The 72,089-nt window shown below is 36.8% G+C and overlaps 4 protein-coding genes across 5 annotated transcripts; 2 read left to right on the forward strand and 2 right to left on the reverse strand.

The window, feature by feature from the left end:
• Positions 1-9,952: 9,952 nt before the first annotated feature.
• LOC141643134 (putative histone acetyltransferase HAC-like 1) lies at positions 9,953-20,484 on the forward strand. Its single transcript, XM_074452171.1, has 15 exons — positions 9,953-10,569; positions 11,487-11,589; positions 12,107-12,404; positions 12,503-12,700; positions 13,123-14,210; positions 14,573-14,869; positions 14,949-15,227; positions 15,384-15,512; positions 16,287-16,487; positions 16,597-16,739; positions 17,183-17,483; positions 17,766-17,905; positions 18,276-18,732; positions 19,133-19,347; positions 19,989-20,484. Exons 1-15 carry the CDS (start codon positions 10,436-10,438, stop codon positions 20,107-20,109), a joined length of 4,104 nt encoding a protein of 1,367 aa, XP_074308272.1. The 5' UTR covers positions 9,953-10,435; the 3' UTR covers positions 20,110-20,484.
• Positions 20,485-21,204: 720 nt separating this feature from the next.
• LOC141643136 (translation initiation factor eIF2B subunit delta) lies at positions 21,205-27,136 on the forward strand. The gene is made up of 7 exons (XM_074452173.1): positions 21,205-22,017; positions 22,992-23,105; positions 24,217-24,572; positions 24,906-25,650; positions 26,107-26,203; positions 26,319-26,373; positions 26,904-27,136. Exons 1-7 carry the CDS (start codon positions 21,531-21,533, stop codon positions 26,964-26,966), a joined length of 1,917 nt encoding a protein of 638 aa, XP_074308274.1. The 5' UTR covers positions 21,205-21,530; the 3' UTR covers positions 26,967-27,136.
• Positions 27,137-32,822: 5,686 nt separating this feature from the next.
• Positions 32,823-37,764, reverse strand: LOC141643138 (transmembrane ascorbate ferrireductase 2-like). The gene is made up of 4 exons (XM_074452176.1): positions 37,293-37,764; positions 34,717-34,765; positions 33,853-34,052; positions 32,823-33,332 (listed from the first exon to the last, which is right to left on the reverse strand). Exons 1-4 carry the CDS (start codon positions 37,440-37,442, stop codon positions 33,030-33,032), a joined length of 702 nt encoding a protein of 233 aa, XP_074308277.1. The 5' UTR covers positions 37,443-37,764; the 3' UTR covers positions 32,823-33,029.
• Positions 37,765-38,430: 666 nt separating this feature from the next.
• On the reverse strand, positions 38,431-46,732 carry LOC141643137 (protein decapping 5-like). 2 transcript variants are annotated; one of them, XM_074452174.1, is made up of 8 exons: positions 46,313-46,732; positions 42,030-42,130; positions 41,701-41,772; positions 40,355-41,284; positions 40,126-40,194; positions 39,562-39,732; positions 39,349-39,459; positions 38,431-38,970 (listed from the first exon to the last, which is right to left on the reverse strand). In XM_074452174.1, exons 1-8 carry the CDS (start codon positions 46,458-46,460, stop codon positions 38,821-38,823), a joined length of 1,752 nt encoding a protein of 583 aa, XP_074308275.1. In that variant the 5' UTR covers positions 46,461-46,732; the 3' UTR covers positions 38,431-38,820. The 2 variants fall into 2 exon arrangements, with proteins under 2 accessions (XP_074308275.1, XP_074308276.1); XM_074452175.1 differs by lacking the exon at positions 42,030-42,130 and having other exon boundaries at positions 46,313-46,595.
• Positions 46,733-72,089: the final 25,357 nt, after the last annotated feature.

Genomic DNA, 72,089 nt, shown 5'->3' on the forward strand with positions numbered 1-72,089 from the left:
TAATATTCTGACTACTAGATAGTGTTTTAAATACCGGAATTAATACCGTAATAATGTAGGATATTGAAATTGAGAGTGATCCCCGAGAACAAGATTCCAAGTAATCAATACGGATTCCTGTGCCCATATGTTTTATCTATGTTTATCTCGATTTTTTCGTTCGAAGACCGGGTAGATCATATTGCTCAGCAATTGGCGACAAACAAGAAGCTGGTTTTTGCCCCTTATAATGAAAAAGGGTAATAAACAAATTAATATTATGTTTCCCCTACAATTACATTTTCATAACTAATATATGTACTTGTTAATAATGATGATGTCTTTTGATGTAGGACTCATTGGGTGCTAGCAACCATCATGCCGACGAAGAAGAAAGTTTTTTGGTTGGACTCTATCCATAATCCACCAAGCGAGACTTTTAAGCGCTTGATTATTAAGTAAGTTTATAATACTGATTTATTTATAATAACATTTTCAATTTTTATTTATAGCAAAAAAACTCATTTTTGCCCCTAAAAAAATGAGTTCCTGCCTCCTTTTTTTTGTTTTAAAAAAAAAATGGCCTTTGAGAAGAACAGAGCTAACGAGCAGAATCAACCCACGAAAGATTCTAATGATGGCCCTACTTTTATTACGATAACAGGGGTACGTGTTCAAATACAATACCTTAAGTGCAAAAATCTGTGTTTAATACTAATACAATACCTAAAGTTCAAGATTCTGATGTGAGCCTTCTCTCGTCTGTTTGTTTTTATGTAATAATAGGTCTCTCGCCAGCCGGATAGCATACACTGTGGATACTACGTTTGTCGTTTCATGTACGAGATTATTATGCGAAGATATATCCTTATTCCATAAAAGGTTAGTAATTTAATAATGTGTTTATTACTTTTTTTAAATTAGAGTTGATGTTGTCTTGCTTACTGCTATAACATGATGTTGCTATGCTGAATGATGTATGTTGTTACAATAATGTCTTGTCTTTGTTTTTTCCGCAGTATGTAATCAGCGCGCCACAAGAACTTCAGCAGTACAAACCGCAACATATAGACGAGGTAAGGGACATGTTGGGCAAATACGTCTTAGAACATAGTAATGCTGAAGGCTAAATGCATGATACTGATCAGAGCTTAGATCATCTTATTAGTAAAATTTTTGTTGAAGTTAGGGAATGATTAGTTCATGTAAATTTAACTCCTTGTAAGTATATATATATATATATATATATATATATATATATATATATATATATATATATATATATATATATATATATATATATATATATAGAGAGAGAGAGAGAGAGAGAGAGAGAGAGAGAGAGAAGAGATCAACTAAGGCCAAAAGATATATTGAGTCCATAAGTTCTATTATGAGCCATTGGATGGAGGGAGATGGAGGGATGAGATCAACCCCAAAAAAGTGTGTTTATAAGCTAATCTCACCATCTCTCTCCTCCTTCACTAATCCACTCTAATTAATCACTAATTTACTATATATATTTGTTTTCCACTCATCCATTTCTCATTCATCTTACAGAATTCATTTCTCTCTTCTCTCAAACTCTAAAAAAAAACCCAAAAAAATAAAAAAACCCAAAAATCCAAATAAATAAAAAACCCAAAAAATCCAAATAAATCAAAAAACTCAAATAAATCATTCATTCCTCTCTTCCTCATTCACCACCACCTACCACCACCCCACCCGACACCAACTAACCACCCACCACTCCCGCCGCCGCCACCCCACCGCCGCTGATGCTTTTTTTTTTTTTTTTCAACTCGTTTTTTTTTTTCTTTTTTTTTTCGTTTTGTGTTAATTTGTATGTTTTGAGTTGTTTTTTCCATTCATTATTTTTGTTGTCTTTTATTTTATTTTAGTTGTCTTTTATTTTGTTAGTTCTCATTTATTATTCATTTTCTTAAATCTCTTTTTGGTATACGTTTTTTTTAAGATCTCGTTTTTTTTTGTGAGATACTTTTTTTCATCTAAGACAATAATGGACTAAAGTTATACAAAAATGAACCAAAGTTATACAAAAATAGACCAAAGTTATACAAAAAAAGACTAAAGTTATACAAAATTTGGACTAAAGTTATACAAAAAATTGGACTAAAGTTATACAAAAAATGAACCAAAGTTATACAAAAATGAACCAAAGTTATACAAAAATGGACCAGAGTTATACAAAAATGGACCAGAGTTATACAAAAATGGACCAGAGTTATACAAAAATGCACCAGAGTTATACAAAAATGCACCAGAGTTATACAAAAATGAACCAAAGTTATACAAAAATGAACCAAAGTTATACAAAAATGAACCAAAGTTATACAAAAATAGACCAAAGTTATACAAAAAAAGACTAAAGTTATACAAAAATGAACCAAAGTTATACAAAAATGAACCAAAGTTATACAAAAAATGAACCAAAGTTATACAAAAATCGACCAGAGTTATACAAAAATGCACCAAAGTTATACAAAAAATGGACTAAAGTTATACAAAAATGAACCAAAGTTATACAAAAATGAACCAGAGTTATACAAAAATGAACCAAAGTTATACAAAAATGAACCAAAGTTATACAAAAATGGACTAAAGTTATACAAAAATGGACTAACTTTTGTATAACTCTGGTGCATTTTTGTATAACTCTGGTGCATTTTTGTATAACTCTGGTCCATTTTTGTATAACTTTGGTTCATTTTTGTATAACTTTGGTTCATTTTTTGTATAACTTTAGTCCAATTTTTGGTATAACTCTGGTGCATTTTTGTATAACTCTGGTCCATTTTTGTATAACTTTGGTTCATTTTTGTATAACTTTGGTTCATTTTTGTATAACTTTAGTCCAATTTTTTGTATAACTTTAGTCCATTGTTGTATGACTTTAGTCCAATTTTTGTATAACTTTGGTGCATTTTTGTATAACTCTGGTCGATTTTTGAATAACTTTGGTTCATTTTTGTATAACTTTGGTTCATTTTTGTATAACTTTGGTTCATTTTTTGTATAACTTTAGTCCAATTTTTTGTATAACTCTGGTGCATTTTTGTATAACTCTGGTCCATTTTTGTATAACTTTGGTTCATTTTTGTATAACTTTGGTTCATTTTTGTATAACTTTAGTCCAATTTTTTGTATAACTTTAGTCCAATTTTTTGTATAACTTTGGTTCATTTTTGTATAACTTTAGTCCATTGTTGTATCACTTTAGTCCAATTTTTGTATAACTTTAGTCTTTTTTTGTATAACTTTGGTCTATTTTTGTATAACTTCAGTCTTTTTTTGTATAACTTTAGTCCATATTTGTATAACTTTAGTCCATTTTTGTATAACTTTGGTCCATTTTTGTATAACTTTGGTTCATTTTTGTTTAACTCTGGTTATATTTTGTATAACTCTGGTTCATTTTTGTATAACTTTAGTCCAATTTTTTGTATAACTTTAGTCCAATTTTTGTATAACTTTAGTCTTTTTTTGTATAACTTTGGTCATAAAATGTATAACTTTAGTCATAAAATGTATAACTTTAGTCATAAAATGTATAACTTTAGTCGTAAATAGTAAAAAAATCAAACAATAAATATGAAAAATATGAAAAAAAAAATAATAACAAAAACCAAAAAAACTCATAATAACAAAAACAAAAAACCAAATAACAATAATAAAACCAAAAAACCAACAACCCAACCAAACCCGAAATCTAAAATAAACCAAATAACAATAAAAAAAAACCAAATTTAAATATCGTGTGTATAACTCTAATGCACGCAGTGTATAACTTTAATAGACAAGATGTATAACTTTAGTCCAAAAAATCAAATAACAATAACAACCAAATAAAAAAATAAAAAATAAAAACAAAAACAAAAAAACAAAAACAAAACAAACAGAGAACACAAAAACACAAAAAAACCCACCCTTAGCCACGCAAATCTGAAAAAAAAAACAAAAAAACTGAAATACTAAAAATTAATTAAACAACACCCAAATAAACAAAAAAAAAACGAGATCTGAATCTGAAAACAAAAACAAAGATCTGAATCTGAAAACAAAAACAAAAATAACAAAAACAAAAATTACAAAAATAACCAAATAAAAAAATGAAGAACAAAAAAATGTGAAAAATAACAAAAAACAAAAACCAAAAAACACAACCCAAAAAAAAAACCGTGAATCTGCCGCCTCCCTACTCACTTTTTTATTTTGAATTTATGGTAACCTAAAAACACAACCAGAAGAACAACCTCCTGCCTCATTACCAATAACATACCACACCAGCCGCACCCACCGACACCAACACCAACACCCGCACCCACCGAGACCAACACCAACACCCGCATCCACCGACACAAACACCAACCCCTTTAATTTTTTTTAAAAAAATGAATGTGAAAGGAGGACGGTTAGTGGTCGGCGTGAGCGGCGGCAATATCAGGTTGAGTGTGTGGAAACCGCCAAGGGTAGTGGTGGAGGTTATGGGTGGTGGTGGCCGGATTTGGCGAAGGCCAAAGGGATCTGAAAATTGAAAGGTGGTGCGTAGTGGGGTTGTCGTGTTGGGTAGTCGGGGTTAGTGGTGGCGTTGGGTGTGGTTGTCGGGGTAGGGGGTTGTCGGCTAGGGGACAGGAGGTTAGAGAGGGAGAAGGAGGCTGCGGTGGTGGTGCAATGTTGGTGTTGTCAATGGTGGAAGGAGAAAGAGTAGAGGAAGGGATGCGGGTTTGTGGGCGTCGATGGTAATGGTGGAGGCAGTGGCGGTGGCTGCAGTGGGTGGAGGTGGAGGTGGCTGCGGCGAGTGGAGGGCGGAGGGCTGGTGGTTACCGAGAAGGAGAGGAGAAGGTGAGTGGGTGAGGAGGAGAGAAAGGGTTTTTTTTTTGGTTTTTTATTTTGTTGGGATTTTTAGAGAGAAATTGGTTTTTTTTTGTTTGTCAGGTATTATGAGAGGAAATGTGAGGGAAATGAGATATAGAGAGAGGGAGGGGATTATGATTATGGGAGGAGGATGAGTGGATTAGTAAGAACTTTAATTGCAATGAGGAGCAAATTAGGGTAGATTGGTTAGTGGCCATCCAATTTAGATGTAATCTCACCCCTCCATCCCTTCCATCCAAGGGTTCTTATAAGGACTTAGGGCCTTATATGGTATGAAGACCTTATAAGAACCCTTCTCTCTCTCTCTCTCTCTCTCTCTCTATATATATATATATATATATATATATATATATATGATGTTGCTGTTGTAGTTGAATTGAATCTATTGAGTTCTGATGAACCCAACTGTGATTTATGGTGCTGCTGATATATGCAGGTTTTTGAATGGGATGAAACAAATTTAATTTTTAAAAACATTAGGAGTTGGTAATAAAAACGGTTACTAAAACAAAAACCGTTGTAAATACCTTTGCACAAATACCCGCCATAATATTCAACAACAGGTTTTAAAATAAGAACCGTTGTAAATACCTTTCACAAATACCCGCGCATAATATTCAACAACAGGTTTTAAACGAAGAACCGTTGTTACTACAAATTTCAACAACGGGTTTTTAGCATATACCCGTTGTTAAAAGTCTTCACAATTTTGGTGGGAAAGTTACAACAACGGGTATTCATATGATAACCCTTGTTATATTACTAGTGTAGATTCCCGTGCTACAACACGGTATTTTTTAGTTTTGTTTTAGAAAGAGACATTATCATTAAATTAATTGCATAAATTAACCGTATATTTAATGTTATAATGTACTAATATATAATCTTAGTAAGAGGTAGAAAAAGAAAGTTTATTACCATCAAAAGACACTTTAAGTTAAGTTATTTTTGTCTTAAACCATTTTTACTTTACTATAAAATATCTCTATAATGCTATATCATTGCATGAAACTAATTTATGACATTAAATTACAATTAAGTGGTGTAAAAATGTAAAATCTAATTAAAACGCGTATAAACCTTATAACAAAAACATGTAAAAACAGTATAGCACGCACTTAAAAAGACGATTTACGAATAATTAGACTAATATTTTTTTTATTTTTAATTACATGTCCTTTAAAATATACACCATATTTAGAGTGTAACTGATGAGGATAATATAAGAAACATATTTACGTAATTTTAGGTTGCAAGTGATGTCAATAATTATATTAAGGATTGCATAAGAAACAGGTTTGCGTAATTTTAAAGTGAAACTGATGAAGAATAATATCTATGGAAATGGAAATGATTGCATAATAAATTATGGATTTTAATGAAAAAGTCATAAATATGAATTTTAATTAAAAAGATTAGAGTTTAATTATAAGAATATGTTAATTGAAAAGATAATAATGTAATGAATTTTTTTTTACTTGTTACCTTTTTTAGTTAGATGCGTTTTGGAGGGAAAACTAAGAGAATTTTTATTCTCTTAGTAGTAGGGGAGATTCCCACCAAATTTTTGAAACACTTTCCACAACGGCTTACACGCAACAACAACGACTTTTAACCGTGGTGAATACTTTCGACAACGGTTTAAGTAAATAACCTAGCCGTTGTAAATACCTTCTACAACGACCGCTTTAACAACGTCCGCTTTTTGTTTTTACAACGGTTTTTACCCGCTGTTATAGCCCGTATCTGTAGTAGTGACCCTTAAGGGGGTATTTGGTAAACAGTAGATTGATGAATTTTCAGCATATTCAAGCCTTTTAGCATGTTTGACTCACCAATCTACTAATTTACGTGTTTGGTAAATGACATATTAAAACAATAGATTGAGCTTCAATCTACTGTTTTCAAATATGCTGCTCCACCCAGTATATTCATATTAGTAGATTAGAAAAATTGAGTATGTCAACTATTTACATATCAATCAATACTATATATTAATTCCAGAAACCAAGGGACTTCAATGTAATTAAAGAAATCTATATAAATTAATTATACTATATAGTTTTAAATCGATAGCACCGTGTAATGGACCTGATAAAGGGACCTCAATCTAAATATTATATAGTTTTGGTTAAAAGTATAATGTAAAGATGCCTTGATGAAGAATATTTATGGAAATTACATTAAATTAAGGGTTAATTGATAAACACTACCAACTTAAGTCCTCCTTTTCATAATCACTACCAACATAAAAAAAGTTCCAAAATCACTACCAACATATTCACTCCGACTCACTATCAATACCAAATGGCCAGAAAACCTCATTAAACTTGTGATTTTCAAATTTCCCTCCTAAAATATTTTTTTATTCCCAAACTACCCCTCCCCCTCCCTCTTTCTCCTGTAAATTAAGCAAGCAACATGCCTAGATAAGAACTTATTCCGTAAGATTAATAAATAAGGGGGCTAATAATGGATATAAACATGAGAATATAGCTAGCAATTTTGATACGGAATCCATAGATGCAAAGAATCGCATCTACAAACGGCCAGTACACTGGGTTATTAGGAGCCCAAATCGAATTCCACGCAAAGGTGGTCGTTGTTATTCTTTGCGTCGTGAAGGGAGGTCCCACATGCTGCTCGATTGTCGCACGATGGTGGGAATATAGGCATGGTTGTGGTTGTCGCTTGGTATGCAGTGGCACGACGGTGTTGAGCAGAATCTCGGGCGAAATCTCATACCATGGTAAAATTAATCTCGATTTGTTTGACATTTTTGTTTTAATTTTTAGCTAAATTAAAGCAATGTTTTGGTATTTTCCGAATTTAATAAACATTATTGAAGATTTGGGTGTCAATTTAATTGGCTAAAAATGGCGGAAATATGAGTGTTGTTGCTTACCATTTTTATCGATGGTTTGGTCATGATCGTGGTTGTCACCTAGGATGCAGGGGTACGACGGTATTAGGCTCGGAGCTGTTGCCATGGAATCGAGCAGGTTGGTGCTGGTTTGGTGAAGGGCCGAACTACTTGTGTATAGAGAAGGACGGGGAGTTGGGCATGAGACGCTTGGCGTCATCCACCGTGGTGGTCTGAACTGGTGTCGTGCACCATGGTGGTGGTCTGACGGGGATGTGTAATTAACAAGAGGGGGAAGGGTAGGGGTAGTTTGGGAATAAAAAAATAATTTAGGAGGGAAATTTGAAAATCACAAGTTTAATGAGGTTTTCCGGCCATTTGGTATTGATAGTAAGTCGGAGTGAATATGTTGGTCGTGATTTTGGAACTTTTTTTAAGTTGGTAGTGATTATGAAAAGGAGGACTTAAGTTGGTAGTGTTTATCAATTAACCCTTAAATTAAAGTAATTAAATTTAGAAAACACAAAAATATAGTGATTTTCCTTAAAATTAACATGCCCCACTTATGGAATTAATTAGTATCATCATAGAATTATACATTAAATTAAATGTAGTAAAAGTAATAGTACCAGCAACGAGATTAATAAAATTAACGGTATTAATGTGGGAGTAGTGACACTTATAATAATGATAGTGGGAGTAGTGAAAGTAACTACGAATGTAGTGAATGAAAAAGTGGTAACAATGAGAAAAAGTATGAAGAATTAAATAACAAATCGACTCAAGGAAATATTTTATTTATTTAAATATAGGCCGGATAAAATTAACGGTAATAATGAATTTAACAGAAAAAAATAGAGGAATTAGTAAAAGAAACAATAGTAACCACGAGAGTAGTGAACGTAATGATATTAAGAAAGAATGTCGTGAAAGTAATAATATTAATAGCGGGGTAGTGAATGTGTCTCATAATTTGAAAATAAATTTTACATTTCATCATAATTACAAGATATGCCGTAGAAAAATATATTACAAATAGTAAACGTGTGAGTTAGACAACTCCAACACAGTTTATTTCATTGAAAATAAAACTTAGCGGTAAATAGAGGTAGCCCGGTCGAAGCCGGGCACCAAACCTAGTACTATATATTAATTTCAGAAACCAAGAGACTTCAATTTAATTAAAGAGATCTATACAAATTAATTATATTATATAGTTTTAAATCGATAGCACCGTGTGATGGACCTGATAAAGGGACCTCAATATAAATATTATATAGTTTTGGTTAAAAGTATAATATAAAGCTGCCTTGATGAAGAATATTTATGGAAATTACATTAAATTAAAGTATTTAAATTTAAAAAACATAAGAATATAGTGGTTTTCTGAAAATTAACATGCCCCACTTATGGAATTAATTGCATCATAGAATTATACATTAAATTAAATATAGTAAAAGTAATAGTAGCAGCAACGAGATTAATAAAATTAACGGTATTAATGTGGAAGTAGTGACAATTATAATAATGATAGTGAGAGTAGTTAAAGTAACTACGAATGTAATGAAAGTAACAGTGATAACAAAAAGAAAAAGTATGAACAATTAAATAATTCGACTCAAGGAAATATTTTATTTATTTAAATATAGGCCGGATAAAATTAACGGGAATAATGAATTTAACAGAAAAAAATAGAGGAATTAGCAAAAGAAACAATAGTAACCACTGGAGTAGTGAACATAATGATATTAAGAAAGAATGTCGTGAAAGTAATAATGTTAATAGCGGGGTAATGAACATGTCTCTTAATTTAAAAATAAATTTTACATTTCATCATAATTACAAAATATGCCGTAAAAAGTATATTACAAATAGTAAACGTGTGAGTTAGACAACTTCAACATAATTTATTTTTGCGGTAAATAAAGGTAGCCCGGGCAAAGCCGGACACCAAACCTAGTAAATAAACAATCTATTAACCTAAATCCGCTAATTACCAAACACTTTTATTAAATCTGCTAATTGAAACATATTGGTCAAACCTGTCAATAAAATATGTCATTTATAATCTGCTTATGCTATTATTAATCTGCTGAGTATCAAACATGGCCTAAATATGCTAAAAATCGGCCAATATGCCCATACTACGTACCAGTTATGAACTTGATTATATTAAAATCGGTCAATATCTTCTTTTACACTTTCCTATAACATGGGATTTATGAAAATTTATGTAATGAATAAAAAACATGGGAAGGAATGATGGATAATAATATTTTGAAAACATTGGTAATAAAGGCAAAGGAAGAAAAATAGAATTAAAAGCGAAAAAAACGAGTTATTTTTCTTCACAAAAGAAATTACTTGGTATTATTAAATCAATAAATAGAGCCCGGGAAAGGCCAGGAATAGGAATAAAAAGGGGGGAAACATTAGGGTTTATTTTAGTCAATTTTTTCTATCGTCATCAATCAACTCAATCAATTTTATCCAATTAGGGTTAATTTTCTCTTTCCTCGTTTTCTTCCCTAATTCCAACACAATCAACAGATGCCCTTTTTCTTTTCGCTTCAAAAGAATTCTATTTTTCTCCTTTCCGAAAATTAGGGTTTTGTCGATTCTTGGATTTTGTCTGATTTTGAAAATTTGCATCGAAATTGTTGTTTTCCCGCTGTTTTGCAGCATGTCGTTGTGATCATGGCGAGAATTAAGCAATCCTCGATTTTCAATTTGCCGCAAGACGGGAAATTAGGGTTTCAATCGGAAGTCCACTTCAATTGGCGGGATGATCCCAATGTTGTTCACTGTCGGCGTTTTATCATTAATGCAATGTTAGTATCGTTACCCTTAAATTGTTTTGTTCACTGTCGGCGTTTTTTTAGTGTTTTAGTTGCCTATTTTCGATGTTTATGGTTATTGTTAGTTTAATTCGGTTATCTGTAAGGTTTAATTGTAATGTAGTAGCTGATGATTGAACAAATTAGAAATTTAGGGATATTTCTCTGACTTTAGTAAAATTTCAGTTATTGGATGCATAAATTGGTCTACATTGTTGTTGCTGACTTGAATTAGTTACTGAATTTAGTGATCATCTAAATAAAGTTGTAATTGAATGTAGTTAGCGTTAGTCATCAGGTGTCATATGGAATGTGAGTAGACCTGTGACCTATCAAAAGATGACCCGACTCGAAAAACCTCCCGAAAATTACCCGCTCTTTTCAACCCCAACCCGAACACGACCCGACACGACAATAACCTGCACATTTAGGGTCCAGAGCTGCTCGTGACCCAACCCAAAAATAGGTGAATTTATTAAAAGTTTGTATTCAAAGCCATAGAAGCTAATATAAAGTGATAAAAATAATCTAAATTTTAAAATTTTTGAAATAAAATATGCTTATACGTGTGGGAGATGGTATTGTTGAATGGTTGGTAAAACAAATGATTACTTGGTTTAGTGGTGTGTTTGCTCCAAAACAGAAAACTGGAGTGCATTTGGGCGTGAATAGCTGCTCAACGTCTTCTGATGCTTGCTCTTCCCATAAATATGTTAATAATTTCTATTTGAGTTTTGATGCTTATATGTGTCACCTCAATGTAATTTGCCTACTTCAAAGTTGGCTTATGTTTTACGGTGATGAGAGTCTCTGGCATGCTTGTGTACACTTTTAAGCTTTGTGTTTGTTACCATTGTTATTGTGAAAACAAGTTTAAAGTTAAATCGTTGTAATCTTTCAATCTTTTGTAGTCAAATGCACCTTGCACAAAATGCATCTAGCGATTTCATGATGGCAATTCCGCAGCTTGCTTCAAGTCTGGAAAATCAAATATTCTTGGATGCTATCTCTCAGGTCTGTTATCTGTATATATTTACAGCTGACCACATCTCTCCAGTACATCAATTCTGCTGTGCTACTTTCATTCTCAATTATCTTTCTCTTCCCACAATTGATATGTTGGACCAACATGAAGTTGAAAATGTTTGGAACTCGGATAAAATGGTTCATTGCCCTTAAATTTACGCCATACTGAGCCTGCAACGTTGTAATCGTTTAAATATTTTTTTTTGGACACTGAAGAAATCAGTACTAGGTGACATAACATCTTTGAGACACTTGATGACAAATTGGTCCTCCATCCGTTGCAAAATGTTTTAAATACTTCTTCTCTAAGGCCTGTGATTCAGAATGATACAAAACCGCATGGTTCTTTGTTCAGAACTTTTCCCATCTTATTATGTCGTTCAGTGCTAGCTTTGAAGACTATGCAAATGTTCAGTTCTGCGCCCTTCAGCATTCTTAGGAGGAGTTTTACATTTGTTTTAGTAGTTTGTTTAGTGTCTTAGACTTTTCATTTGTCTTGTTGCAGGAGGATTACGTGGATCAAGTTAAGCTTTTGGATCGTGTACGAATTTTGATTATGCAAAAGTGGCGTGAGGTCAAATCTGATCAGCAAAAAGTTATACATGACACCAATTTGCCTACTATATATACTACTACACCTACTGTCAGGATGATGAAGAGTGATTTTGGTAACAGTTTTAATCGTTGCATTCCTGATTTTCCCGTCAGTGCTGACACTGGCAGTAACTTGGCGTGTCCTGATAATTTGAGTCGACCATACCCTACAACTGGCGTGAGCCCTGTGGCAAAAGTTTGTTTTCACGGTATGTGAATACCTTCTTTTTTGCAATATTAATAACTGAATTTCCGCATCTCTGTTCGCAATGTCAGTAACTCATGTATTGAGCATGTGTTGATGCAGAATCAAGGAAGCGTAGTTTCAGTGCGACTTTACCGCTCTCTGAACATACGCTACCCAATAGTTGTTCTCCCAGAGAAGGTTTTTCTTGTGGTTATCCCGTTGATAGCAGTGGGCCCACATTTTCTGGAAGTGTTTTACAGTATGATTCGGAGGCATCTTTTGAAAGTCATTGCAACAACTCTCGCTATTTCAACGAAGGTGTGCTTTCTGGTTACATCTCTTCATAATGCTTTGGTAACCTTTTTTTTTATTTTTCTTCTTACCTGTTTTTGTTGTCTCGTATTGATCTTTATTTTGTGCTTTTTGTAGGTCATTCTTATTTGATTAAGATTTTAGTAACAAAAATGGTTTTTCTTAGCGTATATCTAGACTGAACACACTTTCCTTTATGCTATTATTTTTCCAAGATACTTCAGTTGTGAATTAAAAGGTTACTTGTTGATGTAAGATATAGATTGTTCAAAACCGCTTGGTACTCTTGTTGTGCAGGTGTAGTAATGTGTTGCTTTGTCTGAGTAACCCTTTTTAGTGTTGAATTGTAATAAATTATTTTAGTTATGTTGTATGCTTATATTCTCCTGATGGTAGTCTCATTCAGTCATATGTTCACTATTATCCAGGTGATTTGAATTTAATTATGTCAAGTAACCAGAGCTCGCCATCTGTGCAAACGCCATCTATCTTCGGGGAAATTCCGATGGTTGAAGCTTCTACCATTTTTAATAATGGGGTTAATGGGAAGATGCAACGGCCATTGCTGGAACCTCGGCAGTTTGAAGAACAGTTGTTTCAACCAAAGTTACAGTATGACAATCGCTGTTCTGGGAAGCTGAATCCTTTGGATAGAATGTCGGGCCAAAATAAAAACTTCTATGCTTTTCAAGATGCTCGCACATACCCTCTACCGCTTAGTGACATGCAACGTCGTTCCATTGATAAGCTTCTTTCCTGTTACATTTTATACAAAAAGAATTGTTTTGAGCATAAGCTTCCATTTTTGGAATTTTGGCATTCTCAAAACTGCAATGTTGAGGCGTGTAGTTGTGAGAATAGTAGGATGGCGCTATCTCATTTTAACAATTGTGGCTCTTTTGACTGTGGTATTTGTGCACCTGCTGTAAGAACACATGATACATCTGGAGACTTATCGATTCCTGCAAAATGTAGGAGGCTGAACCCCTCATCACCTTGTGATGTTTCGGGGTTATCAGTGGATCCTAGTGGTCTTTCAGGACCTTTCAATGTTGACTCGGGTTCTCCAATGGTTACTTCTGACAATCCGGTGGCTAGTATTGAAATGGTTGGTGCTCATGTTGATGATCATGCTATGGTTGGCCAAGCTGGCTACCACACCCTGGGTGCTGTACCGGGAAGCAGTTCGGATGATGTGACTGGACCTGCTGAAAGTGTATCTGTTGATTTACTGGAGAAGGATATGAAACCTGCATCACCCCGTGAGCTAAAAGATATGGGTGCTGATCCTGAGTCAGTTGCCAGCTTGTGTGAAGACAAGAATGTTACTCAAGGTGAGGATGCTATAACAAGGAATGATTCAGAAATAATTGAGCCTAAGGAAGTAGGTTGTATTGCTTCCTTGACTGAAATGAAATCTGAAAAACAAAAGGTCGATGGCATCAGCCTTATTGATTTTTTTACAGAAGAGGAAATCAAACAACATATATATAGTCTCAGGCAGAAAGCAGATCAGGTTCATACTTTTTTCTCTCTTTTATTTTTGCTGTTCCCTTCTTTGAGCAATGATATGTACTTGACTTCTTATAGTTTAATCCTATGCCATTGCCCAAGCATGCTGAAATATGAATGGGAAGGTTTCAGTAGTCTTAGCATATGACTCTTCTTCGGGTGAATCGGGGTCACATCATCTTTGGTTCGTTTTTGCTGAATCACGTTCAGGTTGCTACTATCACCCGGGTTCTAGCATAAGTTAACTTAGTATAGTTCTAGCCTAATCATCGTTGATTTATAGACAATTGCATACAAGACCTTGAATTTGCATGTTTACTTCTACCTTGTTTTAAACTGGCATCCCTATCATGTGCTTTGTTACAGGCCCTAGTTGAAGAAGTAGCGGGAAGTGCTGTTATCAGTTCTGTTAACGAGAACGTCTGTCAGTTGTGTACTTCGGAGAGACTTTCATTCCCCCCTATGCCGATTTATTGCTCAGCTTGTGGGGTACGTGTAAAGAATTATCAGTCATATTACTCCACAAAGGATGATCGAGCACAATTTTGCTTTTGCACCCGATGCTATCACAGGTGCCGTGGTGGTAACATCACATTTTACGGATTCTCTATTTCTAAGAACATTCTGGAGCTCAGAAAGAACAATCTAGTGACTGATGAATCGGTGAGTACTATTTCACTACGCAATAAGGACCTCTCCATGTTTTTCTTTGTATCTCATAATTTTGGGTTTGTCTTTGCAGTGGGTCCAATGTGATAAATGTGAAGGATGGCAACATCAGATATGTGCCCTGTTTAATGACAAAAGGGACCTGGGAGGTAAAGTAGAGTATATTTGTCCGAAGTGCCACTTAGAAGACCTAGAAACTGGGAAAGGAGTGACTCTACCACGGACAACTTCTTTGGATGCGAGCAACCTTCCTCGAACGTTACTTAGCGATCATCTTGAGCGAAGGCTATTCAGACGTCTCAACGAAGAAAGAGAAGAGAGGGCCAAGGCTGAAGGAAACAAACCTGAAGAGGTGAGCTTGACACCTAAGACTTAAGTGTCTATAAGCACTCCGTTTCCTTTGTCCTGTTCCTTTTGGCTTGTTCTTTCCTCCATGTATTCGTCATATTTAGATAGTTCAAACTCAAAACGAAAATGTTTTGAATTGTGTTTGTTCATTTGCTTCTAGGTTGCACAGCCTGCTGATCTCGTTGTAAGGGTGGTATCATCTGTTGACAAAATGTTGAAAGTCAAGCAGCAGTTTTTGGATATATTTCCAGAGAAGAATTATCCTGCAGAGTTCCCTTACAGATCAAAAGTATCTCATTTTCACAATTTTTGTTGTTGGAATATAATGCTTAATATTTACTCCCTCCATTCATGTCAATCCCATACATTTGATTAAAATATACCTCACATATGAATAAAAAGTGTATGGAATTGACATGAATGGAGGCAGTACATCGCCTTTTCTTGTTTACATTTAATTGTGCGGAACTCTGAGTCATGTCAACATCTTAAACATTTGAAGGTCCCATGCCCATGCCGTTTATTTTCATCATGGCGTCCAGTCGTCCACTCTGTGTAAAAATTGACAAAATTAATCCCACCTTTTGACGATCTTACAAAATTATCATCCCTTTTGTGGTTCATAAAAAATGACCCCTAAATTCAGAAATTTCACCAAGATTCTCGAATTCGTTTTCTGTAGATGTACAAATACAAGGAGAATGATTCGTTTTGGTTCCTAAAGTCTACCGCGGGAGTACTTTTGTTAGCAAGCTTTAATATTCGATTCTTTCTACAATCTTGATGTTTTACGATCTAGATGCGAACTTTCGAAGGTGGATTATTCTTATGAACAAGATGGAAATATTTGATCAACTTTGTGAATTGTGAAAGGTTGCATTATTTTGTCAAATATTTCATTTATGGAGTATAATATATGGTGTTGTAACTTTGTCATTAAATGTTAGAGGGATTTTTTTAAATTTTAAGTGCATTCTTGAAGAACGTGACGTCGTGACCTGCTTTTAATTTCGGAGTTATTTGTTACTGTGTCATGGTCTAATTGTTAATATCTCTGTTTCAGGTGATTCTTGTATTTCAAAGGATTGAAGGAGTAGATGTGTGCCTCTTTGCAATGTATGTCCAAGAGTTCGGGTCAGACTGTAGCCTGCCTAATCAGAGATGTGTCTATATCTCCTACCTCGATTCTGTGAAGTACTTTAGGCCTGATATCAGAACATTGAAAGGAGAAGCTCTTCGAACCTTTGTTTATCATGAAATTTTGGTATGCTTTCTGAAATATTATTTGCTTTTGAATTCAGAATGTGGGATTATTATTAGGACAGGAGATAATTTTGAAATTCTTATATGTTTGATGTATGATTGTTTGTTAGGTTGGATATCTTGATTATTGCAAGAGAAGGGGATTTGCAACCTGCTACATCTGGGCATGTCCACCTGTGAAGGGTGAAGACTATATCCTCTACTGTCATCCAGAGACACAGAAAACACCAAGGCCCGATAAGCTTCGCCAATGGTATTCCTCCCTCTGATGATCTTATGCCACCATGATTGTCTCCATCTCATTTTTCTTGTCTTCATTTGACCATTAATTTCTCCAAATATAAGTGAAGATATATGGTAAAATTAGTCACATTGATTTTTTTAGAACAATTATTTTTGTATTTTTATTTGGAAAGAGCTGTACCTATTTATAGTGTGAAAAAGTAATGATCAAAGGTGACATCTGTTCACTTTCTCAAAGTCAAATGGAGACAATAGAACGGGAATGAAAGATGTTTTTTTTTTTGTGATGAACTGCGCTGTACTTTAAAATGGATTTGTATAGAAGTTGATTGCTTTGTTGCCTGAGCTATGACAAAGATATCTGATTTGCCGTGTATGTTCAAGTTTAATTGCTGTTTTGCCATGAATTCTTGTGTCTGTTGAGTGCTGACAAAGGTTGTTTTAAATATTTAGGTATCAAACTATGCTGAAAAAGGCAACAGAAGAGAAAATTGTGGTTAACTTCTCAAATTTATATGAGAAGTTTTTTGTGCCTAATGGAGAATGCAATACTAAAGTTACAGCTGCGAGACTGCCTTACTTTGAGGGTGATTACTGGTCTGGTGTTGCTGAGAATATGATTAAGAAAATCGAGCTTGAAAGTGGAGGAGACCCTGAAAAGCAGATTAAAAAAATGACTCGGAGGAGTCTCAAAGCTATGGGTCATACGAATCCTTCTGCTCGTGAGGCAAAAGACATCCTATTAATGCAAGCGGTTAGTTTGTCTTCCTCTTTGATACTTTAGCTTGGGCTATTGGGTATTAGTTAATAGTTAATGGTTTGAAGATCATGTTAAGTTAAACTGGTATTTTTCCTGCATCCTGCCTTGATATCTATTTTTCTTTCTTTTAAAAAAAAAACAAAACTGTGAAGACTGTTAGTGTTGACTATCATACTTCACAACATTACTTTTTTTTTTTAAATATCTTGATCATTCCTCTGCGCCCATTCAACATTCCTAATCTTTTGTTATTGTTATTGTTTTTCTTTTTGACAGCTAGCGCAAAGTATTTCTTCTGCCAAAGAAGACTTCATCATTGTTTACCTGCAGTATGGTTGTAGTCACTGTCACGAAGTCATACTGTCAGGGAAGAGAAGGTTCTGTCATCAGTGCAAAAACTATCAGCTCTGTGAAAGGTAATTATCTGGCTTGTCAACTTTCATATATTTATGTTAAGGGGTGCAGTTGGAAAGAGAGTTTAATATAGACAGTTTACTTACGTGATTGGAGAATTGTTCCTATTCATGTTCTGAGATCTGGATGTTTACATATTCTGAAGTGGCTCCTTGTCTAGACCAAGATTAATTTTATAGATATGCTCTATCCATTATAATATCTTTTACAGTTACAGCTTAGTCCATTAGTCTCACGTTTTAAAACTTCAGCAAGAGTCATGCTATTTTGGTGCTAATGACATGAGAAATTCTGTGGATTATGTCTTTTTTGGCTAACTTTGTAGGAATTTCTTTCGTTTTTCTTTCGAGAAATAACCTTGCTGATTAACAGGTGCCATGACAAAGAGCAGTACTCTGGGGAAGGGGAGTCACACATATCTAGCTGTGGTCAAAAACACGCACTCTTTCAGGAAACAGTTAATGACGTCCCTGTTGATACAGAGGATAATGATGCCATTATGAACAATTGTTTCTTAGAAAACAGACATACCTTCCTGAACTTCTGTCAGGGGAATCATTATCAGTTCGACACGTTCCGTCGAGCAAAGCACTCCTCTATGATGATTTTGTATCATTTGCACAATCAAAACGAGTCCAGTATTGGGACCACGTGCAGTTTGTGCCTCAAGTGTATTGGTGCTAATAACCCGAAATGGACTTGCGAGATGTGCCCTGATTTTATTGTTTGCAGCATGTGCCATCAGAGAAGCAATGCTTGTTGTCACGTTCACACTTTGATGTGTCGCCCACCTGTTATTTCGGGTGTGGGAAGTAGAGTAGCTGGAATGGTAAGTACTAAGAACCCTCTATTCTTTGGCTTTGGTGTATGATAGTACTGAATAAATGACACGCTAAACTGTCGACTGACATCATGAAATAATAGTTAGCCGAGGGAATATTTGTTATGGATTATTTTTGACACATGGAAAAGGGTGCATACATTCAACCACCTTACATTGCCATGGACGGGAGCCTTTGTAGGCACTGGGGCAATGTTTTTTATATGAGACAAGTCAGGTTCACTTGTCAGAAACCTTTGCTTTAGAAATTAAATATCTGACGAGTCTTCAAGTTTGGCAATTAGAATTCGGGTTGTACCTTCATTTTAGCTTTTGGGCGTGTTGTGTAATTTTCTGAATCATAGATAGCTAGCTAAACGTGTGCTTACACTTGTGATTCTCATTGCAGGTCAGGGAGTTGCTGGATGTTTTATTGCATGCTTCACGCTGCCAGACCAATTGCTCTTATTCGAAATGCACACTTCTTAGAAGACTCTTTTCCCATGCACATGCCTGTAGTCTTCGAGTTTCCGGTGGATGTCATCATTGTAGAAAGACGTGGTTTATTCTGATGCTGCATTGTCGAAGATGTAAAGATAGCAATTGCTATGTTCCTCGATGCTTGTATGTTTCTTTTTATTTATCTCGTGGTTTATTTAGACGTGCTTTTGTTTGAAATATAAAAAAGGGGAGAAGATCTCCTTTTGAGGTGAACTCCCGTAATAATGGTGGATAGTAGTGCTGAATGCTTATGGGAGGGCACGGCCCCTGCTAGTTTTTAAAGTTCATTTAGCCTCTTCATTCTGGCATTTTTCATTTGCTTTAGGAAGAATAAAAACCGGTAGTGTTGGTGATACATTTTTAGTTGACTACTTGATTGACTGATTGCGATTAGCATGGAACCCACTTGTCTACATGAGTTGGTCTTTGAAATAGTCTAGGCATATATTCTATTAGATGAACATAACTTGTCTAAAGTAGAAATGCAAACAATCTAATGGAACGACCTAAGCAGGACAGAAAATATAAACTACTTTCCGGAATGGATGGGTGTGCATTTTAGTACATAAACTATCACTTGCCCACCCAGCCCACCTCCGGTTCAATGGTTGATTGCTGGGGTCAAGAATTTGAACCTTGGCCTGCCCCATAGTTTTTGCTCCAAATCAGCCACTACTTGTCACCTCCAAATTTTCTACTTAGCAATTTAGCGGCACTTGACATGAGCTGTATGAATGAGCAATCTTTGTTTATGTGATTTGCAGAGATCTGAAGGAACATGTGTTAAAGCTCAAAACAAAGTCGGAAAGCGGACATAAGAAGGCGCTTCCTGATGCATCTCGGCAACCAGTTCCTGTCATCAGGTTTTCATGTACAGCACAGTAATAATAATAGAATATTTAGTAGCAGAAACAGGCTGTATATTCATTCCATCACATAGAGCAATTGTACAGGCAGATAATTGGAGGGATTTTGGTAGAAGAGTCTTAGGGCAACGTCGCACAACTGAAGATACAATGAGCCTTTTGAGGGGCATTTTCATCATCTCCTGTAGGATAGGATAGAGCCATAGAAGTTTTGTATAGTTCTTGCTTCTCTTCTGTTTTTTCGGTTCTTGTAGTTTTCATTTGATAATAAGCTTCAAGCCGAAGCCCTCGTCTCAATTGGTCGTTAGTCTAAACTGTAAATGTTATAGAGATCCCAGATTTATAGATTCAACATTTCTATACACATTGGTTCTTAATAAATTATGCTTCAATATGTTTCTGTAGTTAGTAGTGTTGGTAAATGCCGTTATATGGCTGTTTCTCCTTCTTGGCTTGGTTGCTGAACTTCTCTGTTGCCGCCTTTTTTATGTCGGTGAAACCGCTCCTTCTGCCAGACCTTTTGCCTTGGATGACACTGTATGTTGTAGTTCTCCTGTTTGCTGGTCAATTTTTTTCCTATCTTGCGTAAGCCACATTTTTTTTTCTACATCAATGAAGTTAAATTACAACATAGTATTCCTAGTGATATTGTGAGCTAGGTTCTTTGTTTGAGTTTTTATTAAAAAAATGATATATATTCATACGGAAACTTTCTTTTAAATGTCTTTTTACATGTGACATGGAAAACATGTTAGAAAAACATGTAAAAAGAACGGTCTATACAATTTTGTGCCACTCGAGAATTTACTGCAGCATTTAAACAATTGAGTAGAGATTTGAGTTAAAATTAGGAGCACGAAATTTTTTCCAAACTTTCCATTGTTATACCTATCTTTATTATTCCTCTTGCTTTGATAGTGCATAATCAATGAAAATACGTTATTTTCATACAGTATCATTTACCCAATGTTTCTTAATTAGTATAAATATTATCAGTTTTAATTTTGGTATTTATACGATGGGTCGATTGCATTGAATAACGTATGCACCCTAAGTATTTCCGGTTCCAATCCAAGTGTACAAGTATCCAACAAAACAAAAGCCTGATTATCAATTTCTAATTTAGCGTCCCACAAAAGATAAACACAAAACCAAAATAGAATTAGTATTTTACAAAATGTCGAGAGATGAATAAACCCTACCCACTTATCTGAGTCTGAGTTATATAAAATCCCCAAATCCCTCTCTTAATTCAACCACTCAAATTACACTTGTTCTATTTCCAATCAATTAAACTTGTTCAACAATCTCAAATTATTTCCCCCAATTCTCACTACTATGCTACTTACACTCATCCTATAACCCTAATTCCAATTTTGTTTTCCCCAAATCTTATCCTTTTCTCTCCCAATCACAAATCATCTAAACCCTAATTTAATAATGGACCCAAGGCGCGGACCCCACCGTGCCGTCATCGACCCTATTGTCCGCAAAGTCGGCTTCTTCGCTCCGGGTCGTACTCAATCGGGCCCACCCGACCCTTCAGTACCGCCTTCCGGGGACTCTCTTTCCCCTGTTATGATCCCACCGCCACGTCACGCTTCCGACACATTCGTCCTTCGACCTCCGTCAGTTGATTCCGCCGTTTCCGGCGTCCATACTCGGCCGCCGGAAACTGTTCCCGTGAACCTCGTCGTCGGAAGTTATAACCCGCCCGAATCGCTAGATGGGCCCAATTCACCAGGCGGCGGTGGGTTGGTTCGGAGAACTGGGTCTGGGAAGTTCGCGACTTCGCTTCCTAGTGGCGGTGGTGGTAGTGGTACTGGCTTCGGGTTAATGGGCGGGAAACCAAGGATGAATGGGAATGATAATATTGATAGTGAAAGTAGTAATGGTGTGATCGTAAATTCATCAGTTGGGATTTTGGGTATGCTACATTGTTCAATTTAATTGATTGTTATTAGTTCTAATTTTTTTGAGTTCGATTTGATATTAATTTAATCTAGGGAGTGGCAAGTAGATTGCCATTTTGGTAGATTTGCTGATTTCCATTTGTTCGCACGTATATTGAACAAACGTATGAAAATGAAATGAACGGGCGAGTAGGTTATATGATCATTGATTGACTGTATGTGATTACATTATTGTTTCTTTTGTTTTTCATGTTGTTGCATGTTGTGTAGATCAAATATCTTAAGCGGGTTTGTGTTTACTTAGAATTTTAGTGGGTTTTGACTTGAGTTTGACTTTGATTTTTAATAGGTTGACTGGATTTTGATTAAGTTGACTTGTGTCAACTTGGTTTCCTGAGATGATTTAAATGATGGGGTAAAGTTTACGGATTTTAATGTGTGATTTTCGCCAAGTATTGTGTTGCATATGAACTCGGGGTGTAGACTTGAAGTTGCGCTCCCTAGATTGTCCGTACCATGTTCGTAGTAGATATATTTGCATATTTACGTCACTATGTCAGTTAGTGAGCGGTTGAGTGTGGTTAAGACACTTTTACTAAACATGTAAGTTTGTTTTTAGGTTGATAAGGTGCTCTCTTTCTTCATGGTCCACCTACAATTAGTAGTCTATAAGCGTGTTTATTTATTCACAAGATGACAATTATAAGATGTGCTTATGGCTGAAGCTTTCGGTTGAGGGCTATTTTTATAGTGTGGTGCTTGGGTGGAGTTTAGGAAGTTGGCTTCATTGGTGCAAATTGGGAAAATTGTGTGGGCTTTAGTTTTGTCATAGCTTGAACTGTGAAACTGGCATTCAATCATCTGCGATTTTTTTCGTTTTGGCTTGCCTTGTGTGCTGATCTAAGATTTGTATGTTCATATGTTCGAGTTTTATTTAATTTATGGGGCTGTGTCGGTGCTATTTACTAAAAGCATAGTGTTTGTGTAGAAAAAGCCGGAGATGAGCAGGCTGGTGTTTCAAAGCCGTCAAAAGAGAAATTGTCCAAAGCAGAAAGGCGTGCTCTTCAAGAAGCCCAAAGAGCTGCAAAAGCTGCTGCAAAAGGTAAGCTTTTAAAAGATGATCCATGTAGACTAGGTTATCATTTGTCACTGTTAAACTTCTCAGTGTCCCTATGATGTACCAGGGTTACCTAATTCGCTCACCTAGGGTGTGAATTGCGAATTGATACGCGCGTATTAATTTGCAATACGTTTTCGAATTAATTCGCACTAATTTGCGAATTATATATTTAAATCAGCGAATTCTAAAAGTTCGTTTCATGTATTAAAAACTAAAAATTCAATATGAATTCGCCTATTTTAGGGGGTATTTTAGTCTTTACCCTTTAAAATTCTAGACATTTCCTTTGGGAATATTGAGTAACGACTAGTAGTCATAAACAGCTACCCAAATTTTACAATAAGACGGTTTTACGACGGTCTCAAGGTGTGAGACGATCTATTTTCAAAAGCAAACATATTATAAGATGCTAAAACAAAAAATTAATTGTCCGAAAATATCCTAATTTAAAATGTAATTAGGAACTCTTATAAGCGTATTAGTAATAACGAATTCGCGAATTGCTTTTTTTTTTTTGTAATACTTTGCGTATTGAATTCCCTACTTTGAGCGAATTGCGAATTCGAATTATGTGTATTATGAATTCGGCAACCCTGTGATGTACCTTTTTGTTTCTAAATTGCATTTTTTTTGTTTATTGTAGAGATGATGCTTAATTGTTGGATACGCAGATGATAATATGATAATTATTATTAGCGTAAATCAGCAATAGTTCCTGGATATATGTTGACATAGGAAACTCGTTTAGGATTCAGTTTTAAGACTTGTATACTGTCATGTCAGATGGCCTTTTCTTATGTGTGCGCCAACACACATTTATGCTTCTAATTGTTTTGTCTCTTCTCCTAGCATTATGTGCCAGGCCAGGAGAATATATGTACGAAAAAAAAAGTATGGAAAAGCTTGAGTTTGTGTGTGAGGTACTAAGGATCCAACAATTTTTAAGAGTTCAAATAACATGTGATCGTAAAGCATGACGAATTAGAGTCAAGCTTTTTCTTACGTGGTCAATTGTTTTTTATGCCATTTTGTATTTAGTATTGTTCTTGGCCCTTGTAAACTTTGTAGTACTTTGGCTTAAAATTCTTTGTAGGTGAGCTGAGCAAGGCACCTGCTGCTCTTTCAGGAATGGGAAGTGTTAAGCAATCTAAAAATGCTAAGCCTGCTTCCCAACACAAAGATAATGTTTCAGTTGCAGTATCTGAGAAAAAGGGTGCTGATCGGCAGTCAGAGAAGGATAGAAAGAAGGATGTCCCTCATCCACGTATGCAGTTTGATGATAAGTCGAGGGTTGAAAAAGCAAAAAAGCGGGCGGTTGTAAAACAGACGGAAGCGAGGAACCGTGTTGAACTTTTTAGGCATTTACCTCAGTACGAGCATGGGACACAGCTTCCTGACCTGGAGTCAAAGTTTTTCCAGCTCGAGCCAATGCATCCAGCTGTTTACAAGGTATATTGCTAACTGATACTGAAAATCTGCTCTTTACCCTACCTTACCCCGTGTTGACACTACAGAAAGGCTAGAAGCTGTTTCCAGATAATCGTTAATGACAATTGTGTTGAAAATTGCTTTGAATGACTATCACTTTACAATTTTTTTAAAAAACTTGAGTGTGGTGAGTTATACTGAGTAATGTCAATGCTATTTGGCCAATTCGACCTGACTTGTTTTATACCTTTAGTGGGTGCTGCTGTATATTTTGGGTTATTTTATTTGCACTTTTCTTAAAAGAGATGATCTAATTAGCTGTGTATTGTGAATTAATTTGTGACTGGATTTTAGGTTGGACTGCGGTATTTAACTGGAGATATATCCGGTGGCAATGCCCGTTGCATTGCAATGCTTCAAGGATTTCAAGAGGCAATCAACGACTACTCAACACCACCTGATAAAACACTAATTAGAGACTTGACTGCAAAAATTGGTAGCTTTGTGTCATTTCTGATAGAATGCAGGCCCCTTTCAATCAGTATGGGTAATGCCATCCGGTTTTTAAAGAACCGTATTGCCAAATTACCTCCAACACTATCAGAGTCTGAGGCGAAGGCTGCTTTACAATCTGACATCAATCGTTTTATTAGTGAGAAGATACTAAATGCTGACATAGTGATAGTCAAACATGCTGTCACCAAAATCAGGGATGGGGACGTGCTTCTCACATACGGATCATCCTCGGCTGTGGAGTTGATATTGTTACGTGCACATGAGATGGGTAAACAGTTTCGTGTCGTGATAGTGGATTCTAGACCAAAGCTTGAGGGTCAACTTTTACTGCGCAGATTGGTAGCCAGGGGTTTGAACTGTACATACACACATATAAATGCTGTTTCCTATGTTATTCATGAAGTTACTCGTGTTTTCTTGGGAGCTGCTTCAATTTTGTCCAATGGAACTGTGTACTCAAGGATTGGGACAGCATCTGTGGCTATGGTTGCTCATGCCTTCCATGTTCCAGTCTTGGTGTGCTGTGAGGCATATAAGTTCCATGAAAGAGTGCAACTTGACTCTATATGTTTTAATGAGCTTGGTATGTACTCCGCAGTCCCTCCCTCCCATTTATATGACACCCATTTGAATGGAAGTTGTATTGAGTTTCAGGGGTGAAATATAATTATTACCCCCATGATATAAAGAATTTACACTCCTGTTACCAGTTTATATATTTTAACGGGGCCGATGGAGTAGTTTGTTTGTCAGTACTTAATCTTGGGACAAATTTTGGTCTTAGGACTCAATCTAACCAATAGTCATAGGTTGCACTTGACTGTTGCACCATAAATGTAATTGATACCGCCCAAAAAGTAAGGTTGCGTTAACCTTCGAAATCTCTATAACTCGGTAGCAACGCTGTGTTGCTGCCTTGATTCAATACCATTCTGGAAAGATCATTTTCTTTTATTCTCAGGGAGTCAATTTTATGTCTAAATAGTTTCACTTAACGTGTGCTGGGATTGATGTCATTTTGTATCTGTCTTCCATCTAGGTGACCCGGATGTAATATTAAATGTTCCTGGTAGAAGAGAGATTAACTATTTGAAGGATTTGGCTAGTAGTGAAAATTTGCAACTTCTGAACCTGATGTAAGTTTCTGAAACTATGTTTTTTTTTTTTTCTAAAACACAACTATAGCTTATGTATGTATGCGGCTATTAACAGTTTAAAATTTAACTCTCCTTGTTCTGGTCCATTTGGTAGGTACGATACAACCCCTTCAGATTACATTTCTATGATTATCACTGATTATGGCATGGTAAGTTTGCCTCAACTTGAAGTAATCTGATATTCTTTATTGCTACTTGTGTGGTCCGTCCTTGCCTGATATTGTGATGTACACACTGGGGTAGACCTGACAAACTGGTCAAATTCAAATTGAATGTCTGATGAACTTTGGTTTAGGTAATTTTGGGTGCTTGTTAGTTAAGGATCGGGTCATTCGGGTCTCAGACTCTCAGTTGGCCATTCAGGTTATGTTCCTTGAGGTTTTGTCATCTGTGGTTTAGTTAAATTTGTAGATGTAATGTCAAACCTGTCATATTCGGTTGGGTTGTTTTGGTTTGAGACAAGACCGAGTACAATGAAACTTGGGTCTACAGAGTGTCAAACTGTCAATGCGGTTGGAGGGCATTTTGGGTTATTCTATTTTGGGTATACTTCAGGTCAGATCAATCAATTATGTCAGGTGGAGTTTTTTTTGGCATTTATCCAGCCTTCAATTCTTCTGCTGAAGTGATATTAATGCCTGTATCCTGAATCTGAAAGTAGAATGATTTTGCATCTCAGATTCCACCAACAAGCGTGCCTGTAATTGTGCGTGAATATCGGAGGGAACACTTGTGGACCTAATCTCAAAACTATGAGTGCGACAACTCTCACATTTTTGTTTCCGATGATCAAGTTTGTATCGCCGGATGAGGAAATATGGTCTCTGGATTTTAATTAGTTCTCATTTTTGGAATAATATTTTGCTTGTATACAATTATTGAGTTTTTTTCAAGTTTTTCGTTGATCTTAAACCTGACTATGTGAAGAGTGCGCTTTTTCGCCTCTCCGTGCGGTTCAAGTGTGATGAATTTGTAGCCCGTGTTTGTATCCTTTTATATTCTCCTCTCGTGGGATCAGAATGTACTTTAGGATTCAGTTAGCGTCATAGATATATCGTAGTTTTGTCCCTTGCTGGCCTTGCCAAGAAGAGATGGCAAAATTAACCTAACGAATAATTCAGTCCTGGTCTGTAATTCAACGCTGGACTCATATCACCAAAATTCTAATTAGATTCATCTACCGTCATATCCGTCTGTGGCTTGATTTTTGTTCGATCGAATATTGACTCGATTTGAAATGACGAGCCAAAATCATTGTATCTGAAAACTTAGGAATCCAAAATGAATTCTCTATGAAATCTACTTGAAAGGAACCGAAAGATGATTGATCGAAATGATGTGAACCATCTTGAAGTGCATAATATTACGATCAAGTAATTACCCAAGACTATGGACGATGGATGATCACTGGTGGCTGCCGCTTTTGGTTCAGAGGCACCTTAGTTTCAATTCATGCCCTGTATTGTATATCCCGGTGTTTTTAAAGATGAAAAACGTAATACACGTCGGACAACATACTTTTTTTTTTTTTTGATAATAGTACACTGTACACCCATACATCTTGTCTTGATGAAAATCAAGCGGTCGGACCAAACGATTGGGAGTAAATGTTTGGACGATATAATTGTTGTTCAGTTAGTCTTGGTGAAGACGGGTCGGAGCAAGTGACGGGTAATGCCATTCACAAAACAGATAGGGGGACAAGGTGGGGGCACCTCCATGTGCTTCCCTCTCTCCTTTATTTGGGTCATTTATGAGAGGAAATGGTATCCGTCACTCTGAGATTTTGTGATTATGAAAGACTCACAAATAAACGCACTACTTGGGCCGACAATATTTCCACGTCCCGACTGATAACAGCTAAATTTTCATCGTCTTTCTTCTTCCTTGCTCTTGGTTTTCACGTCTAGTCTTCTCTTGTGATGGTTTGATTGGTTTCGTTGTTTATAGCTCTTCTATATGTCTTTTTCTTCAACTAGACATGTCCATGGTATCTTATAAGCCTTCGTGATGTTGTTAACAAGTAACATAATAAGCAGGGCGTCTAATACCCCGGGCGATCACGGCGACGGAACCGGGCCTCCGGTTTTGGCCATCAAATTTATAAGCTTTACTAATAAAATTCAGTACAAATCTCGACGTGTAGGAAACTTACTCATTCATATTTGGGGCCTTATTTTTTTGTAATGCACCGGACCTCTATTTACTTTAAGACGCACCTGATAATAAGCCTTTACTGAATAATCAAGTCTAATAAGACGAGTTTTGGCAGACACGGCCAAGCGTACGCTTTAGTAAGTAGTACTCCCTCCATTCAACTCCACACTACCACTTTCTTTTTTCACGTTTGCCAACGCGTCTTTTACGCGCTAAATATCGTTAGCTACGTATTTGCAAAAAATATAAAAATTAGATATTTTTAATGTACTCGTAAAGACGAATCAAATAAGATCCCACATGAATATATTTCTATTTATGTATTGAGAGAAAATTGAAATTGTATGCTTAATTATGAATAGTGGGTAAAATAGAAAGTGGTAGTGTGGAGTTGAATGGAGGGAGTATTGCCTTTAGAAACAGGCCAGTCTTTGCCCAAATCCATCGAAGCCGAATTTCGCCAACGTTTCCTTTGTAAATTTGGCCTACTTTGATTGACCCAAATCTTGCCGACTCAAATTTTGATCAATTTTGCTTAGAAATCCCCCCAATTTGGTCGCTAAAAGTGTCGTTGAATGCGAGTGTAGACGATGTTGAGCGTCGGTCACCATTGAATACACTCTCTTCGCAAGATAGTGAAATGCAGTAAACAAAAAAGTGCACGTATTAGAGACAATTAAGTTGTTTTCTTCATGTGCTGCCTTTAGCGTGCTAAGTTGTGACATTGTTTCATCATAAATCTCTCCCATAACGGGGAGACCTCTAAGTTTTTTTAGATCTCACAAGGAGATAGAAAATTCACTTTGTACGGTATGAAGGGTATTTGTATCAAGACTCCATCCTTCAAAAAAAGCATGCATCCTTATCATAATAATATAAAGAAGCATAAATAGATCGCTGAACGAATAGAAGCAGCCGAAAGGATGTCGCTGAAGCAAGCAAGTATATATGTATTTAGTCCACTCCCAAAACTTTGGGATGTAGATCGAAGCGCCGTAAATTTGCGGGTTGTAGGATCCCCCCATCTCACGCCGTAAATTTGCGGGTTGTAGGATCCCCATCTCACTTTTCCTGAAATGATTCTACGCCCAAGCAATTAGTAAGTATAATTTATGCCAGCCTTCACTTTTAAGGTTGTTCCTTAAGAGCTAACGAGGGGAAGCATCTGACAATGTAGGTTTGCTTCATTGCATCTAACGAGAGCTCTCTTTATAGAGTTTGAATTCCTCTTGGTAGACTTTGGTAATTAGGGACTCATTTATGGGTTTACTCATGAACTTGACTAAGTTTGCTTCTTTTGGGGTTTAGGGATCTAAATAGCTCATTTTGTAATTCAAAACGACCCATATTTCATTTAATCAGGACAAAATAATTAAACCGAGTTAAAAATTGGTGTTAACTCAAGCTAATTAATTTATTACAGGTAATATTAGTAGAGAAGAGGTTAAACAAACTGTGTTTAATTTAGCCGCTGATAAATGTCCAGGTCCCGATGGATTTCCTGCAGAGTTTTTTCAAAAATACTGGGATATTGTAGGAAATTCTGTCATTAATGCAGTTTTAGCATTTTTCCATTCCGAGAAATTACTAAAAGAAATAAATCATACTTTCATAACATTGATTCCTAAAATTGAAAATCCTCAAACAGCAAATCATTTTCGCCCGATTAGTCTTTTGTTCAACAATTTATAAAATTATTGCAAAAATCTTGGCTAATCGTCTTCGAAGTGTCTTGCATAAGATTATACACCCGTTTCAAGGTGCTTTTACACCTAATCGATTCATTCAAGATAATATTCTTTTAGCACACGAGATTTTCAATTCGTTTAAACGTAAAAAGGGAAAAGGAGGTTGGATTGCAATCAAACTTGATATGGAGAAAGCATACGACAAACTAGAATGAAATTTTATTGAGGAAACTTTTAAACAAATGGGTTTTAATACTAAGTGGATTTCATGGATTATGGCATGTATAAACATTGTTTCCTACTCTGTGTTAGTAAATGGAACACCGGGAGACGTTTTTAGACCCACTCGAGGTATTCGACAAGGAGACCCACTTTCGCCATACATATTTATTATGTGTGCCGAGATTTTAGCAAGATCTCTACAAAATAATAGTGATGTTAGCTCTAGTGATATTGGTATTAGAATTGGATCCGGAGTGGAGAAAATTCCGTTTCTCACTTTTGCGGATGACACTATCATTTTCGCTAAAGCCTCTAATCAGAGTTGTAGAACTATTAAGTCTATTTTAGATAAATTTTGCACGATTTCCAGACAATTTGTTAATTTTGACAAATCCACTTTTCAATGCACTAGAAATATTGAGCGTTCTCTTCGTGAAGCATTTAGAGGCATTCTTCATATGAACGAGGAAGCTCATTTGGGTAAGTATTTAGAATGTCCTATAATTGATAGCAGAGTGACTAAAAATACTTCGAGAACATTATTCAATCTTCTTGCACTCAATTATCGAAATGGAAAGCGAATTCTCTATCTCAAGCAGGTAGACTAGTTCTTGTCAATGCTAATTTAGCCGCGAAGGGAATTTTTCAGATTCAAAGTTTCCTCCTCCCTTCATCGATCCATAATAGATTAGATAAAATTAATAGAGACTTTCTTTGGAATACGAATCCTTCCCAGCGTTCTCCTAATTTGGTTAGTTGGAATAAAGTTTGTTTACCAAAGTCGGTTGGTGGTTTAGGAATTAAATCTTCTGAAGCAGCTAATAAAGCTCTTCAAATGAAACTTTTATGGAAAATTCTTATGGATAAGGAAAGTATATGGGTCAAAGTGGTATCTAAAAAATACTTGAGAAATTGTTCACTCTTTGATCATAAGCCTAATTCAGCCTCTTCTTGGCAATGGCGTAAACTAATGAGTCTTCGGACTCTATTTAGAAAAGAACTGAGATGGCAGGTAGTTAATGGTAGCAACATTAAGTTTTGGTCCGATAATTGTGTTTTTTCACACCCACTTATAAGCAGTATGGTTGATGATGATAGTGATCGTGATCTTAATCTTTTGGTTAAAGATTTCATAACCTCAGACAAGCAATGGGATGTTTTTAAATTATCCAGTTTAGTGAGTAACGATATTGTTAATCCGATTACTAACATTCCAGTGCCACATAATGATATTCCAGATACCCTTATTTGGGGGTTGTCCGTAGATGGAAATTTCTCTACCAAAATAACAACTTGGTTAGAGCAAGGTTTGTTCGATCAAGCTCTTGACAAATGTGAATTTCAGTGGATTTGGAAATTGAATATTCCTCCTAAATTGAAATTTTTTCTTTGGAAAACCTGTGTTGACGGCCTTCCAACGAAAAGTAGACTTCTTAAGAGTCATATTGATGTCCCACCTCATTGTGTTTTGTGCAACAATCCTATTGAAAACAAAGATCATTTCTTTTACGAATGTCTCTTGATTGGGTCTGTCATCCAAGACCTGAACATTATTAGTTTTAACGAGTTTTTGTCAAATTATGATACTATTACAAGTCAAAGTTTTCTAATGAAACTGAATTATCTCAAGGATTTAATTCCAAAAGATGACTTTATAAAGATTATTTTTATTTGGTAGAATGCATGGTTCCATAGAAATGATATGATCTTTAATAATGTTAATTTAAGTATCAGCAAACTTATTACTTTATGTAATAATTGCACTAAGACATGGAATGTGACTAGATTTAAGGATCTCAACAATCCCGATGTAGAAGAGTCGGCTAGAAACAATACTAGTAAGAAAGAGATTTGGTGGGAAAAACCTACAAACGGTTTCCTAAAGCTAAATTTTGACGGATCGAGAATAGAAGGTAATAAAGCGGCTTTAGGATATTCTATAAGAGATCACAATGGTAAAGTCGTTTTGTTGGGAGCAAAAAAGTGCGGATCCAATAGTATCCTTGTTGCGGAAGCACTTGCTTTAAAAGAAGGTATTTTAGCAGCTAAATACTTAGGAATCCCAAAGTTAATTGTGGAGGGTGATAACTTATGTGTTATTAACTCGATTCGAGGTACTTGGCAAATTCCGTGGGAAATTTCTAGTATTATCAAGGATGTGAAATTAGACCTTCATTTTTTCGATGAAGTGATAATTAAACAATGCTTTCGTGAAGCCAACAAGGTTGCTGACTTCATGGCTTCAGTTGGACATTCATGTCCAACTCTTTCGAAGTGGTTTGATAGCCGGTGGCTTCAACTTACCTCCCTCATTCGAAAGGATGAGATAGGTTGATCCTACCCTAGAGGATCAAGTGATCAACCTAGTTTACTTACCTAATAAAAAAAAAAAGATGGTATCCGAAATCATTCAATAAAAATTATACTGTTGCATATCTCTTGGGTTTTCTCTACATTTTGCAGATTCCACACAAGTTTGTAACTACAGTAATAATAGTAGTAGTAATAACATTGAATTAAATGAACCTAACTTGAACTGAACCTATAATATTTGAATTGAACATATAAAAGCTGAAATTAAATCCCATAAAACAAGATCTAAAACCTTTTAAAGGGCTACATTTTGGTGTCACGTTACAATCCAGCCCTATTAATTGTTGCACAATACAACCAAAATTACAAATGTGTTCCAAATGATCTTATGTACTTCATAAATTTCAAATTGTAGGGGCAAAAGCCTATTTGGCAGTTCTGGGAATCACACTAGAGTCATCCAACGGTGCGACAAGCGCCAGAACAACACAACCACTAAGGACCATTGTCAAGATACCCATGGTGTTGACGAGCAAGGCCTCGGTAGAATAGCGAGTTATGATATGGCTTCTTTGGAGGAATGTGGCTTTCTCTAGGAAACCTGTAACTGCGGTAGCAATAGCTAGGGCATAGATATAGACTCCAAAAAATACATGCCATGGAAGTAAGGAAGCTCTGTTGTTCCTTGAACCACCTGGGTACCAAAATGTCGTAAATCCAGCTGCACACTGAGAAAAATAAATACAACATTTAGATTAAGAATTTGATTGGTTTTGAGGATAGATAGTTTTGATTGAGAATGTGTTTGAGTTGAAACTAGGGTCCTATATAGATTTTTTGCTGTTTTCTAGCACAAGAAATAAAGAGAAAATTGACATTGTATGTTAGCTAAGACTCTAAGAGTAAGATGTCTTCTCTTTAGAAGGAATTAGTAGACGTGAAAATAGGGATGGTCGGTTAAGCCAAGTCGGGTCGTATTTGTTATAAGTTTTTCCAGATCGACGTCATTCTTCGTGTCAGTCGAGTCGAGCCTTTACTGGGTTAGGTTCTATGATACTACAAAACGACACTTGTAATAATTTGTAGCCTAAACACGTGAAACTTCTGTCATAAAATAGACATGTCTTAGGCTTCGACAATTGCAACCAAGTCGAAGTACACTACATAGTTATTATGGTCTTATTCCAATTTCGGATTGATAAAAGAGTTGAAATTGAAATTCAGTTGATTGGAGGAGGATGAGAGTACCTGGATAGTAAACAATAAAAGACAGGCAAGACCAAGCCAAGAATGTAGGGTGTATAAATGATCAACGCCTTTTTCACTGTGAAACTTCCAAACAGCCCACACTCCAATTACAGCTAAAAACAATGCCATCAATTGCAAGCTCAGGTGTATCAGCTTCTTAAATCTTTTCGTGCCTGGAACAGCTTTGTATGCTAGCAATGCTGCACATAAATCCACATTTCAAGATTAAGCATATGGGGAGCTAGACGCGGCAGATCCAAAAACGTTTCAGTATAGAATCCCTTCATATGTTTTGAAATGCAACACAAAGCTAAAAATATTTTTAATTATGTAATTATGTTAGCACAATTAATGGTCAAAATGCACACACAAAATTTAGCTTTCGGGGGAATGGGCTAAATGGATACGGAGTAGGAGATAAACGACTTAGTTATACAGTTATCAGACTATCTTTTTATCTTATTGACTTAAACGATGAAATGCTCGTGATTCTTGTCCTTGAAAATGTGTAAAGTGCAGCCATAAATTGAGTGAAGGAAAAGAATAAATAGAAGGTATCCAACTATCCATATAGGTACTCGCCCGAATGAGATGTTTGTGAAATTCTAAGGTACATATAGCAATAAAATGATAAATGTTACTCCGTCCTAGAGAGCTATGTCAAACTTAAAACCACGGATTAAAATTATGGTAAGAACTAAAAGTATATCATGGAGATTATGAGTTAAATTCTCATACATCCGAAAACCCATATAGCATACAAAAAGATGAGCTACATTTTGAAAAAGATGTAAACAAAAGCTACCAGCTCAAGACTAATAACAAGAAAGAGACTTGTTATTAGCATCAACAAAAACTGTTTACCTTCTCCGTTAAGAAGTACGAGGCTGATGACCATTAAAACTGGATGAACCTGAAATGAGAAAACTGCTTGCAATTACCCATTGAGAAGAAGAGCACAACTCTACAGCAGTTATCTGCAAACGATAAACTGAAATGAAGCCCGAAAATGATTATGATCCAATGTTGCTTCTAGAGATTTGTGCAGTTTATCTAAGCTGACAATCCGAGTGTAACACATATCTTATGAAAATCGCTATAGGTCTATTATGAACTTTAGTAGTTTAGTTCATGAATTACAAAAGTGTGAAAGTTTGCTTTATGACATCACAATCAAACCAAAGAACAGGGAGTCTTTGGCTCTGTCGAAAATGGAAACAACTACAGCTCCACAAAAACAAAAATTCTAACTTTCAACTTAGAGGCATTTGTAACAATCAGGCTCCATGATAAACCAAGTCAAATAGTTTCCTTACTATCATTGAAATCAACCCGCAACATGACCTTTAAACTTGAGTTGATCAGATGATATCATACACAGCACAAGGGTGATTTTCCTAGATAATGTTATTGAAAAAAATAATTCCCGGATTTCCCTCTATATGGTTCATTTGAAAATAATTCCCATCATAATGTCTTTGTAGGTTTGGATTAATCCAAGCCTTAGCTTTAGGTCCTTAAGAGAAAAAAATAAAAATAATGTATACAATTTACAACTTTACCAATTCGATTGTGATCCAACATTTGGTAAAAATAAGCATTTTTTATCGCTATAAATTTCCTACTCTATTCTTTCACCATCTACATTGATCAACCGGTTAACATCCTTACAAATGAGCCCATAATCTATATTAAAAATAAGACAGTTAGTCACAAATCAAAGTCGAAACGTAACTAGAGAGTAAATAAAGCACTAATACTATTGTTGGTGCAATTTGCTTATAAGAAGCAACCATCTCTAACTAGTTGAAGAAAAAATATAACTCAATTGTCATGTGCATTTGTATTAAGACGTTAAGCATTGAAATTAAGGGAAATAAAACTAGAATTTTAAATGTTTAGGTAGCTTTATACTCTTCAAGGGCAAAAAAGTAAAACATAGGGGTGTTCATCGGTTCGGGATCGGACCGGACCGGACCAAAGTTTGTGGACCAAAGATCAAACAAGGGTAAAATGTTGGACCGTGGACCAGACCATACCATACTTTTATTGGTCCGGTCAGTCAGGAGCAAATAAATGCATGGACCGAACCGGGCCGAACCATATGGACCAAACAATGGATTGGGTTCTTTGCTTTATTATTTCTACGATGAATTTAATTTATATTAGGGAGTTAGTGTATAGTTTGTTAATCCGTCTGATAGTAGAATATGTAAAAAAAATACATAACAAAATGCTATTGTCATATTAAGAGAAAAATTTGTTAATTATACATTTTTAATGATTTTCGTTACATAAGTTTGGTCCACGGTCCGGTCCGTTGTCCATTCGATTTGGTCCAGGACCGGACCAAAGACCAAACTAACGTAAATAGGTGGATCATGGACCGGACCAAATTACACGGTCCGGTCCGGTCCGGTCTAGTCGAATGAACACCCCTAGAAAAACACTCGCAAACAACCAACAAATTTGCGTAACTCTCATAGCAGGGCAATTGCAGTTCATCGCAAACAATAGCAGACTTAAGAAATAAGGGCATACTAATAGTTTTATATGAGAACTAACCCATAAATTCTCAGTTGATAAAGTGGTAGATAGTATATAATATACATTGTCCTTTTTTCTCTACTTAAGGACCTAAAACTAAGACTTGGATTAACCAAACCTAAAGAAACATTATGATAGGAAATATTTTTACATAAACCATATAGAGGGAATTATTTTCTACAATAACATTATCTAGGGAAATCACCCCACAAGAAAACATCAATAATTTATAGCTGGACTGAAAATATGTTAAAGCTTTTATTCATGATGGCTATAATCCATAATACTAATACAACAATATTAACCTGAGGATTCAATGATTCCCACATATCGTGGGATAAGGGGGTCGGATGTACACAACCTTACCCCATGGGTTAGCAACACAAAAAGATTGTTTCCAAATGACTCAAGATGCAAATTGCATTGACAACTGAATTGAAAGACCGCTAATTCACAATAGAAAGAAGGGCATGCACTTTAGTGACTCCTTTCGCTTTATTCCATAATGATCCAAAACCAAAGAGTACCGAGTCTTTGGCAGTTTGGCTCCACTGAAAATAGAAATTCTAGGGTTTTAATACTAGCTAATTCAAATAGAATCAAGCTGAATTCAGATTTATCCAAGATGAATCCTTGTAGAGTTGTAGCACCATAAATTATTCAATTTTGAGCTGCAATATAATATACTCCTTCAACTAGATCATCTACCCAAAAATCTTAAAGCCCATTACAGATTATCCAAAATACAAAGGAACCCACAATTTAATTTGACATATAAATCCCATTTCATTAAAATATTCAACAAAAAATATTAACCATACCATAATAATCCAATTAAAATGTAGAAACATGGTTAAAAATAGATTGAGATTTGAGAGGAGAAGAGGGATTACATTGAAGATAAGAGGTTTGTTATCAGAAAAGAGAGCAAGGCCACCTCTGTAATGAAGAGTCCAAGTCAAAACAAGAACACCCATTGTTATTCCCATCAACCTAATCACACTATATTTTGAAATTGAAATTCTCAGTTTTGGAACCACCATTGTTTGAGCCTCAACTGATCAAAAACAATTTTAGAGAAATGAAAGGGTTTTAATTTGATTGCAGTTGATTGATCAAGCAATAAAGATTCTCCTCTTTTACTTAGATGTGACTGTTGGAGTACATAGACTGAAATAGCATGTTCATAATATATGAAGGAATTGTGATCCTTTACCAAAAAAAAAAAAAAAAATAAATAAATTAATATATGAAATGTGATGAAGAACTGGGGTTTAGGAGTGAATCTCCGAAACATAAGTTGGAAAAAGATTTGACCTTAGGATGGACCATAAAGCATTTTTCAAATTTGGGTAAACCAATTTAAATTGGATTCGAGAAAAATAATTGACGAAGGGATTTGTTTTTTTAAAGTGTGTGTTTTATAATTAAAAAAAAAAAAAAGAAAAAAAAAAGAGTTAAGTTGTACAATGTGATTCTTAAGACGGTTTTTCTAACGTTAATAAGCTTAATGTCGTTTAAATTGACTGATTATTAATTGCCAAAGATTAATCGCGTCTTTAGAGAAGCAAATCGGGCTATAGACTGGCTAGCTAACATGGACATCAATTCATCCTCCACTACATTCTTTAATATTCCTCTGGACGGTCTTCGGTCTATTCTCCGTGAAGATATTTTAGGGGTTGCATTCCTACGTCTAGTTTCGATTTAATTAGTGTGCACCAAAAAAAAAAAAAAAAAAAAATAAACCCTACGCTTTTACTTCAAAAACTTAACATTCTACTTGTCTTCTTGGTTCAATAGTTGGCAGCTAACACAATTAAGAACTGGCTATTTTTATGTGCAAAACTGAACTTTTTAAGTTTTATTATGTCCGTCTTAACTGTAGGGTGAAATACGCAACAATCAAAGTTGAGAAGTTGTCATTTTGTGAAGCTTAGTTTTAACCATAAGATGATTTTTCAACACGACTTGGCAAAATCATTGCGAGGGAAGGAAGTAAATTTCCTTGAATCGCATGACGTGACCAAATAACAGAATCAATGAGCTCCTTCAAAAGATACACATACAATTTCCAATTGTTACACAAGCCTCACCAAGTCACTGTCTCAATATTTTAGAGACTACGACACAAATGATGCCAATCTCGTGCTCCTGAGTCGGGGGCTTTCTTAAGTTTACTGCCACCCCAACTACACACGAGCATAAAGGACCCGATTTTACAAGCTACAATTGATACAAGCAATATTCTTCAGCCCGCTCACTAAAGACAACCAACCTAATCTACAACCTGTTTCTCAAGCCTTACAGAGGCAATAGTCTTTGGGTCACTGTATAATAAAAGTAAAACCCACGTCTTCAAGGCAGGCTGGCAAATGGCTTAACCTAGCTTATACCATGATTGGACATACAGAGAGCCAACTACATGGCACGGTACATATTCGGCCCACGTCCCCTCCCACCATAGCCATAGCCCCTTCCGTGGTAACCGCCGCGTGAGCGTCCACCACGGCCAGGCCCACGCCCACGCCCTCCTCGAAATCCATGGTTTCTCGAGAAATCACCAAATGTCTACATCAATCTCAAAAAGAGTCAAAAAGAAAAACAAAACAAGCATGCAATTATATCAAATTTAAGTGCAATTGTATGTTTTCAAGATAATAAATATTTGGGATTTCTCATGTTTCCCTCAACTATTTCATTTTTTCTTCCCCTAAAAAAAACTATTTCATTTTCTCACTTATACCCCCCTTTTGCTGGAAAAAAAAAGGCATGAAAGCAAAATTGAGGTTTTCTAAAGTAAATATACCCACAAGCCCACAACCCACGCTCACGTTTTATACGTTAAGAATTTAAGATTTCAAAAATCAGTGGTATTTGAGATCCCACTCCCATACAACTCCCAACAGCACTGCAAGTCTGCAACCAACCCCAGGAGATTGTATTTACCTCTGTATCTAGTCTCATTTGTTCGGAAAATCGAGGCCTTCCATTACGAGACTCGCGATCAAGAGCATTGCACGACAAGGTATCAAAGAAGTCGTCCTTCTGATAAACAGTCTGCTCACAAGGTCACAGAAGGTATTAAAGATACGGGTTGTATAAGTAATAGACAATACAAAATGCTAAATAATTCTTAAAAGTAAAAATAAGAAATCTTACCTTTTTATCAGATGCTGGGACTTCAACATCTTCCTCATCGTCCAGATCCAGCCCATCATCAGTCTTGCATATACTTTTACCGAGATCTCCCCATACCTCATCTTTTTTGAATCTCTCATTCATTGCCTCAAAATCAAAGTCTTCAGTGTACTTGGGTACAGGACGAGAAAACTACATAGAATACGAGGTAACTAAGTTACAATGGGTACGAAAGCCTACCTTTCATAATACTTCCCCTTCTTGTTTATAGTGCAGATAGAGGGAGTACAGTGTTAGGCTGTTAGGTTAAAGACATGGAGAGATAAACATATATCCCGAGTAGGGTACAATGTTATAACCAAAATCAAACAGTTACACATAGGTAAAGGGCAACATCCATGTAAACCATCAACGCAATTGGGAATAATGGGTTTCAAACCTGGGGAAAGCACGTAGGTTTAGCACAAACTCAGGTTGTCTCTAGTTTGCAGAGCAAGTTCTGAATTTAGAACCATCGAAGTTTTTTCTCAAGCAGTATTCCCAACACAAAAAAAAAAAGTAAAAAAAGGAGGAGCTACACATTACCTCATGTCCTCTTCCTCTTCCACGTCCACCATGATTGACGTAACGCGTGTGAGAAGAAACTCCATTCATCTAACGAAAAGCAATGTCCAACTAATAGATTAATAAGCAGTTTCAAATGATCAAATGACCATATCTGAACTAATATGTAAATCTACTGGTTTGGATGAGACGAAAGAAGGTTATAAAACAGGCAAGATAATAAATAAATAAAAATAGAACAAATTCTTACCTTTGGATTTACAGGTGATGGAAGAGGCAAAAGTGGTGCCCGAGTTTCTGCGGACACTGGTACTGGCGCAGCTGTCACTGACAATCCAGCTGGGGCTCGTGGTGGTGAACCCAATGATGAAACCTGAACCACTTCAACATCCATCTGCGAAATTTGTGGACCCGGAGGAATGGTGGGTCCAGGCTGTAAAAATTGACCTGGGGTCACGAGCGCAGGTGAACTGGAAGAGAGAGTTTCAGGCAAGCAGCTGAAGGGCATTGGTGGATCAGAATTGGCTTTGGGCTGGTTATGGACTAATGTTGGAACCGTGTTTTTATCCAAGATATTAGATGATGAGGATGACCCCAAGGACAAGTTAGTAGTTTGAGATACAATGGGTACAGCTTGAGCAGGTGCCTTCAAAGGCATCGTGCTTGAGGGGTCCACAGTTAAAGTAGAAGGATGAACTGGCAGCACAGTCGACGGCATGCTAACAGATCTGCTAACGTTAGGTTGTAGCATTGGAGGAGGTATATCCACAGATTGGGAAGCTGATATATTAGGTGCTCCGGTTGGAAATGATGAGTTCATGCTTGGATACAACACGGGTTGCTGCACTAATGGTGGCTGGAAGGAGGTCTGCATAGGCAAACCGTGAACTGGTCGAAGCAATGGCTGATGTGGCTGAAGAGAAGCAGAGGGGCCATAATATCCTGGCCAATACATTGGTCCAGAAAGACCACTGGTATTGACTGTCTGTGGCGGTGATGGATTCCGAGAAGGCAAATTCCCTCCAGGCTGATACGAGGAGGTGCTATTCTGATAAGTTGGTCTAGGAATTCCAGGCTGCGGGATCTGGGTACTGAAATCTGATAAAGATCCAACTGCCTGAGTCGTAGTTGCAGGAGCAGTAGGCAAGCTTGAAGGTGCAGTTGGAGGGGTACATTGAGACTAAGCCAAAGAAAAACCCAAAAAATATTGCAGATTTGAGCTTGATTTGAAGAAAGGAACAGGTAAATTCTGATGTACGAAAAAGCTAATACAAGGTATGGATATAGTACAACTAACCCAGTGCATCAATAAGATAGCCAAGCAAATAAAAGAATTTGCTTGGTTCACATATCTCATAAAGAATCAAAGGATTCACTATAGAACCCGAAGAGTAATAGACAAACTAACAATGCATCATGAATATAGGAGGGAGAGTGGATTGAGCTATATGGTGTTTTCCTTCTAAATCTTTTAACTTAGAAGGCTTTTAATATGGCTTGAAGGAGGGAAATTAATCCCTCCATTTCCCTTCAACCTGGTTTACTCACCAATTCCCATCATACCCTCCATCAAAACAAGTGGTAAATCTTATGTACCTGAATGATGGCTGGATCATTATGAACAGGGAGAGCTGTCTGCACAGGTGGGGAAGATTTCACCTGCAAATCCTGTAAAAATGAAGAGAAAAATGGCTTTACTATTTTCTGTGGAAAATATAAATTTTGAAAATAAAACCAGAATTTCCAACAATATCACTTGTCCGCTGAATATGCAAAGAGGTCAAAGCATAACTGAACAAGTACATTTGTGCTTACTAGAACAACTAGGGAGTAGGACACAAGTGTCAAAACCAGAGAAAATGATGAAAGTGTATACAGCATACAAAAATAGTACTATCGTCAGAATCTGGTATATATCACCTTACCTTAATGTCGCTTCCTCTAAATACTATATATTCATACACTTTATCAATCGCAGGGACTTGTGGACCATCCTTTCTGCGACCCTCAGTACCAAAAGATCGAACTGAGTAAAGAAGAAAAGTTGATTAACAATTTAAACAGATAATTTAAGGGGACATCAGTAAGGAAACAGGAAAGACGAATATTGCATATTGTCTCCATTCGACTTCGGCGGTATGATATTTTCTCACATTAGATAATAGTTATAACTTCTTTTAAAATATATAGATATGTTGTATAAATAAACCGAACATGATAAATTAAATTTTCATCTCTACATAATTTTTGGAGAATTAATACTCAAAACTGACACCGCCTGACCATCAAAGTCAAAAATGGGGAAAAATAAGGGGAATGGGGTACTATACGAGAACAAAAGCTTTCTCAAGGCGCTTCTTGATCCTCCATGAAAGTATACCCACGACCTATGTTACTTCGACTCTTCTATTTAGTCATGACGAGTCCGACATTTGGATCCACACGACTCTACGAGGCCACATCACATGATATCCAAAGTTCCAAACATGGTTAGAAATATGTGAAGTATATTATACTCTGCATCTCCAAGTGTAGGAGACTATTTTATGAAAATCCTGTGTGTTTTTTGCTTAAAATGAAGAGCTCAGATGCATACACATGTTCAAGTGTTGGGTACTTGGGTTTATGACATAGTATGAAAGCCGAAGGAACATGTCCCACAATAATAGAGAAAGACAAATGGTGGACTCAAAGAGAATAGTATATTTCCACCTAACCAAGCTAACCCAAAAGATTGACAACAATAAAAGCAAGACAGATCTTTTATTTTATCAAATAAGGAGAAGCATATAGAGCTTGCACTCGAGTTGTTTCATCAAATAAGCAAGACATTTATATGTTGAGGAAATATATGACAATAAAGACAAAACATTTAGGTCAATAAGCTTGTACTACCAATATAAAAAGACTGTAAAAAAAACATTTTCAGCACAGGTTTGCACAGCACGAAGCAACAGACTATAATTTAAGCTGATACGCATAATAAACACAAGGTCCACAAGGAAACAATCTATAACAAAGGTTCTTGTGTGAAAACACCAACATCCCACGAAACACGCGATCACGTGCAACCCCCCACCCCCACCAACCCACCAAAATGTGAAAAAATAAAACAGATTCCAATCCTGTCCAAAATAATTTTATTCAATGGATGTAACAGAGCGGTTGCGTGTAGAAGCACAGTGTTCTGCCTAAACATAATGGTCTTGTGTCAAGCTGCCCAAATGCGGGAATAAAAGATTCAGGGCTTGCTTGGATGGTAGGTTTTGGAGGGAAAGGAAGGGGAGGGGAGGGGAAGGGAGGAATATAAAATTCTTTGTTTGGATAACATGTGGGGTGGGAGGTAAATGGAGGGATCTATTTTCCCTCCTCCAAGGCAATTGAAAATCTCTCCACCATAGGAATGATTTGGAGGGAAATTTTATCTAAACACCCATCCTCCATTCCCCCTCCCTTTCCTTTCCCCCTAATCCCATTCCCTCCTATTTTGCAATCCAAACAAGCACTCAAGAGTCCAAACCGATATATTCGATTATCTACTATAAACTCTACTGAAAAATAACTTACCGGATCCTAACAACAACATCATCAGAGCCTTAATCCCAAAATAATTGGGGGTCGGCTGACATGAATCATTCTTTGGAACCGTTCATGGGTGAACGCACACCTCAATGCGAAAAAAAATAGAAAAGAAAAAGTGAAAAACTAAAGGAGAGTGAAACATAATACAAAAGCCAGGTAAACTTATAAGTTTTAAAATCGAAATCCGAATTTCTTTTATAAAAACTTAGAATTTAAATCGAGAATAAAGATTAAAACGATTTTGAAAATCGAAGCAAAACTTAAGGGTCCGGAAATACCTTAAAAGTGAACCAAGTATTAATATATAAGAAAATTGTTGGTAAAAAGGTGTAATAAATCCGAAAAGAACAAATAATTTTTTAAAAATTAAATAAAAACATCAAATATCTCAAATAATAAAAATCCACATGTATCCTTACCCTCCATTGTGCCCTCTCCGTCACCATTCCCTCATCCAACCCGAGAAATCTCATATCGTGCTATATCACTCTCAGCCATGTCTGTTTTGGTCTCCCTCTACCCCTAGCAACCTTTTCTGTTGCCCAGGTCTCAAGTCCCTCAACTAGTGCGTCCATAGGTCTTTTTCTCACATGGCCAAACCATCTTAGTCAGTTTTCCATCATCATGTCCTCTATTGGCGCCACATTCACTTTTTCCCTAATCACCTCACTCCTTAAACGATCTTTCCTTGTATGGCCGCACATCCACCTCAACATACGCATTTCCGCCACACTCATCTTCTTTTGAATGTGACAATGTTTCACGGCCTAACACTCAGAGCCGTAAAGTAAGGCAAGTAAGGCAGGCATAATAGCCGTGCGATATTTTCCCTTTAATCCTTGGGGCATATCTTTATCGCATAAAAACCCGGAAGCACTTTTCCATTTCAATCATCCCGCTTTAATTCCGTGAGCCACATCTCCGTCTAACTCCCCATCTTTTTGAATAATAGATCCTAGATATCTAAAGAAATTTGACCCCTCAACAACATCCATCGAAAATAATACTCCCCACCTCTATCGATCTCGACCCCGCAACGTTACTAAACTGACACCTCAAATACTCGGTCTTACTCCTGCTTAGCCTAAACCCGAGTCTCCAAAGTATGCCTCCACATTTCCAACTTTCTCTCGAACCCCTCTTTTGTCTCATCAATCAACACAATATCATCCGCAAACATCATACACCAATGGATGTCGTCCTAAATATCCCTTGTCAGCTCACCCAATAAAAACATATCCAAGTACAGGGTTTCTACAGACTACAATATCTTTCAAAAACATTCCTTTTGCACATATACTCGTAACTGTACATGACGCGCGAGTGAGAAAGTTAGCAAAATTCAACAATGTATAGAGCTACATTTCAGGGTCTTTTGCCAAAAGGACCATTATCACGAAATTAGTTTCCAAAATTAACCGTTTTACATAATAGTAACTATTTCTCCAAACTACTAATAATTAAGTTGTAAACTCCACCTCCTCTATGCACTCCTCTTGGAACATGTCGTCTTGACGTCTTTCATTTATCGATTTTCCCGGCCCTTCCCTTGCCAAAAACCAATAAACACAGTTAACCTAGCTCAAATTCAGCCCACCTTCCTACTTTTTGTCCATTCTTTTAGCTCTCCATGGTCCATCAAATGGATTGAGCAGTTGGATTATACGGGTCACGTTCGAATACGGAGGTGGATTAATACAAGTAGTCAGACTGAGCTAAGCGCAAGATACGTCAAGGATATCTTCTCGCACTTTTGAACCATATTTTTATATTGCTTCTACTATTATTTCATTGGGTGTGAATTCAAAATTCTGATTACACTATTTATTTTCATCTTTTCTATTTTCCATCCATTTCCATTCTTTTTATCATGCACCTCATTTGTGACTATACATCTCCAAATCACTGCCAGTAAGAGTGAACATAAAATACTGATTTGAGGGTGGAAGAAAATAAAGGTCAAGATATAGTGAAAGCATTTGGGATTGATTTTTCATTGCAAATACTAGTTGAAGGACCAACGAATATAAAAAAAAGGAGAAACGATGAGACATGATTGACTAAATACTGTGCGAAGAAGTAATTAATTAAGATTTGATTATTGACTATGGCTGGTTTGGACAATACGTCGTAATTATATAAAATGGTTAGTTTGGTGAATAATTTTGACACAATGGTCGTTTTGGCAAAAGACCCTACATTTGGCGCAAATATGTATACACAATTTTACCAGAAAGTACATCACTCCTAAATTTCACTGAAAGAAAACAAGGAAAAATCAATAATCAGAAGAAATAACATCGAACCTTAGCAAGTGACGCCTTGCTGTTTTGCACTTAATTTTACTTCACTTGAGATAAGTTAGACTTAGTTCAGTGTTACGCTACAGTTCAGTTCGGTCCAGTTCAAGTCCGATTAAGTTAGTTCAGTCTAGATTTTTAAATCCAAAAGAACGGGGTCTTAAAGCTAATTCAATTTCAACAGGTAACTGACCAACTGGTAAATATCAGTGCAAAAACAAGAAAACAATTCCTCCACCATCAATCATATACAAAATAAACCAAATCAGCAGGATGAAAAGACGCTAAAATCGAGATGAAAATGCAGAATTTGAATAGTAATATACCGTTGCGAAGGCCGATACTAGCTTCATTAGTGTCGATGTTGAAGAGAACACCTTCGTAACGGATTTCAGACTTAGAAGTTAAGCTTATTAAACTTCCCAGATACGAATCTGCCGCACCATTGGAAGTTCTAGAAGCTTCAGCCGCCATTATTGGTGTTGCGGCGTGCTCTCAGAGTTTGATGAGCTTTTTGCGTTTTACACTTGTGATACCGATAGAGGTGACTCAGGTGAGGGAGTGCGTTATTTTCGTGCAAAGGTTTTTACTTTTATTTTGGCCTCTCCAATCTCCATTTATTAGGAGATTTCCAACTCTCTATTTTTTACCGCTTATATACTTCTTTTACCTTTATCAATGCATTCTACTTTTGTCTTATTCATCCTACATTATTTTTAACTGGTCTTAAGTTTAAGATGGATATTGTCCCTTTTAAATAAGAATTTGTGCTTCTTATATGCTTACTTTCAATAATCTGTCTCATTGAAGACGACCACTATCCGTCATAAGCTAAAGACGGATAGTGACCCTCTCACAAAATGCAAGTGGGAGGCGAGTGGATATCCCCCCCCCCCCCACCCCCCACTTGCACTATCCATTTGCATTTTGTGAGAGGGACACTATCCGTCTTCAACTTGTGACGGATAGTGTCCGTCTTCAATAAGAATTTGTGTACTTTCAAAATATCTTCATATAAGTCTCACACCTTTTTGCATCCACACACAAAAAAATACTCCCTCCGTACCAGACTAATGGTAACACTTACCTAATACGGCCGTGCCACACCAATGGTAACATTTCTTATTTGGCCCACAACATTACCAAATTATCCTTATACCCATTTGATATTTACATTAAGGGGGTGTTTGGTAAACGGCGGATTGAAAAATTTTCAGCATATTCAAGGCTTTTAGCATGTTTGACTCACCAATCTACTATTTTGAGTGTTTGGTAAATGGCATATTGAAAGAGTAGATTGGAGCTCAATCTATCGTTTTTCAATATCTTTTTACCCAAAGATATTCACATTAGTAGATTGTGAAATATGAATCCGTCAACAATCTACACATAGATACAACATTCTATTAACCAAAATCTGCTAATTACCAAACACTTCTACTAAATCTGCTAATTGAAATATACTAGTCAAACCTGTTAATCCAATCTGTCATTTATAATCTGCTTGACCAATCTGCTTCTGCTAATATCAATCTGTTGATTACCAAACAGGGCCAAAATGTCACTACATACCCCACCTACCAACTCACTTTTAAACCCACAATTACATACCCCACCTATTTTCTTTCCTCTTTACCCCGTCTTTTACCCTCTTTTTTTAAAAGCCCCATTTTTTACTACGTTACTATTTGTATGGTACGGAGGGAGTACCAAAGTAGTTAATGGTATATAAGTCGTTTAATTGATCAAATATATTCATATAGGGGAACGTAAATAATCAAATTGAAGGGGCCAATAGAAAATGTAAACAATTTAATGGAAAAGAAAAGATGGTTGTACAGTACTATTGTACAACTAGAGGTATATTCCTATTTGTCATTTACTAGTTAGAGGAAAAAAATGTTAAATTATAAATACACATTAGCCAAGTTAGATATAAGATGGTTGTACAATTGATACGGTCCCAATTTATGCACTCTTTAGGTCCTTATTTGTCTCATTTCCTTTGCTAGTTACGCCATTATGAGCGATATTCGGTGTCATTTCCTTCCTATTTGTTATTTTGTGCTTTATGATCAGTTTTGTAGGTAAACAACCAAATGAAGCAACCTTAATTTGAGTGCAAAAGGAGGATTCATAGACATCCAAGTACAATTGGAATAAGGCAAAAGGAAACCGATCAAGGAAAACTAAGACAAGACCATCAAGAAGGCTTGCATACCCTTAAGGACACTCTACCACCCTCCCCTAACGGGTAGGAGAGCAAATCCGAGCAAGAAATGGGGAAATCAGACCTACCCGAACAGGTAGAACTCTACTCGTTCAGGACGGGTATGGAGAAAGACTCTACCCGATCGGGACGACCTTTATCCGGCCAGGTAGAACTTCTACCGCCTCTTTACGGAAATTGTTCCCTTAATGATGGGCCTATATATACCCATAATTTGTAATTAGGGTTTATCTTAGATCATCTTAGCTTAATCAAACTCTAGATCTAAAATTAGTTTTTAATCTTTTTCTAATTAGTTTAATCTTTCCATAATTACTCTTTAATAATTGAAGATTTGTGACAAGATCTTCTTATTTATTAAAGATCCTTCTTTATTTCTTAATCTATTATTATCATTCTTCTAGTTAGTTGGTATAATTTCTAATCTTCAATCTCCTTTTAATTATTTGTAAATCTTTGTTTAGTTTATTAATTACTTGCTCTAAATCATCATGTTTGGGTTAGATTCCATGTCTTATATGTCATGTTAACACGTCTTCATTAATTATGAGTGAGTAGTGATTAAGTTAGGTTTAAAGGTGGATTATGGGGAATGATTAGGGGTTAATATATGATGCTTGTGTATGATTACTGACTAATGGTTCTATTTCCAATCATTGCACGCCATGTGTTTGATGAAGTGTGTGAATGATCAATTCTCATGTTTTATTGCTTGTTATATGTATCTATAAGATCGAAAGTGTCAGATGTCATAGAACCGTGCATGATATTGGTAGGACGACCTTGTTTACGCGAGAGCTAACTCGTGCCGACTATGTAAAATCGTGAGACCGATAGGACGCGATTTGCTAATCGAATAGAACCTCAATCGATTATTTACTTACTCATAGACCCCTAATCAAACCCATATGAACCTGACCAACCCTAGTTTCCTTTTTATTGATTTTATATCGATTATTCTAGTTCCTTGCTTTAGTTTACATTTACTTTGTTGTTTATTTATGTAGTTTAGAACCTTAACCCAAACTCAAATTGTGACATTGCACTTCTAAGTTAGACATATAGATCAGACGAATTTTATACACCCTCATCCCATAGATTGACTTTAACTTACCTCTTTGCTAAGCTAAATTTTATAAATGTGTTTGATAGTGAAAACAACACCTACCAAAATGGCGTTGTTGCCAGGGACGATGTTATGTATTTGAGTTGTTTGTTTGTGTCTATTTTTAATTGTGCTCTTGCCTTGAGGAACCCAGTTCCTTGAGGTCCTGTTTCTTTGTGTTTTAAATGTATTTGTTCACTCTTTATCAAAATGAGATTGTAGCCTTGCAAGAATTCTTGGAAAGTGAAAAAGAAGCTACCATGACAATATTCAAAGCCACTATTCAAAAGTTCATTAATGAGAACAACGGCGATGATGATGACTACACTTATTAGAATGGACACTTTCTTATACTCATGAGCCTACCACCTCAACTTTTTCTTTGAGGGAAACCTACGCCCCTCCTTGGGAAGATGGCGTGATAGAGGATGATTGTAATACCCGGTTTTGTCGAGACTTCTAAAGGACCCTTTGGGAAAGTGAGTGAACCCTTGGACTTGGGGAGAGGCTTAATCGTGAGTGAAGAGGTGGATACTAGTAGACCGAGTAGTGGATACTTGACCGAGTATGGGCAATACTCGACCGAGTAGAGGGCACTCGGTTGAGTGTACAGAGTACTCTACCGAATGAGATGTTCCAGCGGGCGTTATATACAAGAGTCGAGATTAGAATTCACCAAACACATTCATTTCTTCTTCTCTATCTAAAACCCTAGAATCTCTCTCAAATCTCTCTAAGCTCTCCATAGCCACCTTCCATGGATATTAAGCATGGTATTGAAGACCTTGCACCCTTTATAACACCCTCATATACCAAAGTGCCTTACCAAGGACCACCTTAGCATATAAGGGTGCTACCATCTCGGTTACCCGAGGTAGTATGCATCATAGAAACCATAATGAAACAATTCTTATTAAATCAACTTGAATAAAAAGGGTTACAAGTCTCAAACTCCAAAACGATAGAACCAAAATCAAAAGTCATAAAACTAAACTCAGTTACAACTAATCGACACAACAAGTGATGATTTCGCCCATCCATGTCTCACAAGCTATCTCAACATCCATCACCTGCTAGTCAATTGTTCACCATCCCCAAATGGATCACCATGGTTTTGAAAACATAAAACGGGGTCAGTCAACTGTATAACCAAATCAATATACGCAGCGGAAACAAATACATCAACACCAGCAGTCCATATCCAGCTCCAACAATTACCAATCACTGACTACACACTAAAATATGTAGCCCTACCAGGTTACCCATTGCAACAGGTAAGCCACACTGCCAATGGGGATCGCAGCCGTACCACCAAAGCCCCACTCATCGCAACGAGCGATCCCATCTCCTTAATGTGCATATCCCCTTATGACGGGAGTCACAAACGGCGAATATGGGGATGGAACCATCTCCCGACATGGTTCCACAATAATTAACCAACCAACAATACAATCCAATCAACTTCCATCAATTCCAATCAAAGATAACATACCAACAATTAATCACAAGCAATTAATCAATTACACAGCCAACTGAACAGGGAAACCCTACCTTATTCGCAATCCATTCAACCACAACAATCAATCAGAAAGGTTCCTCTACGAACTAGTCACCTATAACCACATCATACAATCAAAATCTACCTTAAACCCCCCGATAAATCCGATTAGGGTTTATCAATAACAACATGACAATAATAACAAAAGTACGATGCTTATCGATGGAATCGACGCGAACGAAGATGTAAACCCTTCAATCTAGCCCTAGCAGTGATTAGAATAGTTGGAGAAGTTATACGTAGTTTAGGTTTTAAGAAAATGATTAAGAAACTGTGAACACGCCTTTATATACTTCTCCAACTATTTTAATCAAAACCGCGGATTTTAACCCGTCAAACCGGTTACTTGACCGAGTACTCGATGTACTAGACCGACTAAGCCCAACTCGACCGGTACCAACATGCTCAGTCGAGTACTGACGTTCCAGAACCCAACCTCAGCACACCCGACAGCCTACTCGACTGAGTGCCCCATTGTCAGAAATATGTGGTATTACACCCTCCCTCACCCCTCTTTACCGATCTTGCTTTGTAAGTCAAATATTTCACCTTTTTTTATTTACTCTTAATCAACCCTAGTATTTGGGGGTTTTGTGGGTTTGTTAATTAAATGGTTATAATTAAGGTTATGAGTAATTAAGGGATAATAATAGAAGATTTCATCTATTAAATATTATAGGATGTATTGTGATGGTAATTGTTATATTAATGTAAGGAGTGATGTTATAGAGGACGAACTCTAGAGTTTCGTGTGTCGCTTACGGAGTTGCTTTGAGGTAGGGTTTTCCTACTCGGTTTTAATAGTATGAATGCTTGCATATGTCATTATTGTGGTTAGTCTCATAATAAATGTTGGAATTGCATCATGGCATGAGAGTTAGCATATATGTCTTACTAATTGTGGTAATTGTTGGTACATGGAGTCATGGCATACTGGTGAATCATGATAATTGCGAAAGAGGTATACTTTGCATATTATGTTGCATATTGTGTTACATATGAATGTTGGTGGAGTTGTGGAAGTGTTGTGGTGGTGAGGAAATTGAGGCAATTCGGGAGACCGTCTCACGCGATTGTTCCTTGGAGTTTCCCACTTCCAGGAGGACGTGCACGTTAATGATATGAGGAGGAAGGATTCGTGTTGCGATGCGAATCTAGAAGGGCTACGGGTCGCGAACCAGGCTTGGTATACCGTGTTGCGATGCAGATACCTTTCGAGGTGCGATTCAGTTGTTGGTGGCGGTGTTGCGATGCCGTCACCGGTTGAGGTGGAGTTGGAGTCGGGTTTGGAGGAGGTGTTGTGATATGTGAGATTCATTCATTTGTATTGCATTTATATTGTGTTGTGAGTATTTTTATTATTGACTGACTTATGTTGGTTCTGTGTACAATTGTCACCTCCTTTAATTGTGGTGGCCTGTGATGATCCATATGATATTTCCGGTTATATGAGGAGCAATTAGATTGCAGATTTTGAATTTTGTGATGATCGGGACATGGGTCAAGCCATGGACATTAGGAGTCTAGTTGAGCAGTTACACTATAGTGGATATAGACTTTATTCGAATTTTGTTGTAGTTTGAGACATTGGACATTGTATAATTCATTTGGTATTAATCATTAAACCCACACTTTAATAAATGTTTCTTGATTGGAGTTTTGATGCACTACCTCGGGAAACCAAGATGGTAACATCCCTAATTTACCTTGGCCAGGTAATTGAGGGTGTTACAAAGTGGTATCGGAGCGACGATTTTGGAACCTGAACCAATGAACTTAGGTGTGTCTAATAAAATGAATCCATCATAAGTGAGATAGAATGTTGGCTTTGGATGAGAAGGCGCCTCATTCCAAAATCCTGGCCATATTGTCCTTACACAGTAAACCACGGGGTAACAATGAGTTCGGGTGAACGCTTATGTGAAACGTGATGTGGTCATATGTGTGAAATAAAGAGTTGTTGGATTCCTTGCACGGTGAAGTCGTAGATGAGGTGGTATATGTTCACATGTAAAATTTTGGGTGAAATATTTGATACGTGAACGCATGAGATGTCTTAGGAGTCGTTATCGAGTGTTGGAGCATGATGTGTATGTATTGGTTTTATTCTCTTAACTTTCTAGTACCTTATACGTGTATGGGTTGTGTTAATGTTATTATTAAGGTATGATTTATTAATGGTTTCTAGTAGATTAGTTGACAATATAAGAAGCGGAGACTTTAACCGTAGTGAGCATAGTAGTGTGATAGCTAACTCGATATGAGTCACCAATGCGTGGTCAACCACCGAACTTATTCTTTGGTTGCAGGATTATCGATTCCCATTTCGGAATGGGAAAAATACCAACAGTTACCGTGTACTCGACTAAGTATAGGAGAGTATATGACAGTACTATATCGATCGAGTATACTCTGGTACTCGACCGAGTGCTTCATCGGCAGAATCGAGAATAATTTTGCTTAGGGCACTTGATTGATTATGCAAGGACTATCGACCGAGTGCCAAATTTTGGGCAGCAAAATCGCGAAATCGTGTATTACTTATCCTTCATATATTATTCTTCCTTTTCTTCATTCTTCATACCCTAACACACCCAAATCTCTCTAAAAACTTATGCCATTGACCGACGGGTTTGACCATGCGGGTTTGGTGTTTTTTGGGGGTAAATTCTTGTCTTAATCAGTTATTGTTGTTATGAGATGAATTATTGAGATGTTGAGACGGTCTTTTAAGATGGTTGCTGTAGTTAAATATCTTATGATGAATATGCTATTATGGTTGGTGTTGGATTGTGTTGTTGTCATATATATTGTTATTGTTGATTATTGCTAGCACTGGAACTTGTGGTGGAATTGTGGTCAGCCAAGCACAACTGCGGTTGTGGACCTGATGCATTGAGATATTTTAGTCGGCCAAGCACAAGTGCACAACTGTCATTGTGGACCTGAGTTTTGGTAGGCCAGGCACGAGGATGTGGAAAAGCCGTGGACCTGAGTTTTGGTCGGCCAGGCACGTTGGTGTTCAGAGTGTACCTTGGACCTGTGCGGTGCTTGGGGTGTTTGTGTGGACCGGTGTCACAGCTATGACGTGTGGGTGATGTTGTATTGTGTTTGTTGTATTATTGTTTGTCTGTTACAGGTTTTGATAAAATCTGCACCTTTTATATTGCTTAGTTATTCTACTTAACCGTTGGTTGATGTTTTTTAAGTTTAAATGACAAAATTGCCGCTTACATTAATTGGGGGTGGCCTGTTATGAACCATTCAATAATTTCTAGTTGAATGAGGGAGCAGATTAAATAAACAGGTTTGAGTAATAGTTGTGTTGGATGCTTCTGGCGACTCCACTCAATCGCAAATTGCTCATTTCGAGACCCTCTCGAGACTAAACAGACCGAGCTAAAATCATACCCGGGTCCTTTTCGAAGGCAGGAAAACGCTAATCCTCCCCCCTACCGGCAGGCGCGGATGGCCTCCTTTTCCCTTAGAACGGGCGGACCAGGGCCGGGCCGTGCGTGGGTGCTCGATGCCCACATAATGGCTACACAATATTGAATGATATCCACCTCTATTTTTTCATGTTTATGTAATGTAGCTAATTGATTAAATTTTCCACTTTAAACGGATTAACTTTTAAGTTATTTAACTACGGATATATTAGATGTTTCTCATTTTGTCCTTACTAAATTTTGTAGTAGAATTAGTGAGCATATGGAGCAATTAAATTGAGATGGAGAGAATAAGTAATTTCTTCTATTTTTTTCACATATATATTATTATTTATTGGGGGGTTTTTTTCATCTGTTCCCATGTGGTTTTCACTTTTCCCAACTGTACCCCCGCGTATGGCATAATACTAATTGTGCCCTTAAACTTAATTAGTAATTCCCATCCGCTTGTTTTGGCTGTTAAGTGCCACCATGGCACGCCTTATGCCAACATGGCTGCTTACATGTCACTGACTTAACATCTTATGCCAATAATGTTGCCAACAAAACCCCAAATACTCCCTCAACTCATCAAATAAACAAACATATCGTCTTTACACACTTCTCATTCAAACCCCTTCAACAAAACCCTTAACCCCGGATTTAATTAGTTCTTCATCTTCAACCCCAAGCATTCTTCATCTTCATAACCATTAATCTTTCCCAAAGCTTTTTTCTTAATAACATGTTCATCACCTAACCACATAACAAAATTGGGTTTTTGTCCATCTGTTCCCCTGTGGTTTTCACTTTTCCCACCAACAACTCAAGTTGGTCATGGAGAAAAATCTGCCAAATTAAGGAAATCTACCTGGTCTCTTATCAATAGCAGGTCTGGAAATCAGAACCAGGTAACGATTATACAGTTGCTTGAGGATATGAATCAATCAGGAACAAGGGGGAAAAGGTGAGGTGGTCTAAGCTGATATGGAATAAGTATACTATCCCTAAGCATGGGGTTTTGGCCTGGATTTATCATCACAACAGCCTTAATACTAACGAAAAACTGCATGAACTGGGTATTAGTGAGAGTGATACCTATTGTCTTTGTGGTAATGATGTAGAAAGCTCCCACCATTTGTTCTTTGATTGCAATTATAGTCGAAGAATCATCACCCGTCTTGGAGCGCAACTGGGTATCTCAATCCTAAATAGGGATACTGTTACCTGGAGACTTCGTATGTCGGGTACCGATCTGAGGAGAGGTGTGATCAAATCTAACAATAATGCTGCCATATACTGGATTTGGCGACAGTGTAATTTGGGTAAACATGAAGGGCTTATCCTTCGGCCGGAGAAATTGACGGATCTAGTCGTAACAGACACCGCTCGACGGATTCTGAGCTTGTTTGCACTTCAGGTTGGGACCCAGGATAGGGCTCTCTTAGATCGTCTTCAACAAAGACGATGAGGATGATGGCTGAGTTTTAAAGGAGAAGCAGGAGGTTTCTGATAGAAGTTTTGAGGTTGGTGGAAAGTGACGACATCTGTATTTGATGTTCATCTGCATTTGATGTCTGAAAATATGTTTTCCTTTTAATCCGTGCCTTTGGGCTCAGTTTGTAAGAAATCTATATCTCATTATACTCAACATATTCATATATGTTACAATTAATTTAGTCATAAAATTAATTTAGATCTTATGCATGCAAACAAGGAAAAATATAGAGAAGAAATCGTCATCCTTACATTGAGATTTCGGATATATGGGCACAAATGAGTTCTCCTACTCACTTGTTCTTGAGCTTCCTAATATTGGATGAACAAGGATTCAAGCTTAGAATCCCTCCCAAGGAATTATACCCAAGATAACCTCTCAAAAGATTAATATTATTAATACTAGAACAATATTAATCTTAATAAAATTGACCCAAAATATTGAATTTTGTCTCTTGTTTTTCGGTTAAGAGAAGGGAGAAGAAGGAGTAATATTCTCTCTAAAAACTCTATATTTTTAGATGTGTTAGAATGAATGATACACTAGTTTTGCATGTAGTGTATACTAGGTAAATATAGAGCAAAAGACCCTTGGCCTTGCACTAGGAAAAACCGGGTATGGGGAAGGGGTTTTGGCCAATGTATGAGCTTCAATTCTTCCCAAGAATTATAGGCATGTAAGGCTATGTATTAGGTCTTATGATTATGCTTTCCACTTAAAATAATCAACACAATATTAAGCCTAATACACCCTTCATTTCGGCCCATTTAAGATAAAATGGATTCCATTTTATCTTTGTCAATTTATCAATTTGTCACATGTCACAAGTCATGTAAAATTGTCATGCATTTTTTTAACATATTAAAAATCAACGTATTAATAAAAATACGTCATGTAAAAAATCGACTTAGTAATTCATAATTACTTGTACTAAAATGGTTTACCAATTATAAATCACAACATCTTGTATTTATAATAAATTATTCATTCAGTTTTAATTGTTTCCGTAAACAATAATTTCATCTAAGTAATAAAACAATTCGATCACTTAGACCGTATCTTATTTAATCAAATTACAATGAGACACGTAAATATTACTTCCAAAATCGTCCGTCAATTTTAAGTAATTTAATTAACCCGTATCGTCATACGATCAATTAAATAATCAATTAAGAGTGTTACTCTTTAGGTATGACCTAAGGGGATCAACTGATCACCACCGTCGCACGACAGTAATGTCAAACTCTAGTCAGTCAATCATTACCGATATGTGTGGACCGATTGTGATAAAATATTACTTCCCACATGTATTCTTAAAATGAGACTTAAACATGTGATCATCATGATCGACAGTTGTGATCGCATTATTGTCGGAGGACACATATTCCAACAATCTCCCACTTGTCCTCGACAAGTGTGCGTCACCAATTCTCTTGTCCTATTACTATCTCCCACTCAATGCAAGGTGTCTTTCAGGTCATACTTGCAAGTGATCATATCGAGAGTGGTTTCCTCGATCTGGAGAATAACTGATTGACCGGATTTATCTACCATAGATATATTCCGAGTGTGGCCACGCATTTCCAGTTCATTACTCCTCGAGTGGCCCTGAGATATTGTTATAACCCTGACAAGGGGTGGACAATTCCTATCGCAATTATTCCCTTCGACTAGCCACAGCCATCATAACCCAAAATATGCCCATTTGACCCCATTTACGAAGGTCGTAGTAACACAAATCAAAGTTAATATGAAACTGTGCCATCTTAGCGAACAGTCTTCAGTCAAAAGAATCGACTCATTAGAATACTATAGTAGCTCTCGCCACGACCAGGCTATATAAATTTGCCAGAACTCTATAAGCGGTCATAAGGCCCGACAAAGTGTTCCTAACAGTCTGCCTATGTGATTGACTAGTCATCACACATGACTCCATGGCACTTGAACTTGCCATCAATCGCATCACACTCTAGTCACTTCGAGACGTCACCTCATGTAAGTAACTATGGGCAAATACAATGCTAATCCGTGTTCACTTTAACGGGGTTCAATTGTCTCTACAACCCGTTTGGATGTAACAAAGTATAAGGTGAGTTAATAATAACTCAAACGACGAATGTCGACATCACATTCGGGTAGTCAATACCATATTACAACCTTGTGATGTATATCGTAAGTGTGTAAACACTAGTCAATTGTAATAGAAGTTTAACATACCATGTGTCCATGTGTTCATACTTCTTGTATTGCACTTTCCTTTATATTCATGTTATCTCTCATCGAATGAACCTTACCAAGTACACATATAGGTTCCCAACCTAGGTTTGGGTTCTTTATCTTGAAAGAACTTTCTTGTTGTTTATCACATAACCAACGAATTTGTGGTGGATGATATAACTTGCACTGGTCAAGTGTTCTACCAACTCGCATTGCACTAGGTATATGTTTTGTAGGGTCTTGCAACAGTTGTCAAGATGATTAGCCTAGCACTTCTCATAAGTCCTAGCATATTAGAAAATATTAATTTTGAGTAACTTCTTACTTTAACTAAGTATCTTTCCAAAATTTTGTTTCTCCTTTTAGCTTGAATAGCTTAGGATTTTCATAAATCCTTACATGTGTTCGAACTTCAATATGTGCAACCTCTTGTCACATAACAGAGTATTCTGTCCAACACTGGCATCACCCATTAGTTCTCCTCGAGAATTCATGACGATTCTTTTATGGCTTGCCAATGATTCATCATGCTCTTATGCATATGATTCATTATTGGACATGTGCATGATTATTCTAATGGCGGAAACATTAGTAATTTATAATCATGTGATCAACCATTCTTAGGTTCAATGAATGACCATGACTGCTAATGGCAATTCCATTTTCATTGACATGAATAACCTACGTTTCTCGTTGATTTGATGTGTATATCTCAATACCTATCCAACATCTCATGATGTGATTGGATTCATCATAGTCCATTTTCATCCAGAATTGAAAACACAAACATATCTTTGTGAAAGATAGTATTAGCTCATCATTCTCAATGAGTAATGAGTTATCAATTTTACAAGATGATTACTCCCACTAAATTCCATGTCTGCACATGATAATTTCAAACTCCCACTCAATTCCACATGTTTCGTAATTGACTACTCAATCAAAACATTTCAAGAATTGAAATACATTTTGCTTTGCCAAGTTATTAAGATTAAAACCAAATATGTTCCCAATATATCTTTTCAAAATACCTATTTTGAAAAGGTTTCAATCTTAAACTTATGGAAAGAGATTTTTAATCTCTAACTCATTCATTTTATAATGATGCGTAGCAATGTCATTATTTAAATGTGAATTTCATTTAATACACGTCCTTCTCAAAATACCTATTTTGGAAGGAGGTTTAGCCATTTCATTTTCATAATGAGGCTAAGTAATGACACTAGCACGGTTAACACTTAACTTAGCTCTTGTGGATATCGGCATATCATTCTTTGCAACTTTTAGTCATAAATCTGATTTATTTTCAAGGATGCAACTTTGTTTCATTTAGGCTCTTAAGTAAATATCAATATTGAAACTCTTGGTCAAAAGTCGTCATAAACTAGCCAAATCTCTTGTTAAGACTTTACATTAGTCATTCTTCTTCCAAAACTTTCTTTTGGTCTCCTCGTGTAGTTATCTTGAGAACATATTCTTTTGATTACTTCACTTGGTCTCTTTTGTCATGTAGATTTCATCTATTCGAGACCATAGATCTCATCTATTCGTGTACACTATCTATATAGGTATACAAATCATTCTTTCTTTCGTAGATCTCATTTACTCAAGTATACAAATTTTGCTTTGTGTTCTTTGTGTCTTCATTTTTCTCCCACTCTATCTTTAGAATAAATACACTAGATATTCAAAGATAGCTTATGAGACACAAATAATGATTTTGAAGTATAAGGAGGACTATCTCATAGATTGACTAATTGTTTTAGATTTGATAAGTGTACTTGATGATTGACATTCCTTTAAGAGAGTTCATCAACTCAACATCACTTTATAATTGATCATACACAAGCCTTAAGCTTGTGGACATATAATGAATCCCATCATTATAGTTGTCTATTAGATCACTTTAAGTGGATGATCATATGTTTCTATGTGCAAGCATATAAAGACGAATTTTTAGAACAAAGAAAATACGATAAAATGGGTGACTTGGGTTGCAAACCAAGCCACCATAATCCAAAATACAACAATTGTTTAGAAAGGATCAACCATTTCCATGTCGAACACGGAAATCAAAATAGTTCTAAAAATCCATAACATTAAAATAAAGACAATAATAAAAGCCAAGCTTTATCGGTAGCTACTCCTAGCTCCTTCATGATTTCTCAAGCTTGCTTTTCTTTTCCCTTATCCTTGCTTGGTGGAGGCCCTATTTACAATAAAAAGGGGATACATTATCACAACTTTGTATCACAATACCATAGTTGAATTAGAAACATAAAAGAAAGAATAGTCATTTACCTACTGGAGTGATCTTTCCAGCTTTGATGTCACCAAGATACTTGGAACAATTCCTTTTCCAATGTCCAACACCATTACAATAATGGCATTTATGAAGAGGACCCTTCTTGGTCTTGGAAGTGCTAGCTTCAAAAGTCTTAGCCTTGGTGAAAGTGGGAGCTTGCTTCTTACCTTTCTTCCCATTCTTCTTGAACTTCCCCTTGCTCTTGGTGCTTATGTTAAGCACATCCTTAGGTGGGTTAACACTTAACCCCATGTCTCTTTCGGCTTGCACAAGTAACTTGTGCAACTCTTCAAGAGACACGTCCTTGTCTTGCATGTTAAAATTCACCCGGAATTGAACATACGCTTTGACTTTGGATAAGGAGTGTAGAATCCTATTACAATGAGCTCTTTGGGGATTTCAACCTTTTGAATCTTCAAAGTCTCGACTAGCTCCATCAATTTGAGCACGTGAGGGCTAACCTTTTGGCCCTCCTTAAAGTCGAGATCAAAGAATGCCGAGGCCGCCTCATATTGGACGATCCTCGGAGTTTGTGAAAACATTGTCACAAGCTTGGAATAGATTTCATTAGCGGTGCCCATTTTAAAGTCTCTCCTTTGGAGATCCGTCTCCATCGCAAAAATCAACACATTTTTCATTGCGGCGGACTCCTTGTGGTAAGCCTCATATGCTTCCCTAGTGGCGGCACTCGACCTAGCATTAGGTTCGGGTGGAGAGGCCTCGGTGAGGTAACGAAGCTTATCGTCACCTTGGGCGGCTAATTTGAGTTGGGCATCCCAATCGGAGAAATTTGACCCATTCTTTTCAAGTTTACAACGATCCATGAAGGATCGGAGCCATGAAGCATTAGTGAGAGGTGTGGTGTTGGTGTTTGGTGCGGCCATTTGTTATGAGAAATAAAAGTGGTCTACAAAACGAAATAGAAGGAATAAAACATAGGTCGTTTTCAAAATAATAATAACACTCGTAAAAATTTAATTTAAACAAGTTTTATTGCATTTATCTAGTGACCTCTACCCAACTTGATAAATGATTCCAAGATCCAAATTCATATTAACTTGGGCACGGTGTGGCCGATGAATCCCTTATCAATATAACTCGGTGGATTAATGCTTTAATCGATTCTACTTTTAGAACTCTTGGTCGATAAAATTACTTTAATATTTATCTATAGCCTGGAACACATGCGATTACGGTCATGAATACTTCCGTTGAGCTCAATCCAAATTTCGAATAAATGTGTCAATGATCCAAACCCACATTAACTTGGGCACGGTGTGGCCGATGAAACCCTCATCAACATGAATTCGGTGGATAGACATTTATCACCCACTTCCCCTACGTAACAAGATTTGTACCCCGGTGTGGCCGAGTGCACTCTCTCACGAAATAGGTTTTCATGGTTTCTACTTTTTGGTAAGCCTATGTCTCAATTGTTTATTTTTAGAGAGAGGTCATGTCAATTTATTATCTATCACGTTTTAAGTGAACTAAAGCGGTGAACTACGATAATTGTAATTGACACGGTCGATAAACTCGATAAAATGATAATGCATGTTTTAGTTATGGCGATTTAGCGATGCATGCAACATATAAATAAAATGCAAAGCATAATAATAAAAATCCTATTATGGCCTTTCTAAAATAGTAAATCAAATTTAACTATTACAAATTCGGAAACCAACTCCTTTGGTCCCTTGAACTTCGGTCTTGGCACGCATATCAAGGCAACACCGTCTTTAATGGATCGCCTTCTCGAGTGGCACCGTCTTCAAGGATCTCCGGAATAAATAAATTACATAACAAATTACATAATTTACTATTATACATTTGTAATTAAAATAAAAATAAATCTATTAAATTACAAAATGGTGATACGAGATCACAATAAATTACAACCGAATCGATATTCCCATACATTTCGAGTAATATCAATTAAAACTAAGGCCATACTAAGTAAAATTACATAATTCAAAAATTACATAAACTTAAAATATGACAATCATAAATAAAATGCAGCATTATAATATGTATGATCATGCCCAATTTTATGCTAAATCGCCTTTAAGGAGCCAATATCGTATATTAATCGGTTTTTACGGATTTGCGTGATTTAACCTTTTAAAAAACACAATAATTACAAAAAGTCATATTTATGTACTAGTTAATTATCCTAACCATCTTAGGACTCAAAATTAGTCTCCACTAACATATTGACAATAATTAACTTATATTTCTTAATATTGTTCATAAAAGGACTTAAAATTACAATATAATGCCATAAACTTCAAATAAATCATAAAAATTTCAAATAAATTCAAAATTTGAAATTTAAACTCATGAACATTCTGGAAAAATACCATGACACTCATAATGTTCAAAAATTTAGGTTAAAAATTTCGAAAATTATCGAGGAAAAACAATGTTGCGGTTTATCGGATTAATCAATCATAACCAAAAAAATATGAGAAAATTTTTTTTATTTACTTTTCACTTTTAGATCTGAAGTAGGTGAAATGCAACATGTGACGTTTTTCCTTAGCCATGAAGTATGTTTTAGCAATTTTTACTAATTAAAGTCACTATTTATGTGATTTTTAACCAAAAAATCATAAATCATGCATAAAGACTTCACTATAGCCAATTATTTTACACACATCTTGTAAAATTGCATGTGACAACATACTAAATTTCTATGACCAAATTCGAAATATAACTCATATTAACCTATTTTTCATTTAAATTCGATTTTTTCTTGAAAAAACCATATTTCGAGCATAAGAATTCATAAAATTATGAAAATTTACAGGTCATCAAAAGATAATATATGTGAAAAAATATCCAAAAACCACTGGAAAAATCGAAGTTTAGCTAATTTTAGTCCAATAATGACATTTTTATCATAAAATCACATTTTAATGCCATTATTATACAAAATGAACAATAAAAATCCATAAATTAACCAAAATATCCTAAATACATTTTAGGACCAGAAACTTTAACATGCATAATAAATTTCGTGATATATCATAATAAACACAAATTTGTAAGTTTTGTTTGTTAATCGTATAACTCGGAAAAACAATAACCGATTTGCATCCAAACAACCTAAGGCTCATGATACCGCTTGTAAGAAATCTATATCTCATTATACTGAACATATTCATATATGTTACAATTAATTTAGTCATAAAATTAATTTAGAACTTATGCATGCAAACAATGAAAAATATAGAGAAGAAATCGTCATCCTTACATTGAGATTTCGGATATATGGGCACAAATGAGTTCTCCTACTCACTTGTTCTTGAGCTTCCTAATATTGGATGAACAAGGATTCAAGCTTAGAATCCCTCCCAAGGAATTATACCCAAGATAACCTCTCAAAAGATTAATATTATTAATACTAGAACAATATTAATCTTAATAAAATTGACCCAAAATATTGAATTTTGTCTCTTGTTTTTCGGTTAAGAGAAGGGAGAAGAAGGAGTAATATTCTCTCTAAAAACTCTATATTTTTAGATGTGTTAGAATGAATGATACACTAGTTTTGCATGTAGTGTATATTAGGTAAATATAGAGCAAAAGACCCTTGGCCTTGCACTAGGAAAAACCGGGTATGGGGAAGGGGTTTTGGCCAATGCATGAGCTTCAATTCTTCCCAAGAATTATAGGCATGTAAGGCTATGTATTAGGTCTTATGATTATACTTTCCACTTAAAATAATCAACACAATATTAAGCCTAATACACCCTTCATTTCGGTCCATTTAAGATAAAATGGATTCCATTTTATCTTTGTCAATTTATCAATTTGTCACATGTCACAAGTCATGTAAAGGACCGAAAGGTGACGTTCGCTACCCCTTAGACCGTATTTGCATTGACCTGAGACCTAGATTACTTGACCGGATGATTATGGTGAACCGTTTGTCTTAGCTGATTCTCTCTATCTGTTTGATTCCTTTCTTTTAATCTCTTTTCCCTTTTCCTGTTAGTTTAAACAATCACATTTAAAACCCCCCATTCGGTTACCTTGACGAACTTAGATTTAGCTGACAATTTCCTACCTCTCTGTGGATTCGACCCGACTTCCCTAGCTATATTAGTTAGAGCCAGTTTTTATTTTTGACAGGTACGCGACAGACGTGTCAAATTTTGGCGCCGTTGCCGGGGAGGTGGCGCAATTTTTTTGCTTTAATTAAGTTTGTCCCTTGTCTCAAGGAATTTATTCCTTGAGGCTGATCTCATTTCTGCAAAGTTTTGATTAGTTTTGCAGGTTAGTTGTTGCTTTGGAAGTTTATTTGCCAAGATGCCTACGATTACAGAGCATACAGAGCCATGTGGCAGATGAGGCATGAAGGGGCACGATCCTATCTTGTGCATGGAAAGTATAGAGCGCGTTCTTGCTTATCAAAAATACAAGCAGGGAGTTCCTTTCTCTCAGCTATATGAAGAAATAAAGAATGTCTCTACCCCCTCCACGCCAACTCCACTACCGATTCTTCCTTCTGCAAGTGAAGAAATTGCCGAATTAAAATCTATTATGATGAGTATGTCACGGCAATCTGAAACGGTTATATCGGAATTGAAAGAACAAGTCGCGCAATTAACACTCGCGACAGACCAAGCCAAGCTTCTTCCAATATGCGATCCAGTTAGTGCACTGAATTTTCAAAATGACCTTACTCATGAAGAAGACGAGGTTTTGATAGCTGACGATAACCCTGATGATGATTTAGACGAGTTTTTGGAAGAAATACTTGCTGCGTGTGCTGTAAACACTCGATCGAGTGATTGTTCTACTCGATCGAGCAGTTTAACTCATCCTATCACTCGATCGAGTGAAAATAGTAGTCGATCGAGAAGTGCAGAATTCAATGTTGGTCGATCGAGTGACAACCTTACTCGATCGAGTAACTATGCTGAAGAAATCACTCGATCGAGTGATAAACATGGTCGATCGAGTGCAACAGAAGAAGAGAATGGTCGATCGACTTATAAAAGTACTCGATCCAGTACTTTAAGTGGCGGGGATCCTAATTTACTATCTAAAACCGCCACCGTGTCATCTTCCCCTGCTGTGGAGACGTCACGCATTGATAAAGGTAAAGGAAAGGTTGCGGGTCCACTCATCGCTACCAGGGTGCCCTTCCCAAGTCGTCTGAAGGACGCAAAGATCGAGCAACAGTACGGTAAGTTTGTGGACATCGTGAAGAATCTCCAGGTAACTGTCCCTCTTTCCGAACTTATTACTCAGGTACCCACTTACGCTAAATTTATGAAAGATATTGTGACGCGTAAGAGGAATTTAAGTGAATTTGAGACGATTTCATTTATGGAAGAGTCTAGTAATTTGCTTTTGAATAAGAGTCCGCCTAAAATGAAGGACCCGGGCAGTTTTTGTATTACCTGCATTATAGGCAACATGGTTATTGATAAGGCCCTTTGCGATTTAGGTGCCAGTGTTAGTGTCATGCCCCTTCTTGTCTGTAAGAAACTGAACATGAGTCATCTCAAAGTGACTAACATTACCCTACAGATGGCCGATAGATCTGTTAGGAGGCCCTTAGGTGTCTTAGAGGGCGTGCCTGTGAAAATAGGCAAGCTCTTTATCCCAGTAGATTTCGTTGTTTTGGATATAGCTGAGGACACCCGGACCCAAATTATCTTAGGAAGACCATTCCTTTGTACAGCTGGGGCCGTGATTGATGTCAGACAAGGCCGTTTGACTCTTGCAGTAGGGGATGACGCTATCACCTTTAGTCTGCCTAGTACTTTGGCTCGACCAATGATAGAGGATACTTGCTATTCGGTTGATATTATTGATGAGTCTATTTATGACTTCTGGTCGGGTTCTTTTATGAAGGACCCACTAGAAGCTCTTATGCTTTTTGATGAGTGTGCAGATAGCCCAGACGACGATGACGCGGCATTGGATTTGCTTATCGATGATTTAGATGAGCATGAAGGAGAGCAAGTGGAACAAATGATTAGCACTCTTTGCTCCATTGAGGTAAAGGTACCGGAACGTAAGCCTCTCCCTTCTCATCTTAAATATGTTTTCTTAGACGATACAGAGCAATATCCGGTCATTGTTAGTGCCAAGCTTAGTGATGATCAGCTGACCTCTTTGTTAGCTGTACTTAAGAAAAACAGGAAAGCAATGGGCTATTCACTGGACGATATCACGGGGATTAGTCCCGATATTTGTATGCAGGATAGAGTGGAGGAGGATCACAAACCTTGCAGTGGGGGTCGAAGAATGGCTGAACCGGAAGATGCGAGGATGTCGTGATGGGTGAGGTAATGAAGCTGCTGGATGCGGTATTATTTATTTCGTCGGTAATTCTAAATGGGTGAGTCAGTACGGGTAGTCCGAAGAAAGGAGGGACAAGCGTAGTTAAGAATGAGAAGAATGAATTAATACCTACTCGAGTAGTAATTGGTTGGCGGATGTGCATAGATTTACAGATTTGAATGCCACCACTAAGAAAGATCACTTCCCCCTTTCTTTTATTGATCAAATGGTAGAAAGGTTAGCTTCTCACAAATTTTTCTGCTATTTAGACGGGTATTCAGGGTTCTTTCAGATCCCTATCCACCCAGACGATCAGGCTAAGACTACATTTACCTGTCCTATGGGCGTTTTTGCGTATCGCAGAATGCCTTTTGGTTTGTGCAATGCCCCTGCCACCTTCCAAAGGTGTATGATGGGGATATTTTCAGAGTATATTGAGTCTATCATGGAAGTTTTTATGGACGATTTCAGTGTATATGGAAGTGATTTTTCTAACTGTCTGTCTAACCTTGAGAAAGTGTTCAGTATTTGTATTGAGGTTAACCTTGTCTTTGAATCGGGAGAAGTGCCACTTTATGGTCAACGAGGGAGTTGTCTTAGGGCACTTAGTTTCTGATAGGGGAATAGAAGTTGACAAAGCAAAGGTGGAAGTGATTCAGCAATTACCACCTCCTGTTAATGTTAAAGGGGTGAGGAGCTTCCTTGGTCACGCCGGTTTTTATCGCCGGTTTATCAAGGATTTCTCCAAAATTGCTAAACCACTTACACAGCTGTTACTTAAGGATGCCCCTTTTGTGTTTACTGATGCTTGTCTTTCTGCTTTTAACAGGTTAAAGCAGGCTTTAGTCTCTGCGCCGATCATACAGCCTCCCAACTGGGACTTGCCGTTTGAGATTATGTGTGACGCAAGTGACTATGCACTAGGAGCGGTGCTAGGCCAAAGGAAAGACAAAGCTTTGAATGCTATCTACTATGCGAGCCGAACTCTGGATGAGGCTCAAGTGAAGTACACTACCACAGAGAAAGAGCTGCTAGCTGTAGTTTATGCCTTAGAAAAGTTTCGTACTTATTTAGTTGGGTCAGAAGTTACTGTTTTTACTGACCATGCAGCTTTGAGGCATCTTCTTGCTAAGAAGGAGGCTAAACCACGGCTACTGAGATGGATACTCCTTCTTCAGGAGTTTGATTTGCAGATTAAGGATAAGAAAGGAGTTGAGAACGTTGTAGCTGATCACTTGTCGCGACTGATGCGACAAGAAGGGGAAGATTCTCTACCTATTGATGATTCTTTTCCCGACGATACTTTAATTGCTGTTATATCGTCTATTGTTGACCAAGAACCTTGGTATGCACATATAGCTAACTTCCTTGTCAGTGGCAAGCTGCCCCCTGACCTTTCTTATTAGCAGAGGAAGCGTTTTCTGTATAACGCTAAGCAGTACTTCTGGGATGATCCTTACTTGTTTAAGGAATGTGCAGACGGTCTCTACAGACGGTGTATTCCGTAGTGGGAGACCAAAATAGTCCTGGAAGGCTGTCACTCCTCTTCATATGGTGGTCACCACGGTCCATCGCGCACCGTGGCTAAGGTACTTCAGTCTGGTTTTTACTGGCCTTCTTTGTTTGCTGATGCTAAATCTTTTGTTTCAGCTTGTGATGCTTGCCAACGATCAGGGAACATTTCAAAGAGACATGAGATGCCATAGAACGGTATCTTACAGGTTGAGGTTTTCGATGTGTGGGGCATTGATTTCCAAGGACCGTTCCCATCCAGTAAAGGTAACAGGTACATCTTAGTAGCTGTAGACTATGTGTCAAAATGGGTTGAGGCAATTGCCTCACCTCATTGTGATGCTAAGACCGTGATAAATATGTTCAAAAAGATCATATTCCCCCATTTTGGTGTCCCTAGGGTCGTCATTAGTGATGGGGGGATGCATTTTAAAGAAAAGAAACTAACTTCCATACTGTCTAGAGTTGGTGTCCAACACCGGCGTGGTTTGGGGTATCATCCCCAGACTAGTGGTCAGGTAGAGGTCTCTAATCGCGAGTTGAAAGAGATCTTGTCTAAGGTAGTTTCTAAATCACGGAAAGACTGGAGTCTTAAGCTAGATGACACATTATGGGCCTACAGAACTCCCTTTAAGACACCAATTGGTGCATCACCTTATAGGCTAGTTTATGGGAAATCGTGTCACTTACCTGTTGAATTGGAATGTAAGGCCTGGTGGGCAATTCGTGAGCTTAATTATGATCCTAAGTTGTGTGGTGAGAATTGTCTTTTGCAGTTAGATGAATTGGAAGAGTTTAGGCTTAATGCCTATGACAGCTCGCACATTTATAAGGAAAAGACGAAGAGATGGCATGACAAGATAATCCTACCTCGGGAGTTTCATATTGGGCAAAAGGTGCTGCTGTTCAATGCCCGGCTGAGATTATTTCCTGGCAAGCTGAAGTCCAGGTGGAGTGGTCCTTATACGGTGACAACTGTTACCAAATTTGGATCCGTGGAACTTGAATATTCCGATGGTCATAGGTTCAAGGTGAATGACCAATATGTGAAGCATTACCACGAGGCGAATGAAGCGGACAATCGTGTTGAAGTCTTGCACTTCGACGAGCTTGACGCGCCGTTAAATTGATGCCAGAAAGGTCGTGCGGGACCTCTTAAACCAGCGCTCTCCGGGAGGCAGCCCGGACTGTTTTATTGTACTTTTGTTGAACTATTTATTTTTCTTTCGCTTTACGTTGAACTTTAGACGCTGTTTTACGAACTTCCCATGTATTCCCTTGCTTTTAATGCGTGTTTTGCAGGTCAAAGTACTCGATCGAATGATATTGTGCTCGATCGAGCACTTTTTGAGGTAGCTTTCACTCGATCGAGTGCTATTGTCCTCGATCGACCAGAACCAAAATCATGCCTACTCGATCGAGTGGTTTTCTACTCGATCGAGGCCTTCCATACAGCAGTTCACTCGATCGAGCTGTTCCTAGTGCTCGGTCGAGTAGTTTTTGCTTCCAGCCGCTGTTTTACGTCTATGGAGCCACTGCTTGACTTTTCTTGACCTCCCATGTTCATGGTCGGTTTGGGGAGGTCCCTCTATATGACGTTCTGTAAGTTTTCCGACTCCATTCATCCTTTTCTCCTTAGTTTGCATTTCTTTCCCTATTTTTGGTACAATGAGGGCATTGTACGGTTTGGTTTGGGGAGGTATGCATCCATATCTGTGTCTGCATGTTTTCTTGCATTTTTGCCTGCACGTTTATTTATTTCCGCATGCATTGTTGTTTTAATTAATTCCAAAAAAAAATTCATATAAAAGCCATAAAATTTCAAAAAATTTCATGTTTAATTTGAGTCGGAACGTTTGAACTGTGACGCTACTTTGAACCCCTACTTGAGCCCTGCATATTCTTGACATTTAGTTAGCATGAGTATGTGCATAATCTACGAGTTTTTGTTTCTTTCTTACCTGAACGAATAGACTTGATTCAATATGTCGGCAAGCTACATTACATTCTGAGGTTAGAGCTTTATAAACTGGTGACATTCATGACCGGTTTCATTTAGGATGTGAGTAGTACTCTCTTTAAGGCATGTAACATCAATTTGCATAAGCATGCGTCTAGTCTTCTTAATACCTGTATGCATTCGGTCTGTGGATGGTGACACATATTAGGAGAGGCAATTCCCTTTATTTCATTCTACCCATGAGCCTCACATAGCCAAATTGCCTTTTTGTCCTATTAACTACTCTCTTTAATACTTCCTACCCTAGCCGAGCTAGTGACGAGTAGTTTTTGGAATGTTTATTTGCAATATGGTTATTATGTCTGATTTCAGAAGATGGTGGAAGAATTGAAGGGAATGAAAGAATTGTTGAAGAAAAAATGAAACGGGAAAGAAAAATCATATGTGAACGAAAAAAAAAGGGATCGAAAAAGAAATGGAATAAGAGAAGAATAAGAAAAGAAAAAAAAATCATTTTTGAAAAAGAAATTGGTGAATAATTTTCACTCCCATGTCTCATTCATATCTTATGGGGAGTTGACGATTTTTGGTGTTTCGTGAGCTTAGTGCATGGTTATGCACCGTTTCATCTTGCTTTATTGAGTACGAAGTTGGGATGCAGTTTATATTTGGATCCGTTGTTGCTAGCCTGGCTATTAACCCCACATATCCAAATTCAGTTTAGCCCCTTCTTACCCATTACCTCACTTACCCAAATGTAAGTCCTCGGCATGTGTCTTGGTCATTAGTATGGTTGGAATGCATATGTACGGTTGTAGAGACTTTATTCATGTTAACTGCATGCATGTTCTTATAGGTCGAGTTAGGTGAGTGTCCTACTTCTTTCTATCTTTCACATATATACTCACCTTGTGCCTAACTTTGAGTGACGAGCGACCCGTGAGAGTCCGATATCTTTTGAATCTTGCAAGGTCGACGGTTCAGTAAGTTTGAAACATTGATTTAACTCGTTTGCATTTCTCATTTGTCACTTGTCATTTTGTTGCATTAATTTGGTTTTAGTGGGTGATTTTTAGCTGATGCGTTGGTCCCGTTCCATTGTTTACCCTTAGTTGCATTCATATTTGCTTGGGGACAAGCAAATGTTTGGTTTGGGGAGATTTGATGCGTGTCTTTTATATAAGGTTTATACCTCATTTTTACACGCATTTCTGTACTTTTTATGTAGCATCTGGCTACAAATACCCCCGAATATTCTACTTTGGTCCGTTTATTGTAATTTGCATGAATTGACCGAAGAGGAGCTAAATCGAACCTAATTTGTCCCAATTGTACGCATTCATGGAGAATAAGGAGCCGGAGCTTGGGAATCTAACACTTGGAAGACGCGTGAGCTGAATTTGGGAAGCATTTCAAGTTTAACGTGCCTATATAGCTCGATCGAGTGGTTTTCTATTCGATCGAATGCTCTATATACTCAAGATTGGTCGATCGAGCTGTTTTAGGAGTCGATCGAGGAGTTTTTGCAGGAAGTGCTCGATCGAGTGGTTTATCTCCACTCGATCGAGTGGTTTGGTGATATTTTGCTCGATCGAGTAGATTATTTCTACTCGATCGAGTGGTTTCTTGTGCTTTAGTTAATTTCCGCCTAATTATCTTATGGGCCTTTGTAATTAGTCCATAGATTAGGTTTTAGGATGGATTTTTAGTATAAGACTGGGGGAGTGAACTACGTTACTCCTCTCTTCACTTCATACGTTCGTTTACTCTAGTTCTTGTCACTGTTCTTTGGATTTTACTCTTTCTTTTACTCTTGGCTACTCGGATTTGGAACACGATTGGTATTATCATTCTACTTTTATTCCTAATTTTATTGCTTTAATCCCTTCTTCTCTTTAATTGCTATCATAGCTGTTTTATTTGAATCCTTATTAGTTTCATCATCATGTCTAGTTTTAATTATCAATTTGTCATTATCGTTAATTCA

This window comes from Silene latifolia, chromosome 2 (assembly GCF_048544455.1).
Source record: "Silene latifolia isolate original U9 population chromosome 2, ASM4854445v1, whole genome shotgun sequence".
In the NCBI taxonomy this organism is placed as follows: Eukaryota; Viridiplantae; Streptophyta; class Magnoliopsida; order Caryophyllales; family Caryophyllaceae; genus Silene; species Silene latifolia.

Bases quoted from the DNA above. Each gene is read 5' to 3' on its own strand.
- LOC141643134 (XM_074452171.1), top strand. From the start codon at position 10,436: ATGGCGAGAATTAAGCAATCCTCGATTTTCAATTTGCCGCAAGACGGG. The intron at 15,228-15,383 runs GTGAGCTTGACA...ATTTGCTTCTAG, and splicing joins AAGGAAACAAACCTGAAGAG to GTTGCACAGCCTGCTGATCT. The intron at 17,906-18,275 runs GTAATTATCTGG...GCTGATTAACAG, and splicing joins AACTATCAGCTCTGTGAAAG to GTGCCATGACAAAGAGCAGT.
- LOC141643136 (XM_074452173.1), top strand. From the start codon at position 21,531: ATGGACCCAAGGCGCGGACCCCACCGTGCCGTCATCGACCCTATTGTC. The intron at 22,018-22,991 runs GTATGCTACATT...GTGTTTGTGTAG, and splicing joins TTCATCAGTTGGGATTTTGG to AAAAAGCCGGAGATGAGCAG. The intron at 26,204-26,318 runs GTAAGTTTCTGA...TCCATTTGGTAG, and splicing joins TTGCAACTTCTGAACCTGAT to GTACGATACAACCCCTTCAG.
- LOC141643138 (XM_074452176.1), bottom strand. From the start codon at position 37,442: ATGGTGGTTCCAAAACTGAGAATTTCAATTTCAAAATATAGTGTGATT. The intron at 34,766-37,292 runs GTAATCCCTCTT...TTCTCATTTCAG, and splicing joins ACAAACCTCTTATCTTCAAT to GTTCATCCAGTTTTAATGGT. The intron at 33,333-33,852 runs GTACTCTCATCC...TATTTTTCTCAG, and splicing joins TTTTATTGTTTACTATCCAG to TGTGCAGCTGGATTTACGAC.
- LOC141643137 (XM_074452174.1), bottom strand. From the start codon at position 46,460: ATGGCGGCTGAAGCTTCTAGAACTTCCAATGGTGCGGCAGATTCGTAT. The intron at 41,285-41,700 runs GTACATAAGATT...TCTTTGGCTTAG, and splicing joins ATGATCCAGCCATCATTCAG to TCTCAATGTACCCCTCCAAC. The intron at 39,460-39,561 runs GTAAGATTTCTT...CCTTGTGAGCAG, and splicing joins TCCCAGCATCTGATAAAAAG to ACTGTTTATCAGAAGGACGA.